The sequence below is a fragment of the Cryptomeria japonica genome, chromosome 5 (genome assembly GCF_030272615.1).
Source record: "Cryptomeria japonica chromosome 5, Sugi_1.0, whole genome shotgun sequence".
NCBI lineage: Eukaryota > Viridiplantae > Streptophyta > Pinopsida > Cupressales > Cupressaceae > Cryptomeria > Cryptomeria japonica.
In genome coordinates, this window is record NC_081409.1 from 2,157,184 (window position 1) to 2,229,272 (window position 72,089).

Here is a 72,089-nt window from a genome sequence, read left to right on the forward strand (position 1 = left end):
GAACTTAAGAAGGTCAAGCTTTCTGTAGTAGAAGAACAAGGTCTCTTGAAGCAATCCTTGGATGAGTCCAATCAAACTTTATCTCTGACTTGAAACTCCAATTGGAAGAAGCCAAGAGGATATGTGAAGTTACATCCTCTGGTTTGATGAATAAGGAAAACTGGAATCAAGATTTGGAAGTAGAAATTGTGAAGCTCAAAATGGAACTTGAAAAGAGCAAGGATGAACTAAAAGTGAGAAGCAAACATGAGTGTAGCATAAAAGACTTGGACAAGATATTGAGCAAACAAAAGCAATCTAAAGATACTAGTGGCTTAGGATTTGAAGAAGGACAAAGTTTAAACAGCAAAGACAAATCCAATAAGGAGATACAGTTCACTTCTTCAAGTGAAGGTGAAGAGAAGAAGACATTCACGGTAAGCAAGGATACTGGTAAGAAGACTTATGCAGAAGCTGTTAGAAATCACCAAACAAACTGATGTACACAATCAATGAACCGGAGGCCACACTCAATGTACCAGAATGCAGATCTTAGGAGAAATGTGAGAGTTGATCATGAAGGATTCACTGCAGTTAGCAGCATGAAAGGAAGACCCCCGACAAGACAGACGTTTGCAGGACCAAGGCAACCTAACCGATATGTTCCAAACTTTCATGGTTAGTGTTACCGGTGTAACAAATTTGGACATAGATTAGCTGATTGTAGATTAACCAATAAGCCCACTATGAGTTATGAAAGTAAAAATCTATTTAATGCACTCAGGGATATGAATGTTGTTTGTTATTAGTTCAATGGATTTGGTCATAGGAGTTTTGAATGTAGGAAGAGTAAACCGGTGTCCTACAATAGTTTCAATATGTCATCTTTCAATGTAAATGTGAAATGCTATAACTATCAAGAGTTTGGACATATAGAAAAAAATTATAAGAATAGGAAAATCAAGCAAAAAAGGACAGATCCTGATCACGAACTGGTAGTCAAACCTAAACACAAAATTGTAGCTGATAAGAAGAAGAAAACTCAACCGGTTTGGGTTGAGAAAGAAAAGGACAAGCCATAATTAAGTCTGATAGTGCAGACTACCCTACATGCCAAAAGAAGAAATCTAAGGGTTGTAGGTAGTGACTGTTCCAACCACACGACCGGTGATAAAAATAAATTTATCAAGCTTGAAGATTGGAATGGTGGTTTAATGAGTTTTGGAGACATCTCATCCATCAAAATAAAAGGAAAAACTACTCTAAAAATTGATGGAAAACTGAAAGCACATGATGTGCATTATATGGAACAAATGAAGCACAATTTGCTGAGTATAAGTCAGATATGTGACAAAGGTTATAAATTCACCTTTGATTCTACCGGCTACCAGATAAAGAATGAGAGTACCGGTCAGATTGTAGTCCAAGGAAGGAGAACAGATGGTAATGTATACAATCCGAAAGAATGTTTTGAATCTCAATACATGTTGGGACAAGCGGATGAGAGCTGGTTGTGGCACAAAAGATTAGGCTACATAAATTTTGATATTTCTAGTTGTTGTAAGCAAAAAGGGGATGTAAGAAATATACCACCAATTATCAAATTGGTGAGAATATTTTGTGATGAATGTGTGAAAGGGAAGTAGACTAAAGTGAGATTCAAGACAAAAGAACACAACACCTCAAGACCACTTGAAATTGTACATACAGATCTATGTGGTCCGACTAGGACAAGAGATCTTGCTAGTGAAAGATATTTTATGCTTTTTATTGATGACTATTCAAGAATGGCATGGATCACTTTCCTACAAGATAAATCACAAGCATTTGACAGATTCAATATCTTTAGGAATATGGTAGAGAATGAAAGTGGGTGCAAACTAAAATACGTAAGATCAGACTAAGGTGGAGAGTTCACATCAAATGAGTTTGAAGATTAGTGTGAAAGACATGGAATCAAAAGGAAATACTCACCCCCTAGGACACCACAACAAAATGGTGTGGTAGAAAGGAAAAACATGGCAGTCAAGGAGATGGTCAGAACCATGTTAAATGAGGCAAGTTTGTCGCACATATATTGGAAGGAAGTTATTCAGATTGTTGCATATACCTTGAACTGGGCTCAACTAAGAACAAATAGTAGAATGACACCTTATGAGTTGTGGTATTACCAGAAACCATCCGTCAAGTACTTCAAGGTATTTGGAGGAAAGTGTTTTATCAAGAGAGATATGGATGGTTTAGGTAGTTTTGATTCTAGAAGTGATGAATGAATCTTCACTGGTTACTCAACTAACAACAAGGCCTATAAATGCTACAACAAAAGACTAAGAAGAGTCATTGAGAGTGTGCATGTAAGAGTTGATGAGGATATGCACAAAGGAAGACAGGTACATGTGAACCAATATGATGATTTCGGTGATGAAGATGAAGAATCTCAATCACACAATGAACCAAAGGAAGCATCCAAAAAGGTCCCTAACCGGTATGTGCAAATAAACCACCCAAAAGAGAAAATTTTAGGCAATAAGAATGATGGTGTGCAGACTAGGAGAAGACTTGCCCGAAATGATGAACACGTCAATTTTTGCCTTATCACTGAAGTAGAACATAAAACGTTCAATGAGGCTAGAAAAAGTTAGAAATGGATGGATGCCATGGAAGAATAATTGCAGTGGATTGAGAAGAATAAGACTTGGGAATTAGTCCCTAGACCGAAAGACAAGAACATCATTGGCACCAAATGGGTGTACCGGAATAAGATGAATGAAGAAGGTAAAATTGTTAGGCATAAAGATAGACTTGTGTGCAATGGTTACTCTCAAGTAGAGGGCATTGATTTTGAAGAAACATTTGCACCGGTGGCTAGATTAGAAGCAATTAGAATTTTTCTAGCTTTTTCTGCCTACAAGGGTTATAAGGTATATCAAATGGATGTGAAATATGCCTTCCTTAATAGAAATTTGGAAGAAGAAGTATACACGGAGCAACCAGAAGGGTTTCTATTACATGATGATGAAACCTTTGTGTTCCGGTTGAAGAAAGCCTTGTATGGTTTAAAGAAGGCTCCTAGAGTATGGTATTCAAGGCTAGATCAATATCTGAAGGAGCAAGGATTCAAAAAGGGGAGTGTTGACAACAATTTATACATAAAGGCAAATGAAAATCACATGATCATTGTGGTTGTGTGTGTAGATGACATTATTTTTGGAGGCAACAAGGACACTCTTTGCAAAGAATTTGTTGATCAGATGTAGTCAGAATTTGAGATGTCAATGCTTGGAGAATTGACAGACTTCCTTGGTTTGCAGATATCACAGCTAGATAAGGGAATCTTTATCTCACAAACCAAGTATGTAAAGGATATGTTAAATAAATTTCAAATGGAGGAATGCAAACCGGTAAGTACCCCCATGGTGACCAGAACCAAATTAAGCAAGAATGATGAATCATCGATAGTGGATCAAACATTGTATAGATTCATGATAGGAATTTTATTGTATCATACTATGTCTAGACCGGATATAGTGCATGCAATGGGCATGGTGGCTAGATTTCAAACAACACCTAAGCAATCACATATGAATGTCGTAAGAAAAAATTTTAGGTACTTGCAAGGGACACTCAGTTATGGATTATGTTACTCTAAACTAGGAGAATTCATCTTGGAAGCATATACTAATGCTGATTGGGCAGGTTGCATTGATGATCGAAAGAGCACAAGTGGTGGTGTGTTCTTCTTAGGTGACCGGTTGGTCTCATGGCATAGCAAGATGCAGGATTCAGTCTCCCTATCAATTGTTGAAGAAGAATACATTTTTGCTGCTACATGCTACTCCCACATGCTTTGGATGAAGAAAACTCTCAAGGACATATAGGTGGACATCTCCAATCCTATTCCCATTCAGTGTGATAATTCAAGTTCCATCAACATAACAGAGAATCTAGTGATGCATTCAAGGACAAAGCATATCATCATCAAGTATCATTTTCTTAGAGAGAAGGTTGAAGGATAAAAAGTAAAGATGGAATATGTCCCTATAGGAGAACAAGTGGCAGACATCTTCACCAAACCATTACCGGTAAGCACTTTTGAGTACTTAAGACACAAGTTGGGTGTTGTGTCACCTGCCTCATACACTTAAGTTTGTAAGGAGATATATGGTTTAGGGGGAGTTTATAGCAGTATTAATATCTGTTGAACCACATGTCGATCATAGGGAAAGTTATCACTAAGAGAAGATTTGACTAAGCGAGAGACAAGTATGAATCAAAGGGGGAGAATAAAGTACCTTGACCCTTTGTCATTGTGTCAAAGGGGGAGAAATATACCGATGTGAAGACTTGCAGTGAGTTGACATCACTGCCAAAGGGGGAGATTGTTGGCATTAGGTTGTCATTGATGTCAACTGGTTTGGCATGGTCACCGGTGAGTAAGTAATAGTGATCAGTATGGGTGAAGTAAGACATGATGATGTTAATCCATATGTCTGTAAGCAGCCAGAAAGGTAGGTTACCGGTACAAATTAAATGCATCTTCTACTAGTAAAGCAGGACCACTTGCAAGGCAAAGCAAGCAAGCAAAAAAAGAACTAAAGGATGTGAACTGGTATACACAGAGATGTTTAATGCTGCTAGTAAATGGATTGAGTAGTAGGACCAGCATGTTTGATGGAAGGCCAAGTTGATCCACCGACAGAGAAGAGGTCAACAAGCATGAAGCACCACCGGTGAAGTTAGGTTATATTGATAATGTAATAACCCACCAAAATTGATTCAACAAAATTGAGTATTATTTTTTTTTTATTCATTATGTTTTATTCAATTGCATACTCTGGGCATCCATCCAATTAGGATTAGGCATTCATCCATTCGGGATGAGCTTCTAACCATACGGGTTAGGCAATTGTCCATACGGGACATAAAATTCCATCTATCCAATACGGGATAGGCATCTACCCATACGGGGTAGGCATCCATCCAAACGGGATAGGAGATGCTCTGGCCAGAGACTTAGACTCATCGGGACCATTCGGGTCCTGAGCCACTCACTAAGTACTACACTCTTCTAACAAGAATGCACCGAGGTCGCCATCCTTAGGAGTAATTAAAAATAATACAAGATTGAGTTCCGCCTCGGAATTTGGCTTAAAGCCTCGGGAAGTCAAGCGAATCCATACGGGATTCCTTCCAAGTATGCATTGAATTAAATTTTATTATCTTATCTTTCAATTAGGATTCTTACTCAACCAAGCCTAGACCCCACCCACGAACGCCTGAGTACGAGGGACAAATCCGTCCCAAGACTGCCTACATACCCGCTTCGACACGGGATCAAGGCGTAAAATATGTAGTTCTATTTTCAAATCTATGGTTTGATGTAAACTGATTTGTGGGTACGCAACCCTTTCTAGGGTCAGTGTCCCAGACAGTTTCTCTGCGGTTGCTACCCATGATGGTAGCACTTAAGCAAAGGCTCAAGATGGCCTATTGCTTGTGGCCTAAAAAAAAATAACTAGACCCTAATACTTATCATGAGCGTCACTCAATTGCAAATCACCAATATCCCTTCAAGATGAAAAAAAATAAATAAAGAAAATAAATTTCATGAGAGCATTTAACTTGACCATCCTTAAAAAGGGGTTTACTATGGTGTATCTCAACGGATGTGAAAATCATTTAAAAGTTATCTTATTAAATTATCGATCCAAGGGGGATTACCCAGCCCTTGGATTTTAACTTCCAAATGTCCCTTATTACTCCCCGATGATTTATAGGGACGATGCCACAAACATCGTTAATGCAGCTTTATTAGGCATTAAGTGCAGTAGTTCAACATGACGGCATTACCCGTAAGCGTGACCCAGAGGCACCGTATTTACCGAACGCTGCTAGTTTTGGTTTTCCAACTTCCTTTGTTTAGTTTTCTAAATTAACATCATGCTTGAAAATATAATTATGAAATGGATGTACATAATTTAAACTTTAAATACTATTTGAAAAAGAGAAATATCATTATTCTACAATTAAATGAATTAATACATGTATTGGCGTGGTAATGATAATTGTGAACTTATTAGTAATTGCATGAAAATAAGGAATACGAAATAATAATAATGCAATGCAAAAGTAACGTCATTTACATACAAAATGCAGAAATGTTTTCTCTTATCGCGAGACTAATTAATTATAAGGTTACAAATTTCTCATGAGTGATTAGCTTAAAAAAAAATTTATTTTTTTTTGGGCCAAATTGAAATAATAATGAGACTTACTTATTTCCAAATTCATGGATCAAATAATCCAATAATTCTCTAAGGAATTGAAACAATACATTGAATTCAAACTCTTGTTAATTTTAAGGAAAATGAATTTAACTAAACAAATATATGTAAAAAAATTAACTTAAATTTAATTTAAACGATACACAAAAAAAAATAACTTAAATTTTTAATCAAGACGATTTAAAATTTCCATCGAAATTCTTATAAGCGAACTTTGTTTTATTTATAGAAATTAGGGGGTGGGGACCACGAGTCCCATCACTCCCTGCGGTCCTGCATGTGCAGGCCCGTAGGGGTTGAGGGGGGCACGTGGTCCCCTCCACTCCCCAGCGGCCACTTACAGTGACCGCAGGGTAGTGGGGGGTACCACTAACCCCGGCAGTTTCGATACCGCTGCCCCGCGTACTTTTGGGTATTTTCGGGGACTGTGCCGAATGCGAAAATAAATGCAGTATATTATAATGATAATATGGCAGTATATTATAATGATAATGTGGCATTAATATTAGTATATTAACATTGGAATTATATATATATATATATATATATATATATATATATATATATATATATATATATATATATGGTTTCATATTTCCTTACAAAAGAGATTTTATTTAAGAAGGTAAGAACAAAATAGATGAGCAAATAATTGTGTTTTTTCTTTTTTTATTGATTTTTTTTTTCTTTACAGAAAACAGGAGTTTATCATTAACATAGAGAGAGGGAGAGAGATTTATCTAGCCATCACAGGGAGGGAGTTATTTCCTAGACTTCTCAGGAAAATTGTTTATTTCCAGGATTCATTCCCAGAGTTCAGGAGGATTTGTTCAACTGATATTTACAGTGAGCTCTTTGTTTGATTCACAGAGAGATTCAAAAGAAAAATCACGAGGGAGTTTAGAATGGTCATAGCGAAAATATTCACAGAGATAAAAAGAATAATCATTAAATAATTACAGAGAGAAATTTAGAATAATCGTAGTGAAATCTATCCTTACATTCAAATAATTTCTTTTTTTTGTCAGAAAATTTATATAGCCAAATACAGAGGAAATAATCACAATGAAATCTCTTTAGAGGATGAGATTCAGATAACAATAACCAGAGAGATGATTCTAGAGAAAATAAAGATGGTTCTACTTCAGCAAGAATCAATCTAAAACTTAATAAGAAAAAAAACAATTTAACCTGGATCTAACTTCTTAAACAATGAATCTAATTCTTATCAAAATTTGAAACTAATGGATCTAATTGTTATCAAGAATCTGAAAAGAAATGAATCTAATTCTCATCAAATTTTGAAACAAATGATTCTAATTTCTTAAACAATTCAATCAAAGTTTGAAACTAATGGATCTAATTTCTTAAACAAATTTAATCTAATCTAATTTACAGCAAGAATAAGATGTATGAAAAACTAAATTGAAAAGAACCTGGGTGCTTGAAAATGGTGTGGAATCCTCTATGAATCTTCCTTGATCCTCCAAACTTGAAGAGAAGTCCTCCCAAACAAAAATCTTAGCTGAAAAAATGAAAATTGACTACAAAGGAAAATTTTACTTGAAGAATTTCTTATGGAATAGCCAACACCTCTTTTTGAAAACTTGTACATCTTTTATAAGAAAAAATTCCAAATTCCACTACCTAATTTTTAATTAAAAAAAATAGAGATTCTCTCCAAATTTGGCCTTCATGCAAATTGATTAGACTTAGTGGGAGGAGTTACATGCAAGGTGGTGGAGAAGCCTCTAGAAGCTTCTTATTCCTCCTATAACATGTGCCATAATTTGGGTGAGGAAGTTTAAATAAACATTTTTTTTAAAAAAGTATATTTTCCATGTGTGTGTGTGATTTATTATTTTTATTCCTTTATAATATTCATTCAATAGTTTATCCAAAAGAAATATAATAGATTTTGTATTTTAATCCAAAGGTGGTAAAGGAGGGTTGTGACATCCTCCCCCCCTTAATTTGTGCATCGTCCCGATGCACTTATTAAATGCATTCAAAAGAGTTTATAGTTCATGTTTAAAACAAAAAAGGAAACAACTGTTGCATCTCCTTAGTGTCCTCCCATGTGGCATTCTTTTCATCATACTGGTCCCATTGCACTTTGCATTGATCAACCTCTCTGTTGCGCAACTGGCACTGGCGCCTCTCCAAGATTCTGAATGGCTCTATCATTATTCCTCCCATTTCTTGGACCTGTAAAGCATCCCAATTCAAAATGTATTTCTCATCAGGTACATACTTTTTAAGAAGAGATACATGGAAGACATCATGGATTCGGCTCAATTGGGGAGGTAAGGCCAACCAGTATGCAACTGGATTAATTCTTCCCAATATTTCAAAAGGTCCGACATAACGAGGTGCAAGCTTAGTCTTTTTCCCAAATCTTATGGAACTCTTGTGTGGCCTAACCCTTAGGAAGACTTTCTCTCCTACCTCAAACTCCCTTGGTGTTCTGTTTTTGTCTACATAACTTTTCTGCCTATCTGAGGCTTCCTTCAATCTTTGCCTAATTTCCTTAGTTTTCCTTTCCATTTCTTTCAACATATCTGGCCCAACAATTACTCTATCTTCAAGACTATCCCAACTCAAAGGTGTTCGACATGGTCTACCATACAAAGCTTCAAAAGGTGCCATTCCCAAAGATGTTTGATATGTATTATTGTAAGCAAACTCTACCAAAGGTAGGTACTCTTCCCATTTCCTCTGTTGGTCCATGCAATACATGCGAAGCAAGTCTTCCATAATCTAATTTGTCCTTTCTGTCTGATCATCGGTTTCAGGATGGTATGCGGTGCTAAAATTTAGTTGAGTTCCTAGAGCTGATTGAAGAGTGGTCCAAAACCTTGAAGTGAATCTAGCATCTCTGTCTGATATGATTTTCTCTGGTATTCCATGCAACCTAAATATTTCCTTAACAAAGCGTCTAGCCAAGGTAGGTGCATCATCTGTCAGATTTCCTGGTATAAAGTGTGCCACCTTAGTGAGTTTGTAAATTACCACCATTATTGCATCATGCCTAGAAGGTGACATGGGTAACCCTTGCACAAAATCCATGCTAATAACTTGCCACTTGTGTTGAGGTACATCGTGCAATTGTAACAATCCAGCTGGGTGTCTATGTTCTGTCTTTACTCTTTGACACTCCAAACATTTAGCTACATACTTGACAATATCGTTCTTCAACCCTTGCCAAAAGTATAACTTCTTTAGATCTACATAAAGTTTGTTAACTCCTGGGTGGCCTGAATAAGGGGCATTGTGAGCCTCCGACAAGACTACTTCCCTTAAGTTCCCTGAATTAGGAATATAGATTCTATTATTGTATCTGAGCAACCCATCTTCATCTAATGTATACCCTTCGACCTTAGGATCGGTTGGGTTGTGTCTTAAAGTTAATTTGACTTGCTCATACCATGGGTCATGTCCTTGTTCATCCATTACTTGCCTTTTGAAAGAGGTTTTGAATGTTGCTATAGTCATCAAGTGTCTCCTCCTACTTAAGGCATCTGCCACCCTATTTTCTTTTCCCTTAATATATTCAATTTCAAAATCATATTCACTTAGAAACTCTAACCACCTTCTTTTTCTGGCATTTAAGTGAGGCTGGGTAACGATGTATTTTAGTCCTTGGTTATCTGATTTTAGCTCAAAGGGCTTCCCTAGCAAGAAGTGTCTCCATTTTTGTAGGGCATGCACAATTGTTGCCAACTCTAAGTCGTGGGGTGCATAATTGACTTCATGAGTCTTTAGCTTCCTAGATTCGTAAGCTACTACCCCTTCATCTTAGACAAGTACTCCTCCTAACCCTTCAATAGAAGCATTTGTTATGACTATGAAGTGTCCATTTGGATCTGGTACCCTTAGAATGGGTGTTGAAGTTAGTTTTCCCTTCAAGATTTGAAATGCCTTATCACTTTGCTCAGTCCACACAAACCTTTTGCCCTTCCTTTGCAACGAGGTGATGGGATTTGCTATCTTAGAGAATCCTTCCACAAACCTCCTATAGTAACCTGCTAGCCCCATAAAGCTTCTTACCTCTGAAACATTCTTAGGGATTGGCCATTCTACTATCGCCTTTATTTTATCTGGGTCAACTGCTATTCCTTCCTTTGATATTATATGCCCAAGATAGTGAATCTTTTCCTCAAAGAAGGCACATTTGGACAATTTCCCATATAACTTATGTTCTCTCAACCTTTGCAAAACAATTTGTAGGTGCACTAAATGTTCCTCTTCATTTCTACAGTAAATCAATATGTCATCCAGAAATACCAAAACAAATTTATCCAAGTAGTCATGGAGTACACTATTCACTAGGTTCATGAATGCAGCTGGGGCATTAGTTACACCAAAAGGAACTACTATGAATTCATAATGTCCATACCTCATCCTGAAGGCTATCTTCGAAATGTCTTCCTCCTTAATTCTGAGTTGATGATACCCTGACCGGAGATCTATCTTTGAGAAAACTGCCGCTCCTTTCATTTGGTCAAAGAGATCCTCTATGCAAGGTAAGGGATACCTATTCTTTATTGTGACTTTGTTCAACATCCTATAATCGATGCATAGCCTTAAGGTTACATCCTTCTTCTTAACAAATAAAACTGGCGCTCCCCATGGTGATACACTCGGCCTTATTAATCCCTTAGCTAAGAGTTCCTCTAACTGCATTTTGAGCTCTTGTAATTCAGTTGTGTTCATCCGGTAAGGTGCCCTTGATACTGGTTCAGCTCCTGGGAGTACTTCGATAGAAAAGTCAAACTTCCTCTTAGGGGGTAACCCGGGTAATTCTTTTGGAAAAACATCCTTAAAATCCTTTAAGAAAGAGGTATTTTCAAATGTTGGTGTATTTTCCTCCTTTCCTTCATCAATTTCAACCATAAAGATTTGTCCTCCTCTTCTCCTTTCCTTCTTTAATTGCATTGCTGAGAAAGTTTCTATATTAATGGGTTTAAACTTTCCTTGGATTTTGACCCTTTCCCCCCCATCATCCAAACATTCAACAACTTTGTTATAGTAATCTACATTAGCTTGATGGTCTGCTAACCAACTCATTCCCATAATTACATCATATAATCCTAGGGGTGCCACATAGAGATCTACCCTTCTTTCGAACTCAGGGAATTGTACCCTTGCTCTCGATAAACACTTAGTTACTTCCCTAGTTGCCTTATCCCCATATTGAACCGTCCATGATGACTCCATTTGATTAACTTTTAATGCATATTTGTTTACTAATTCAGGTGAGATGAAACATTCAGATGATCCAGTGTCAATTAGAATTGATATTGGTTGTTCAAATAGTGTACCTGTAGTTTCCACGGGAACATTCTGGTATCTTCCTCTTTGGTTCCTAACCGCTGCATGAATCCTCTGTTGGGGCCCTTGTTGGGGTTGATTGGCCCTAATTTGTCCTTGCATCCTGGGGCACTCTCTAGCAAAATGGTTTTCCCCGCACATAAAGCATCCGCCTGGAGGACCCCTCCTACCTTGATTTCTAGGGGGATCATTCCTTGTTTCATTGCCCCTGGGTGGATAAGTTATCCTGTTCTGCTGGTCATTCCTGTTATAGTTGCCCCTATTATTATTGCCCCTGTTATTATCATTTCCATTCCTCTGATATTGATTAGGCGGTGGTCTCCTTTCAGAAGAATTATTCCTTTGACCCTTGTTGAAATTAGTGTTTCCATTGAATTCTTGCTTCCTTTTAAATGAGTGGTTCCCATTATAGTTCAGCCCTGCTAGTGTTTGAATCTTCCTCTCTTGCCTTAGGGACTTTTCAAGTACTTCATTCATATTTCTGGGTCCATGCATGTCAACCTCTACCCCTATGTTGGTATTCAGCCCCAAAATGAATTTCCTTGCTTGGCCTTCTTCATCCTTTTGGTACATAGGCACATATTTAAGCAACTTGGCGAACTTATCCCAATATTGTTGAACGGACAGGGGCCGTTGACGTAGATTATGGAATTCTGTCGCTTTCTCATCAAAGAACAATTGAGGGAGCCACCTATCTCGGAAGTGGTGAACAAATTGATCCCATGTGACCGTATCCCTGTTATACCCATTTTGTTCCTTGGTGTTGGTCCACCAACTAGCTGCCTCCCCCGTGAGTTGATAGGAACCCCATAAAGCCTTGGTTGTTTCGCTAAAATCTCTTAGCTCAAAATATTTTTCCATTTCATTTAACCAATTCTCAGCCCCTTCACCAATCTGCCTCCCATCGAACTTAGGAGGGGTGATTTTCTTTAAATCCTTGGAGAGTTCCAATATGTTATTTTCCTTTCCATTATCCATCACATTTCCTTGATTGCTACCAGGGTTTCCATTTTCGGTACCACTTCTATTCTCATAGTCATTCTGCCTTTCCCTAAGGTCCTGCAGTGATTGTTCCAAGAAGTTGATTTTATCTCTTTGTTCGGTTAGAAGGTCGATTATAGCTTGGACCCCATCTCCGTTATTCCCTGGGTTGTTTCGATCCTCTTCATGGTCTTCCTCATGGTTTTCTTCATGGTTTTCCTCACGGTTTTCCTCATGGTTTTCCTCCCTTTGACTCCTAGTATGTCTTCCATTACCCCTTCCTCTTCCTCTTCCTCTTCCTCTTCCTCTTCCTCTTCCTCTTGCCATTCTAGGTTTTACCTGAAAGTTAAATTATATAGTTAGTTTTTTCTTCTTTTTTTTTTAGGATTTTTAAAAATAAATAAATAAAATTAATTTCTATTATTGTAAAACATTCCCTTAGTTGAATAAATTGAAGTGAGCACAAGGCCTAGATTTGAACCTTTGCTCTGATACCACATGTAATAACCCACCAAAATTGATTCAACAAAATTGAGTATTTTTTTTTTTTCTTCATTATGTTTTATTCAATTGCATACTTTGGGCATCCATCCAATTAGGATTAGGCATTCATCCATCTGGGATGAGCTTCTAACCATACGGGACATAAAATTCCATCTATCCAATACGGGATAGGCATCTACCCATACGGGGTAGGCATCCATCCAAACGGGATAGGAGATGCTCTGGCCAGAGACTTAGACTCATCGGGACCATTCGGATCCTGAGCCACTCACTAAGTACTACACTCTTCTAACAAGAATGCACTGAGGTCACCGTCCTTAGGAGTAATTAAAAATAATACAAGCTTGAATTCCGCCTCGGAATTTGGCTTAAAGCCTCGGGAAGTCAAGCGAATCCATACGGGATTCCTTCCGAGTATGCATTGAATTAAATTTGATTATCTTATCTTTCAATTAGGATTCTTACTCAACCAAGCCTAGACCCCACCCACGAATGCCTGAGTACGAGGGACAACTCCGTCCCAAGACTGCCTCCATACCCGCTTCGGCACGGGATCAAGGCGTAAAATATGTAGTTCTATTTTCTAATCTATGGTTTGATGTAAACTGATTTGTGGATACGCAACCCTTTCTAGGGTCAGTGTCCCAGACAGTTTCTCTACGGTTGCTACCCATGACGGTAGCGCTTAAGCGAAGGCTCAAGATGGCCTATTGCTTGTGGCCTAAAAAAAAACAACTAGACCCTAATACTTATCATGAGCATCACTCAATTGCAAATCACCAATATCCCTTCAAGATGAAAATAAATAAATAAAGAAAATAAATTTCATGAGAGCATTTAACTTGACCATCCTTAAAAAGGGGTTTACTATGGTGTATCTCAACAGATGTGAAAATCATCTAAAAGTTATCTTATTAAATTATCGATCCAAGGGGGATTACCCGCCCCTTGGATTTTAACTTCCAAATGTCCCTTATTACTCCCCGATGATTTATAGGGACGATGCCACAGACATCGTTAATGCAGCTTTATTAGGCGTTAAGTGCAGTAGTTCAACACGACGGCATTACCCGTAAGCGTGACCCAGAGGCACCGTATATACCGAACGCTACTAGTTTTGGTTTTCCAACTTCCTTTGTTTAGTTTTCTAAATTAACATCATGCTTGAAAATATAATTATGAAATGGATGTACATAACGTAAACTTTAAATACTATTTGAAAAAGAGAAATATCATTATTCTACAATTAAATGAATTAATACATGTATTGGCATGGTAATGATAATTGTGAACTTATGAGTAATTGCATGAAAATAAGGAATACGAAATAATAATAATGCAATGCAAAAGTAACGTCATTTACATACAAAATGCAGAAATGTTTTCTCTTATCGCGAGACTAATTAATTATAAGGTTACAAATTTCTCATGAGTGATTAGCTTAAAAATTTATTTTATTTTTTTTTCGGGCCAAATTGAAATAATAATGAGACTTACTTATTTCCAAATTCATGGATCAAATAATCCAATAATTCTCTAAGGAATTGAAACAATACATTGAATTCAAACTCTTGCTAATTTTAAGGAAAATGAATTTAACTAAACAAATATATGTAAAAAAATTAACTTAAATTTAATTTAAATGATACACAAAAAAAAATAACTTAAATTTTTAATCAAGACGATTTAAAATTTCCATCGAAATTCTTATAAGCGAACTTTGTTTTATTTATAGAAATTAGGGGGTGGGGACCACGGGTCCCATCACTCCCTGCGGTCCTGCATGTGCAGGCTCGTAGGGGTTGAGGGGGCCACGTGGTCCCCTCCCCTCCCCTGCGGCCACTTACAGTGACCGCAGGGTAGTGGGGGATACCGCTAACCCCGATAGTTTCGATACCGTTGCCCCGCGTACTTTCGGGTATTTTCGGGGACTGTGTCAAATGCGAAAATAAATGCAGTATATTATAATGATAATGTGGCATTAATATTAGTATATTAACATTGGAATTTTATATATATATATATGTGTGTGTGTGTGTGTGTGTGTGTGTGTATATATATATATATGGTTTCATATTTCCTTACAAAAGAGATTTTATTTAAGAAGGTAAGAACAAAATAGATGAGCAAATAATTGTGTTTTTTCTTTTTTTATTGAGTTTTTTTTTCTTTACAGAAAACAGGAGTTTATCATTTACAGAGAGAGAGGGAGAGAGATTTATCCAGTCATCACAGGGAGGGAGTTATTTCCCAGACTTCTCAGGAAAATTGTTTATTTCCAGGATTCATTCCCAGAGTTCAGGAGGATTTGTTCAACTGATATTTACAGTGAGCTCTTTGTTCGATTCACAGAGAGATTCAAAAAAATAATCACAAGGAGGGAGTTTAGAATGGTCATAGAGAAAATATTCACAGAGATAAAAAGAATAATCATTAAATAATTACAGAGAGAAATTTAGAATAATCGCAGTGAAATCTATCCTTACTTTCAAATAATTTCTTTTTTTTTCCGAGAATTTATATAACCAGATATAGAGGAAATAATCACAATGAAATCTCTTTAGCGGATGAGATTCAGATAACAATAACCAGAGAGATGATTCTAGAGAAAATAAAGATGGTTCTACTTCAGCAAGAATCAATCTAAAACTTAAAAAGAAAAAAAACAATTTAATCTGGATCTAACTTCTTAAACAATGAATCTAATTCTTATCAAAATTTGAAACTAATGGATCTAATTGTTATCAAGAATCTGAAAAGAAATGAATCTAATTCTCATCAAATTTTGAAACAAATGATTCTAATTTCTTAAACAATTCAATCAAAGTTTGAAACTAATGGATCTAATTTCTTAAACAAATTTAATCTAATCTAATTTACAGCAAAAATAAGATGTATGAAAAACTAAATTGAAAAGAACCTGGGTGCTTGAAAATGGTGTGGAATCCTCTATGAATCTTCCTTGATCCTCCAAACTTGAAGAGAAGTCCTCCCAAACAAAAATCTTAGCTGAAAAAATGAAAATTGACTACAAAGGAAAATTTTACTTGAAGAATTTCTTATGGAATAGCCAACACCTCTTTTTGAAAACTTGTACATCTTTTATAAGAAAAAATTCCAAATTCCACTACCTAATTTTTAATTAAAAAAAATAGAGATTCTCTCCAAATTTGGCCTTCATGCAAATTGATTAGACTTAGTGGGAGGAGTTACATGCAAGGTGGTGGAGAAGCCTCTAGAAGCTTCTTATTCCTCCTACAACATGTGCCATAATTAGGGTGAGGAAGTTTAAATAAACATTTATTTTTTAAAAGTATATTTTCCATGTGTGTGTGTGATTTATTATTTTTATTCCTTTATAATATTCATTCAATAGTTTATCCAAAAGAAATATAATAGAGTTTGTATTTTAATCCAAAGGTGGTAAAGGAGGGTTGTGACAAATAAGGTGATTTGAACTGATAGTCAATCTTGGTTGGTGAAGGATGTCAAACCGACATAGAAAACTAAGCATAGGTGGATGTCGACAAGGATGACAGGTGGAAACTACATGGAGATCACGCAGAGGTCGGTGAAGTATTCATTGACGTAACAATCAACAAGCAGGTCGACATTAATGAAGAACTTGAAAAACATGGAAGGATGGCAAAATTTTGTAGCTCAAGGAAGACAAGGTGGCAAGATGATTGAATTGGCCTTGTAAGAAGATCTAATCTTTTTACTTGCTGGTCGATGGAAACAACCAAGCCATTAATGGTGTTCGACAGAGAAATGCAGAAAAGCATGTCATAGACATCCCAAAATGGAAAATGCACATCGACAAGCAAGGTGATGGTGGTGTTGTTTGGTGTGATGCAAACCACCATTTTGGAAAAGAAGATCGGATCAAATCCAATATAGATTTAGTTGGTGAAGGTAAAACCTAACACGACACCGTTTGAATATTGTTTTAGCGGGAACCCTAAAAGATAAATATATCATCTCAAGACTGAAACGAGTTGATGCTTGATGTGAGGGGAGAGAGGAAAGAGATCCTGAGAAAGAAAGATAATATTTCTTAGAGTTATTTCTCATAAAGTTATAGTGTGTGTTTACAGGCTGAACTGGTGAGAGGGTTTAACCGGTAGAGATAGAGTAACTGGCAAACTGTTGCAGTTCTAAAAGTCAAGCGAACCAGTGAGAAGTGCTTGTTTAGGAAGGCATTCAAGTGTGACACTGTGAAGGGTGAGGCTAGGAGAGAGAGAAGAGAGGCTGGGAGTAACCAGTGAGTGATCAGATACTGTAATCTGATAACCGACAATGTGAGATCTAGTGAAGAAGAGGAGTTTGTTAACTGACAAAAATCCATTGATCAAGAATTATAGAACTCATTTTCAACCAGGTGCTATCACTGTATCAAAATTGTAAATTTCATTATATTGCATCGAGTTGGAGGTTGGTGTTCCTTGGGTTGGTGCCCTAAATCATTGTGAGGCTGGATTGGAGCAATAGACTCCAGTAGAATTTATCATCGATGTTTTTCCCAAATTGGGTTTTCCTCATACATTTGGTATTGTGGGTTATGCATTTGTGTGTTTTCCTCTTTTGATATCCACTTTTATCTTACCGGTTTGATTGTTTGGTGTTTAGGTTCATAATCGGTATTCCAAACATGGTTTAAAAAAGAAAATATTTCAAGAGCCACTGATTCACCCCCCGCCCCTCAGTGGTAAATTGTGTTCAACAAACCCTAGTAGTGACATTGGGTGGTCGAACCTATAGCCTAGTTGGTTATTTGTCAAATAGGATATTGCCAAGCTCAGCCTGCAGGCCTCCTTGATCGTTTTTTCATAATTAGGTTGTTCGGAGGTTTGGTGTGCAATTTACTTAGTCATCTATTTTTGGCTTTATTAGTATTATTATATATATTAATAAATATAATTAAATACTATAACAAAAGATATGATGAAAAAAACACTGTCAAGGATTTAAATTTAATATTTCTTACCAAACAGACACTAAGCATATTATGTTATAATTGCTACTAACTGTATAGAAAAAGACTCACTAAACTCGTCTGCAAGCCACAACCACAAACATAAATTTTTAGTGAATATTAACAAAGTCTATAACTCTATTATTTATGTTGAATATGACCCATAATAGATTGCAGAATGCCTGTTTCGATTTTAGTTCCTATTTCATTGTAAAGATTATAATTATTTTAGGTGCTTAAGTCTAGATTCCTTTGGAGATAAATAATAGTATTGGCCTCTGTGTGGTAAATTTTGAGGAAGTATGTTTCGGTGTTCATTTGATTAACTGGTTTGCAGATTAAAATACATTTGTTTAAGCACATAGATGATAACTCAACAAACAAACAAATTAAACTCAGGAGTTTGATTTGTTAGAACACCATATAACCCCTTTGGACACCATATGACCTCTTAGGACATCATGTGGTCCTAAGGGGTCATATGGTGTCCTAAGGGGTCATGTCATGTACTAGAATGTTAAAATGTATCATATGGTGTCCTAAGGGGTCATAGGGTGTCATACGGTGTCATATGGTGTCCTAAGGGGTTATATGGGGTCCTAAGGGGTCTTATGGTGTCTTAAGGGTCATATAGTGTCCTAAGGGATCATATGGTGTCCTAAGGGGTTATATGGTGTTGGCAGGGGTCATTTGGGGTCCTAAGGGGCCACACATGTTAGAACACCAGATGACCCCTTAGGACATCATATGGTCCTAAGGGTTCATGTGATGAACTAAGGGGTCATTTGGTATCCTAAGGGGTCATGTCATGTATTAGGATGTTAAAATGGATTATATAGTGTCCTAAGGGGTCATATGGTGTCCTAAGGAGTCATATGGTGTCCTAAGGGGTCATATGGTGTCCTGAGGGTGACATAGTGTCCTGAGGGGTCATATGGTGTCGTTGGGGGATATATGGGGTCCTAAGGGTTCATATGGTGTCGTTATGGGTCATATGGGGTCCTAATGGGCCATGCATGTGTTAGGATACCATATGACCCCTTTGAACACCATATTACCCCTTACGACATCATGTGGTCATAAGGGGTCATGCCATGTACTAGAATGTTAAAACGTATCATATGGTGTCCTAAGGAGTCATAGGGTATCCTAAGGTGTCATATGGTGTCCTAAGGTGTCATATGGTGTCCTAAGGGTCATACAGTGTCCTAAGGGGTCATATGGTGTCGTTAAGGCTCACTTCGAGTCCTAAGGGACCACACATGTGTTAGAACACCATATGACCCCTTAAGACACCATATGACCCATTAGGATCATATAGTCCTAAGGGATCATATGGTGTCCTAAGGGGTCATGTTGTGTACTAGGATGTTAAAAGGAGTCATATGATGTTGTTAGCTGACATATGGATTCCTAAGTGTTCATATGGTGTTGTTAGGGGTCATATGGGGTCCTAAGGGCCCACGCATGTGTTAGAACACCATATGACCCCTTAGGACATCATGTGGTCCTAAGGGGTCATATGGTATCCTAAGGGGTCATGTCATGTACTAAGATGTTAAAATGTATCATATAGTGTCCTAAGGGGTCATAGGGTGTCCTAAGGGATCATATGGTGTTCTAAGGGGTCATATGGGGTTCTAAGGGGTCATATGGTGTCCTTGGGGTCACATGGTATTCTAAGGGGTGATATGGTGTCGTTAGAGGTCATATGGTGTCGTTATGTGTCATTTGGGGTCGTAAGGGGCCACATATGTGTTAGAACACCATATGACCCCTTAGGACACCATATGACCCATTAGGACGTCATATGGTCCTAAGGGGTGAAATTGTGTCCTAAGGAGTCATATAATGTCATTAGGGGTCATACGGGGTCCTAAGGGGCCACACATGTGAAGAATAAAGAGAGAGAGATAAGTAGAGAGGGAGAGGTAGACAGGGAGTAGATGGGTGGAGAGGAACGAAGTGAGAAACCTAGAGAGGGGAGAGAGAGTTGATGACATAGAATGTAGAGAGAGAGAATACAAGAGGAAGATAGAATAACAAAGTGGGGGAGGGAGATATATATGTGAGTATGTACAGATAGAGATATAGATAGGGAGAGGGGAAGAAATGGAGGGATATACCTAGAGTGTGGAGGGAGATAGAAGAGGAGAGATAAAATAAAAAAGATACAAGTAAGAGGGGATGGATGAAGAGGTAGACATGGAGGGAGTGGGTTACCTATGGAAGGAGAAGATAAAGAGGTTAGGGGAGGAAGACAAGAGGAGGGAGTTCATAAAGGGATAGGGTTAATGGGGAGGGAGATGTTGGAATCAATAAAAACTGAGAGGGGGGGTGAATCAATGTTCCAATATTTATAAATTTGTTAATCTGATTCTTAATCAACCAGATGCACAAATAAGAAACTAAAATGCAAAAACACAAAGCAATCAAGCACATAACCATAACACCAATATTTTTATGTGGAAACCTAGAAAGGGAAAAACTACAGTGGGAATTGAACCCACAATATTATTCCACTATGGCTAGTAGCAAAACAATATTACAAAAGGGGAATGCACATGCATCTAGGAACACTGCCTAGAGCTCACTAATTAGTTATAAAACAAGGCTACAACCCTCGAGGAAGGCTCACTTCCTTACAAGATAATAGAGAATTATTACCATGAGTAATGAATTGAATAAAAGCATATGACCATACCAAATAATAGTTCCAGTTAGGCCCAAAGTGATCCGCTGCACTGTTCTGACAAATTGCTCTGTTCTACTCTGCTCTTCTTACTGAATCGACACAATTCAGGATGAGCACGTGAAAGTATTCTCAATCTCTCTAAAATCATCACACACATCACATACACACCCAAATGCATTAACCAATTTTATCTTATATATCCGCACAAGAAAAAATGATCTCCCACAAATTGGCTTCACAAAATATCAAAATATGAAACGTGTAGCTTAAAGTCGGCTTAAATCTTCACAAAAAATATTCCGAACCCAAAATACATGTTCACATGCTTCCTATAGGTATCACCAATTATCTCGAACACATCACCAATCACCAAAATCTATCCAACAAATCTGGACCATGTGTTACACCAATAATAATGAAGATAACATTGTTTTACTGCATTACCAGTTACTGTATCTTCAAAAAGTCTTAGGAAGCAATACCAGAGGGTGTATTTGCATGATAATCTGCATCTGATACTTGACCAACTAACCCTAATCATCAAAACCAAGATCTGCTTAACCAAAAATGAGAAATACCTACAAAACTGTACATTGAACTTCACCGGGCAAACTTGATACTAGAAAACTTACTCAAGACATCTGGTTAACCGAAACTCCATATTAGATAAGATCATAAAGTTGAGTTGCCATCAATGACAACTCCTAAGAATCTAAATGTATCAGATATCACCAATCTTCACACAAGCATCACCGAAATAGCATCAAATGCCAACAGGAGAGAACTATCAAGGGGACATATAGATAGGTGAGATACCTAGATGGTGAAAGAGGAGTGAGATAGATAGAGGAGAATAAATAGAGGTGAGTAACAAGACCTATATGTAGAGGTAGATAGGTGGAGAGGAAGGGAGGGAGAAACCTAGAGAGGGGAGAGAAGGTGGGATGGAGAGGTGATGACATAGACAATTGGGATAGAGAATAAGAGAGGAAGAGAGAAGACAAGAGAGTGGGGGAGGAAGATAGAGAGGGAGAGGGGAAGATAAGAGATAAAAGAACAAAGAGATGATTAAGAGGGGATGGATGGAGAGGTAGACATGGAGGGACTGAGAGACCTAGAGAATGAGGAGATAGATAGGTTTAGAGAGAGATATTGATAGGGTTTAGGGGAAGGGAGAGAAAGGTAGAGAGGGAGGGAGAGAAATAGAGGGTAGACAAATAGAGGGTAGACAAAGAGAGGGTAGATAATTAGATGGGTGAGAAAACTAGAGGGGGAGAGAGAGGTGGGTAATAATATAGGGAGAGCCCTAGATATGGGGAGAGAGAGGATAGAAATGATAGGTAGTGACCAAGAGAATGGAGAGGTGGGGGAGAGAAATAATAAGAGAGTGAGAGAGAAGAGAGAGGGAGGGAGTCAAGAATAGAAACAAGCAGACTGAATGGAGGGTTTGGTTCTTAATGAAGCCTAGAAAGGCCCTCTGGTCCTCTGCAAAAATGCTTCTCAAGCAGATGGGAGTGTCCATCTTGAGAAAACAGATTAACAAATTAAACAGCCTAAACCTATAAACCTAAACCAAAGGAAGAATTTAAATACTGTGAGCTCCGATGATCTATCTACCAAATGGAAAAGGCTAATTGAAGATGAAAGAAGTAGATATCGTATATAAATAAAATTTTTTATTGTAATAATTACTTTTCTAACCATATTATTCAAGAAGAATTGGAAGGATTGCAAAATCACCATAGGTGGAAGAATGGTGGAAATTGATGAAGGAATGATTGCTAAAGTTATTGGGATGACAATGGAGGGCAAGAAATTCTACAGTGACAGAAAGCTCACAGAGGTTGCTATTAAGCGATTCATTGAAGGAAGACTCTAAGAAAGCCAAACTAGTGAAATCTAGCAAGACCTATTACTCACTGAAGGTGATTAAAAATGTATGGAGATTGGTTTTGTTTGCTGTGATGCAATATGTCACTCTTGATGGTAGCTACTCTCATGTTTATGGATATCATTTTGTTCTCTTGAATCACTTCCGCCATAAAGATATGGTGTCAATTCCTTTCTACCTATATAGTTTCTTAAACGCTAGCATAAAGGATTTTAGGGCTAACCCAGATAAAAATCCGCCCATGCATGAAGGGTTAATGTTTCTTGTATACAACCATATTAAGGCCTCCTTTATTCAGCACTCTATCACTCAACTTTCGGACGTGGAAGAGGAGTCTGAAAACTTAGATGATAGTAAAGATGAGGTGTTGGATACAGAGTTGGAAGATGATTTTGATAGGATACCTCCGCTAAAGGAACTGAAAAGGGGAAGGATAAAGATATGGCTTTTGGGTCAAGCAAAAAGATTGCTAGTAAAGGGGTTAAAAGAAATAGGAGGAAGGTGTAGGAGGAGGAAAATTGGTCTGAAGATGATGATGAGGATGATGATGGTAAGGAGTGTTGGCATTTTGAGTTTGTTGGCATTTTGCATAGAGATTGCATTAATGATATGTTCTCATTGATGTCAATTGAACCGGTAATGGTATTCATGTTATTTATGATATTGTTGTTTTTGATATTGGTTAGTAACCGGTAAGAAGATCTTTGTGGAAGATGTTGTAAACCGGTATGTAAAGTTTGTGAGTTGAACCGGTCAACCAGTGTAAAGGGTAAAACCTTTCTATGTAATGTAACCGGTAAATCCTATCAATTGTTAAACCTTAACCGATCAAGTTTGTTGGTTTATTATCTGATAAGCGGTAATGATGGAGACATGTGTGATCATTGTATGAGGATATGTTCAAATTGTTTTTTTTTGTCTAGGGAAGGAGAAAAGTGGATTGCATCTAATACACAGCACGTGATGAGTTACAAAGTCCGATGAAGCAATGATCATGGAGCGGTTGGAATTTTGTTGAAGAATGTGAAGAGATTGTCATGATTTCTAATGGTCAAGATTGTACCAACTTGTTTGTAATCTCGATGATGAGAATTAGGTTTTTGTTGTGTTATTGACCTAATTGATTTGTATTTAAGGTCGATGAAGTTGTTTATAAAGGTCGTTGGCAAGATTGATAGAAACCTATTGAGTGTGTAGTTGCCTAACCAGTGAATGGATCTACACTTTGAGTGAAGGTAAATTGAAGCTTAGAAGGATCTAATCAAGCAAATGTAGTGCTACTCAAACAGATGAAGAAAACCTGTTATTTTCTAACAATTAAGCAGAAGTGAAATCCCTTAACCGGGTAAGCTCTAACAAGCTTGGTTGCTCATTAAATCCTCTAACAAGGTGGTCCATTAGCTTGGATTCTTAAATCCTCTAGCGAGGTTACTCCTAACAAGGCAAACTTTAGAAGAGTTCAAATAGCTATCCTTGTGAGTCTCATCGCATAGTGGATTTTACCTATTTGGGTTTTCCACATATAAATATTTGTATCAAGTGGTGAATGGTTTTGTGGTTGTGATCTTATTTGTTGATTTGGTTAACTTCTGATAAGGGATGTTACGTAGAAGAATTAAGAGATGAATATGTTGAGTTATGACTAAGCATTGTTGACGTTTACAAGATTGAAGTTGTTTACTTTTAAGTTGCAATAACAGTTAAACCGGTTGATGTCAAGTATTCTAATGAATATTGATACCCACTGGAGTTGAGAAATGGAATGTGCAAAATCTTTGACAACAAAGGTGAATTGATTGCAACCGAGAAACAAACTAGAGGCAATCTATTTCATCTCAATCCTAAAGCTAGCTACTGTTTGATTGCAAAAATAGATGATAGTTGGCTTTGGCATAGGAGATTTTGTCATATAAATTTTGACAATATTGTTAAAGTAAGCAAGTCTAAGACAGCAAGAGGTCCGCCTTAGCTACACAAACTGGTTAATGCTCTTTGTAAAGAATGTCAGCTAGGAAAAATGAACTTCTTCAACTTTCAAGACCAAGTCCTTCTTAGGAGAGCTCTTGTTAGATTTGGTTAATATAGATCTATGTGGACCAATAAGAATAAGAAGAATTCAAGGTGATAGATACTTCATGATCTTCACTGATGATTGTTCAAGGATGATGTGGGTCACATTCTTGAAGGATAAGAATGAAGATTTTGGTAAATTCAAGGCATTTAGAGCCTTAGCAAAGAAAGAGAGTGGCGAAAAGATAAAATGTCTAAGAATAGATGAAGGCGGTGAATTCACTTATGTGGAGTTCACTAAGTATTGTGATGATAATGGTATCAAGCGGCAGCTTTCTATACCAAGGATACCACAACAAAATGGTATAGTGGAGAGAAACAATCGCCCAGTGGTTGAAGCTGCTAGGACTATATTGATACAAGGAGGTGTAGCAAAAACATTTTGGAAAGAAGTTGTTGTAGCGTTGTAAATTGTACGCACTTGCTAGGGTGGTACAATTTCACACCTAGTTTAGCACCCGCCTTGGTGCATTTTGCATTGTATTTCCCCTTTAGCACTTAATTAATTAAATTAATTAGGTCTAAGGTTCTATTTTATCATTCCATATCATAAAGTTGGGCCCTTTTCATTAAAGTGTGCCCCTTTCATTTTATTCCTCTAATACATCGTTTAATCAAAACCCTAATTAGGTCCTATTTTGAACTTGGGGGCTTCATTTCGGGGGTCAAAACATCTCAAAATCACTTGTAACTTCGGGATTCTCTCTAAAATGATCATATCCGACGACCCTGAAAATTTGGTGAAAAGTTGTCGGAACCATGGCGCCCGGAGTGCACATGGTCCCAGACATTTTTCCCAAAATTTTAGGAGCGCAATCCAATCATAAAATAAAGCTTAACCCCAAGAAATTGGCCGGATATTCAATCTCTAACTTGGCCTAAAGTTGAAATTAAGACCTAGGGTTTCATATATAAGAGCTCTCTTTCTTCATTTGAAAGGATCCAGATTTTTGGTTTGAAGGGCCTTCAGCAGCGAAAGAGTAGATCTTTGAAGACTTCAACAACATTCAACATCCATCCATCAAGCATTCATCAATTTCATTCATCCATTTAGGGCTTTGAAGACATTGAAGAGCAATAGGCGATCACTGACTGAAGATTGGCTTGTACCCCTCCCTTGGGGTTGGGTATGATTTCATGTTGTTTTCATGTCTTTGCATAAGCCTCATTATATAATTTGTATTCATGCTTTAGATCACTTTGCATCTTGATATGGAGCATTTACATTATCATTTGCAAGCAATTAGGGTTTACTTTCTAGGTTGCTCTAGTTTGCTTACTTGCATTTTAGGATTTTGCACACACACAAGGTCTGCACACACATTACTTTTACAATACAACTTGGCTATTCGTGGAGGTGGAAATCACCAAAGCGGGGGTTTGACTAAGGCAAAACCCTATATAGCCGCCCAAAACACCTTTTCAGATATAAGTGCAGATTTCGGGATTCGGACGACGCCGCAAGTTGCAAATCCGGAAGAAGCAGACCAAGACAGAACTTCACACCAAGTTTCAGAGCAAAAGACCAGGACAGGGGCGTGGGGCACCCTGGTCCTACCAGGACAGGGGCGCTAGGCGCTGTGGTCCCTAGGACAAGGGCGCTGGGCGCCCTGGTCCTTCTGTCAGACAGCAATTTTCAGCATTTTTGACAGCTTTTCAGGTTGCAAAACAGCAGTTTCCAGAGCAGTTTCAGGTGCAGAATCAGGATAGTGGCGCCCGCGCCCCCGTCCCGAACATTTTCACTCAAATTTTAACTCCGGGTATGCATTTTCATTCTTGTCTTGTCCTTGTGTTTACAGCTTTCCATTGTTTAAGTTCAATTCTGCAATCTTGTTATTAGTTCATACTTGCACTTTGGGGTTAGGGATTGAACTTGCATCATTCTATCTTTCAATTACAACAAAGGAATAGAAATCCTAATAGGTAGCCCATGGCTCTCTCTTCCACAAAAAGAAGTAGCCAATTGTGTGATACCTCTAGGCTCTTTCGTATTCCACAAATGTGTGATTGAAAGTGAGATTAGGGCATGTTTGCTTAGTTTCACTTTTTCCCTGACACATTTTGGTGAACCCGACGTGAACTCCAATCTTCTCTAATTCTGATTTATGTTTTCAAATTTGAGTGTTTGTGCTATTTCAAATTCAAATTTGCATTTACAAGTTTTAATGTCTTGCAAGATTCAAAAATCTAGAGGAAATTTTTGCTAAAACCCTAATTTTTTTCAATTCAAAGTTGAACTTGTGGATAGCTTAATTGGGATCAATAATTTCAAATTTGATTTAGGAACTCATTTCAATCATAAATTTCATTTTCTAAATCTACATTCTAAGTGCTTGCATTGGTTAAAATTAAACATTTCTTTCTATTTTGCATGTGTTATCACTTGAAAGAGGAAAATCTTTGTCATGATGCATTCATTTCATAGATGTGATAATGGGTTAGCTTCCCTTGTTTCAATTTTTCCTTCTCCTAAAGAACCTCCCCCCATCTATAACAAAATTTTAGGGCCTAAAAGAGTTGCTATCAATCCCTTTGAGACTCTCCCATGCTCTAAGGATGAAGACTTTAAGAGTGATCTTGACAATTCTCCTAAAATGTGCCCTTCCTATTTAGCTATCCTAGAGGAAGAGAATGATATCATAAACACCTTTCTTAATGTTACTTCACCTTCCCTACATGATGCCTCTCTAAGTGAAAAGGTATTGATGGACATTGACTTATTTTCTCCTAAAGTTGGTCCTTCCAATGGGGGCATGTTAGTGCAACAAGAGGTTATGAACACTTCTTTCAAAGATCTCCTTCCTAAGCGTGAATCTTTGGAGAAATATGTTCATGTTCCTCCTAAAAAACACTCCCTTCATGAGGATCCTTTTGTGCAAGAAGATGACATTATCCCTACATTTCCTAGTGATGGCATTTCCTTTTCCAACAAAATTCCCACTAAAGATGATGAATTAATGATAAATTCTTACCCTTCTCCTAAAGTTTGTCTTACCCATAAGCATCCCTTAGAGAAAGAAGATTAAATAATAAGAAATTTCCTTAATTCTCTCTCCCCTAAAGATCATATCGAACATATTTTGAGGAAAGAGGATGAGTTTAACACATCTATTGATGCTCTCCCTCCTAAGGATGAGGAATTAATAAACAATGTTATCTCCTCTCCCGAAATTGACAATACTTCAAACATTCCTTTCAACAACTTCACTATTTGGGATGAACCATTAGAAGAAGGTATAGATTATTCTCTACCCCTAGCCAAAGGGGATGAAATCAAGATTGAAAACTCCCTTGATAGTTTCTCACCTTCCTTGAATCTCAATTATTCTCCCTCTCCTCAACTTGGTTCTACTCATAGGAAAACCCTAGTTCAAAGGAAGATGGTTAACATCTCTTTCAAAGATCTCCCTCTCAAAAGTGAGACTTTAGAGAGTAATGTTGATCCTTCTTCTAGAGAGTTTATTCCCCATGTAGATCCTTTGATGATAGAGGATGATATGACTTTTCCTAGTATTACTCTTCCTACTAGAACATCAATGCCTACCCCTGGTCTCTCTCCTAAAATTGATTTAATCCGTGATAAGATTTTAGTGCAAGAGAAGACTATCAATAATTCTTCCAACACTTTTGTTCATTCCTCTAAACCATCCTCAATCAATTTGATACATGTGAATGAAACACCTAACAAACCTCTCTTCACTGTCCAAGGTGCTTGTCCTTCTCAAAGTTCTCAACCTTTAAATAAGCCTATCTTAGTGGTTCAAGGTGGTTATGCTAATGATTCTTTTTTCACTCCTAAGAAACCTATTATTACTATGCAAGGAGGTTATTCTACTAAGAGCCCTTATGAGTATGCTAAGCAACTGACTAGAGAGAGTTATAATGCGGTTGCTCATACCTATAACACAAGAAACAATAGGCAACCTAATCCTCCTCCAGTTATCCCAACTTCACTTCCTCCTTCCCAACCTCTTCTTCCTCAAGCTCCATGTATTTCACAAGTTCTTGGTAAGGAATATGATCTCATAGAGCAACTTAAAGCTACCCCTGCTAAGATATCCCTTTGGGATTTGATCCAAACTTCTTCCGCTCATCATGGAATGTTACAAGATGCCTTGAAAGATTTGAATGTTCCTCCACCTAATACATCTAGTAATATAGTGTCTTTGGTTAACTCTGTGATAAATCCTAAAGCTCAAATTGTGTTTACTCAAGATGAGTTGCCTACTAGTGAAATTCAACATCAATATGATCCCTTGATGATTGTGGTTATCATAAATGACACTGCTATAAGACGAACACTGGTAGATAATGGTTCTGGCCTTAATGTATGTAGCATTAATCTATTGCATAAGATGAATGTGGATACATCCCTTATTGAGCCTGACTCTCATCCCATTCGAGGCTTTGATAATGTGGCTAAGTCTTCATTAGGTATTATCACCTTACCCATCACAGTGGGACCTGTTACTTTGCCTACTCCTATCCATGTTATGTCGGGAAATCTAACATACAACTTGTTATTAGGGAGGCCTTGGATTCACAGTATGCAAGCTGTCCCCTCTACATTGCATAGACAAGTTAAATTTATTTATAACAATAAGACATATACCTTGATAGGTGATACTAATCTTCAGGCTTGTTTGCAAACATCTACTTCCAAAGGGAGTTCTTCTAAGCCTTCCTCTTCTAGTGATGACTCGTTAAACAAGATACCTATGGATGAATCATCACCCTTTGATAATCAAAATTCTTTGGATGAGTCTGAAGTTCCTGAAGAAGATTCTTCTCAACTTGAATCTACACATGAAAAGGCTTTTGATCCTAAGAAGGTTCTCGCAGAAGAAGATTGGGGATCTCTTGATTTTAATCCCACCTTTGTAGGTGAGTATAGGGTTCCTCCTAGAGAGATTAAAGTTAAAAAGAAGGAAGAAACTAGAGATCAATCAGTCTTACCTGAACCTATGAGCAATACTTTTGTGGCTACTTCTCAAACTTCTTCTCCTCACACCTCTAATTCTGAAGAATTTGATTCTTTGTCTTATGAAAAACCACCTTTTCTTTCTGAAATGGCTAATCGTTATGGTCGTGGTTTACATATTTTGGCTAAGAGTGGCTATAATGGAAATGGTTGTGGCGCAAATGAACAAGGAATCAAAGTTCCTTTAGAACATAACATGCATGAATATTCATTTGGACTTGGATATAATCTTTCTAAGCCCACCAAAGCATCTAAAAGACCATCTCTCAGTGTGAATGCTATATTTAGTAGTGATGATGATCTCACTTCAACTAAATCATCTTCTACTTCTATCAACTCTCATTCCCCTCATAAGGAAATCTTGGCGGTGAACAAATCTCTGTATGACTCCCCTCAAATTTCTAAATCCACTTATGAATCTTTATCTCCTATTCATCATAAAATCCTTTCCTCTAGGGATAAGGCTCTAATAAATTACACTCATCTCTCTTCTAAGATTTCTTGTGACTTTCCTTCTTCAAATTTTATCATTTTATACATGTTTTTGATCTCACTTATAGTGGAGCATTTAGCATGTCATGTTCAAATACCTCATCCAATCTATCATGTCTTTAAATAACATTAATGGCTATTATGTTTCTCATCATTATGTGACATTGGTAGCTCATTTACTGGGGGCTCATTGTCATTCATGATGGTACAATTTCAAGTGCAATCATATTTTTGAAGCAACATAATAGCCTAATTTTCTATGTTATCTCTTGTTCCTATGGGGACAAGAGTGATTTCATACATCTCTTCTTTTTATGGTTAAAATTTCCCTTTGGGGTGATAGTGTGGAAATATTGATCATCTTTTCTTTAGAATCCCCTTTTCCTAGATATGGGAGAAGATGTGTATTCTCTTTCTTATCCTACCCACTTCTTGTGAGGAGCATTTTACATACACTAATGTCTTGCTTGCATGAACTCATGTGAGTATGTAGTACATTTTTCTTATGTCTAAATCTCTCCCTAGAAGATTGTGTAAGTCCTTGGGAGGCAATGATCTTTCCTTATTTTTATCTAAGGATCCACTTTTTCCTATTTCGTGGATGGTGTGAACTTTATTATTTGATGTTATTCCTTGTATGCATTTGTTGTTGTTTGTTCAAGGATTCTCTCTTACAAGAGGTGTAAGTCCTTGACTACAACCTCTTTTGCACTTGGTAAAATACATCCATAATGAATTCACTCTCCCAATTGGGTTAAAAAGAGCGTCATCCTTCATTAAGAATCACTTTCACCCTGCAAAAGAAAGAAGTATTGCATTCTCATTCTCTTCTTTGTCTTATTCTAGAAGATGTTATATTTGTCTAAGACAATTCCTCTCGGGGATAGATGTCTTTTGTACAAAGATCTCTTCTCCTCTAAGGATCTCCTTTACACATACTACAAGATATCCCTTTTCAACTATCTTATCCTTGCTTAAAGAGTGCAAAACTCTCTTGCTTGGATCTATGACATTGTTGCATTTTTGGGGTATCTTCTTTTGTGATGAAGGTAGGTATCCTTGTTCTACTTTGCTTATGACATAAACATTACACTTTTTGAGCAATGGGTCATTCTCGGAACTAGAGCACAGACTCTTAGAGTGAGATGTCTCCATTTTTCTTTTATGCAAGGTGATTATTCTCGGAACCAGAGCACAAACTCTTAGAGCGAGATGTCACGCTTTTGTACTATACATATACAGGTTGTAGCATACTCGGGCATAGACTCCTATGAGGTGCTTCTAACCTCCCTTACACACACATGCACGAGGTTGAGTGGAACTAGTGGCATAAGGCTAGACTTTCTCACTCTCCTCCCTTACATGGATCACCTAGACAGACTCTAGGGGCTAGTTTTCCATGTCCTTTTTTTCCATGGATCACCTAGACAAGATCTGGGGGCGAGAAGTCCATGTTTTCTCTCTCACTATTCTTCTCATGGATCACCACTGTGTGCATTCATGCTTTTTTCCTTTCTTTTCTTCTCTTTGCATTTTGTTTCCATTTACATCCTTCATCTTGTGTTAGAGAACTCTCAAATCTTCATGCTCTTTGTTGTGTTGGAATTGAGATTTAGTCCTCTTTCTTACCAAATGATTCTCCATTAGTTTTTTATCAAATCTTCTTGTGAGCATTTGTCATCAATATTCTTTAACAATTCGAAGTGGTAAACATGATACCCTGTTTCAACTCACTAAAATTAGCAAGCCGAAACAGGGGGGCGCATATAGCTACCCTCGAATTTTCATCACCTTCCTTAGTAAGCATTAGGTGATTTTGTGATCTAACATGTGGTTTTGTAGGTTGTGGTTCATAACTGAGTACTGCAGAGGCCGCTAGGGGCTTCGTCCGACAACTTATGAATATATCCTTTTTCAAATAATGTTTACTTTTCTATACTTTAGCTTGCATATGCATGTAGTGTTCATATGACCGCTAAAGTGGGGGCTAAATGTAGCGTTGTAAATTGTACGCACTTGCTAGGGTGGTACAATTTCACACCTAGTTTAGCACCCGCCTTGGCGCATTTTGCATTTTGCATTGCATTTCCCCTTTAGCACTTAATTAATTAAATTAATTAGGTCTAAGGTTCTATTTTATCATTCCACATCATAAAGTTGGTCCCTTTTCATTAAAGTGTGCCCCTTTCATTTTATTCCTCTAATACATCGTTTAATCAAAACCCTAATTAGGTCCTATTTTGAACTTGGGGGCTTCATTTCGGGGGTCAAAACATCTCGAAATCACCTGTAACTTCGGGATTCTCTCTAAAATCATCATATCTGACGACCCTGAAAATTTGGTGAAAAGTTGTCGGGACCATGGCGCCCGGAGTGCACATGGTCCCGGACATTTTTCTCGAAATTTTAGAAGCGCAATCCAATCATAAAATAAAGCTTAACCCCAAGAAATTGGCGGGATATTCAATCTCTAAGTCGGCCTAAAGTTGAAATTAAGACCTAGGGTTTCATATATAAGAGCTCTCTTTCTTCATTTGAAAGGATCCAGATTTTTGGTTTGAAGGGCCTTCTATGCAGCGAAAGAGTAGATCTTTGAAGACTTCAACAACATTCAACATCCATCCATCAAGCATTCATCAATTTCATTCATCCATTTAGGGCTTTGAAGACATTGAAGAGCAATAGGGGATCACCGACTGAAGATTGGCTTGTACCCCTCCCTTGGGGTTGGGTATGATTTCATGTTGTTTTCATGTCTTTGCATAAGCCTCATTATATCATTTGTATTCATGCTTTAGATCACTTTGCATCTTTATTTGGAGCATTTACATTATCATTTGCAAGCAATTAGGGTTTACTTTCTAGGTTGCTCTAGTTTGCTTACTTGCATTTTAGGATCTTGCACACACACAAGGTCTGCACACACATTACTTTTAAAATACAACTTGGCTATTCGTGGAGGTGGAAATCACCAAAGTGGGGGTTTGACTAAGGCAAAACCCTATATAGCCGCCCAAAACACCTTTTCAGATATAAGTGCAGATTTTGGGATTCGAACGATGCCGCAAGTTGCAAATCCGGAAGAAGAAGACCAAGACAGAACTTCACACCAAGTTTCAGAGCAAAAGACCAAGACAGGGGCATGGGGCGCCTTGGTCCTGCCAGGACAGGGGCACTGGGCACCCTGGTCCTTCTGTCAGACAACAATTTTCAGCATTTTTGATAGCTTTTCGGGTTGCAAAACAGCAGTTTCTAGAGCAGTTTCAGGTGCAGAATCAGGACAGTGGCGCCCGCGCGCCTGTCTCGAACATTTTCACTCAAATTTTAACTCCAGGTATGCATTTGCATTCTTGTCTTGTCCTTGTGTTTACATCTTTCCATTGTTTAAGTTCAATTCTGCATTCTTGTTATTAGTTCATACTTGCACTTTGGGGTTAGGGATTGAACTTGCATCATTCTATCTTTCAATTACAACAAAGGAATAGAAATCCTAATAGGTAGCCCGTGGCTCTCTCTTCCACAAAAATAAGTAGCCAATTGTGTGATACCTCTAGGCTCTTTCGTATTCCACAAATGTGTGATTGAAAGTGAGATTAGGGCATGTTTGTTTAGTTTCACTTTTTCCCCCACACAGTTGTAAGTACAACTATCTAGACAATGAACCGAGTTCTGGTGAAAAGAGGTAAGGACAAGACCCCATATGAGTACTGGTATGGGATATCACCTGATGTTAGCTATTTTAAGATATTTGGAAGCAAATGTTTTATTAAAAGAGGTGGTTACATAAGCAAGTTTGAAGCTAAGAGCAATGAAGGCATATTTCTTGGCTATTCCACCAAGAGTAACGCTTATAAATGCTTCAACAACCGGATAGAGAGAATTGTTGAGAGTGATGATGTTCATGTAGATGAATGTCCTGAAGCTTTAGAAGGAACCAATTATGAGAAGAAGGGTGAAGATCCTTGCATTTTTCTTTTGGAACTGGAAACTATTAAATCAGCAACCGGTAAAGCAAATCCTAATGTACTTGTTCAACCGAAATAAATAAATTCAGAGGAAGATGATAATGGAGAAGTTGAACCTAAAGAGAATGATCACGTTATTCCTAGGTATGTCATGCATGATCATGTTATAACTATCTAGAAGGAGAATAAGAGAGAACTCTTGGATGATCTCCACCTTTGAACCTAGAAGTGCTAAGGAGGCATTTGGTGATGATCATTAGGTGAAAGCTATGGAGGAAGAGTTGGATAAAATTGAGAAGAACAACACTTGGACCCTAGTACCCTGACCGGAAAAAAAGAATGTTATAGGTACTAAATGGGTGTTCAGAAAAAAATTAAACGAAGATGGTGTTGTAGTTCGCAATAAGGCAAGATTAGTAGGCAAAGGTTATGCGCAAGAAGAAGGAGAAGATTATGGAGAAAATTTTGCTCCAGTAGGAATACTGGAAGGTGTCAGAACATTACTTGCATTTGTAGATCATAAAAAGTTCAAGGTATACTAGATGGATGTTAAGTCTACATTCTTGAATGGGATACTAGAAGAAGAGGTTTATATAGAGCAGCCTGATGGTTATGCATTAACAGATAAGGAAGACATGGTATGCAAATTGTATTAAGCTTTGTATGGACTCACGCAGGCACCCAGAGCATGGTATGAAGGACTTCATAGTCATCTGATGAAGATAGGCTTTGCTAGAACTAGTGATGACAACAACATTTATCTCAAGTCTGAAGGAGATGAAATAGTGGTCAGTGAAGTATTTGTCGATAACATTATATTTGGAGGTAATGATGACAAGAGTAATTTTTTTGTAGATGAAATGAAGAATGAATTTGAGATGTCATTAGTAGGGGAAATAAAAATTTTTATAGGCCTACAGATACAATAGATGAAGAATAGTATTTTCATTACTCAATCCAAGTATGTGAAAGAAGTTTTGAAGACTTTCGGTATGAGTGATTGTAAACTAGTTGGAACCCCAATGGTTATAGGTTGTAAATTGTCCAAGGAAGATGCACCTAAGTCTGTAGATGAAAAGGAATATAGGTCAATGATTGGGAAATTACACTATGTTGTTCACAGTCAATCGGATATTGCCCATGCAGTTGGTATTATTGCTAGATTTCAGAAGAATCCAAAGGAGGCACATCTGATGGAAACCAAGAGAATTTTTAGATATCTGAAAGGTACTATTGACTATGGGTTATGGTATCCATATGGTGGAAATTTGGATTTGAAAGCATACACAAATGTTGATTGGGCAAGAAATATTGATGACTGAAAGAGTACTACTAGTGGAGCATTGTTTCTAGGAGGAAGGCTAGTTTCATGGAGTAGTAAAAAGCAGAGGTGTACTTCACAATCTACTACTGAAGCTGAGTATGGAGCAGCATATATGAATTGCACACAAGCTATGTGGATGAGACACATTATGGAAGGTTTGAAGACGGAAATCTCAGAACCAATAAATATTTTGTGTGATAATACAAAGTGCAATAAACATTTCTATAAATCTTATTTTGCACACAAGGATTAAGCACATTGAATTGAAATATCACTTCTTGAGGGAAAAAGTTCAAAGTAAAGATGTTATCTTGGAGCATGTTTCTACCAAGGAGCAGCTTACAGATATCTTTACAAAGCCTCTTCCTAAGACCACTTTCAAGTATCTTAGAAGAAAATTGGGGGTTGTCCCTTTCATGAAGTTAGTTGAGCATGATGGTGATTGCATCAGTCCCTGAACCACTTGCAGAATTTTACATCGATTGATGAAGAAGTGGATGTATTCCACAGGGGGAGCATCAAGTTGCAGAATGATGTTGATGCACAATGAGAGGAGAATTACATGTTTTACTTTCATTTTGGCATTGTTGTCAAAGGGGGAAAAGAATTATGTGATTGAGGAGAAGAATTATGTGTTTGATTAGGTGAACCAGCGACAGGATGAAGACAGACAGAGCAAGGTGAATACTTGGTAATGTAAACCGAGATTCCTATTCACCAATATCAGTAGCAATTAGAGGCGTTGATATTTGTATTTCCATCAATGCCAAAGGGGGAGATTGTTGGCATTTTGCATAAAGATTGCATTAATGATATATTGTCATTGATGTCAATTGAACCGATAATAGTATTCATGTAATTGCTGATATTGTTGTTTTTGATATTAGCTAGTAACCAGTAAGAAGAGCTTTGTGGAAGATGTTGTAAACCGGTATGTAAAGTTTGTGAGTTGAACCGGTGAACCGGTGTAAAGGGTTAAACCTTTCTATGTAATGTAACTGGTAAACCCTATCAGCTGTTAAACTCTAACCAATCAAGTTTGTTGGTTTATTATCTGATAAGCGGTAATGATGGAGACACGTGTGATTATTGTATGAGGATATGTTCAAATTGTTTTGGCGCGTTTGTTTTTTGTCTAGGGAAGGAGCAAAGTGGATTGCATCTAATGCACAACGCGTGATGAGTTACAAAGTTTGATGAAGCAGTGATCATGGAGTGGTTGGAATTTTCCTGAAGAATGTGAAGAGATTGTCATGATTTCTAATGGTCAAGATTGTACTGACTTGTTTGTAATCTCGATGATGAGAATTAGGTTTTTGTTGTGTTACTCACCTAATTGATTTGTATTTAAGGTTGATGTTTGTAAAGGTTGTTGGAAATATTGATACAAACCTATTGAGTGTGTAGTTGCCTAACTAGTGAGTGGATTTTCACTTTGAGTGAAGGCAAATTGAAGCTTAGAAGGATCTGATCAAGCAAATGTAGTGCTACTTAGACAGATCAAGAAAAATTGTTGTTTTCTAACAATTACAACAGAAGTGAAATCCCTTAACCAGGTAAGCTATAACAAGCTTGGTTGCTCATTAAATCCTCTAACAAGGTCGTTCATTAGCTTGGATTCTTAAATCCTCTAGTGAGGTTACTCCTAATAGGGAAAAATTCAGAAGAGTTCAGATAGCTATCCTTGTGAGTCTCATCTCACCATGGCTTTTACCTATTTGGGTTTTCCACGTATAAACATTTGTGTCAAGTGGTGAATGCTTTTGTGGTTGTGATCTTTTTTATTGATTTGGTTACCTTCTGATAAGGGATATTAAGTAGAAGCATTGAGAGATGAATATGTTGAGTTATGATTAAGAATTTTTTATGTTTACAAGATTGAAGTTGTTTACTGTTAAGTTGCCATAATAGTTAAACTAGTTGATGTCAAGTATTCTTATGAATATTCATCTTAACTGAGTTATGTTTACTTTGTGTGATTGAATTTGAGTCTGGGAACTTTGTATCAGTTTTTCAATATACTGATTCACCCCCCCTCTCAGTATTCTATCGGATACTTATTGTTTCATCGTACCATCATGGAGACTGAAAGTGAAAATGCTACTCCACCGCCCAAGAAGAAAACCAAGCATAGTCGTATTATTACTAAAATCGGATTGGAGAACGAGGATGGTACCTCAAAGACCCATTCTATTCATTTGGACCCTAATAGACAGACTTGTGATGTTGAGAAAGAAAGGAAGAAGGTGGTGAAAGGTGAGACTCTTCCTCCTAAAGACAAAGTCACAATTGTCGATGTGGAGACCCTAGAGAATAATGTTGTCTTTCCAGAATTCAACAATGACAATAGAAATTCTCCTATTGTCATGCTTCATACCATGCAGAATGGGGTGATGGAGTTCTACAAGATTATTGAATGGGTCTACTCGGAGATTCAAAGTTTGAAGACTAATTAGGGGGACTCTTCCAAGAAAGTGGACACTTTAGAAGTTGTCGGGACAGGTAATCTCAATTCCTTGCCTAATTATCTGATTGAATTAACAAAATCCCTCTGTAATGTGTAGGCTATCACTGGAGCTTATGGCTCTCAATTTAAGGTTGTGGAGGCTAGGCTCAATGAGCTGAAAAGAGGGTTCTCAACCATGAGAATACCCTGAAGAAAATAGGAGAACAAAGCCAAAAAATTCAAAAATCCTTTGTTGATAGCTTCAGTGTGGTGATTAGTAAACTTGAATAGATCTACCAGGGAAAGAAAATGATAGATGTTTATGAGGATAAGGTTCTAACCCTTGAGGGTGTGACTACTGGACATGGTAAAAGAACCTTGGTGAGTATGACGAAGATGGCTCAACAAGTGAAACAATTGAATGATCTTATGAGTGTTGCTGCCTCAATGGTCCAACTAGAGAAAGAAGCAGTGGAGCTTCTCAATAATTTTTTTTAGTTTTGTTGTTTTGTGTTCTTGGTTGTCCCTTAAGTGATTCTATGTTTTCCTTTTGTTACTTTTCGTACTCTTGCTGGCTTTTTTTCACAGCCAGCTATCTCTTTTTCTTGTTATGTTCTATCTAGCTGAACCTTCAATGTTTTATCTATTTTATAACTTGTTGTAAAGGGTTTCGAGGTCCCTTCAAAACCTACTTTTCACTTAATCAAAAACAATGAAATTATTAAACTAATTTTTGACTGAAACTAACTTGGAAAGATAGGGTGAGAAAGGAAAGGGCTAAGAAAATTCTGTGAATAACTACAATGGTGACTCAATTCTATATATAGATAGATCCATCAAAATAAACCAATTCATCTTAATAACACCATTCTCGACTTTGGGAAAATGGTGCAATATCATTTTCACTTATCTTAGAGTGAGAAGACACATGTGAAGAAAAAAATCATGATAAAATAATCCATCAATGTCATGTTATGTAGTAGGAGGACAATTAGTTAACTATGGAAGAGTTATGTAGTGAGAATCAAAAGAGAAGTTTGAGGGATTGAGCATTGGTTAGATTAAACTTGTTTGTGGTCTAGTGTAATATTTAAGTTTTCGACACTCTTACAAACAATATGATCAAAATAAAGAGATTGGGTTGTGAGGCTGATAAAATGTTATATGAAGGTTTCATAAAGAAACCAAAATTGTCGATGAATGTTTTTTTTTTTAAAGAGTTTAATAATGAAAATTTGTTTCTAAAATCTGTTAGATTTATAAATGAAATTATTTTTCTACACCATTGTAGCATAAATCTAGTATTTTATTTAAATTTCTCCTTTAGAATTTTTTCTTATTATTTTAATAAAAAACAATAAAAAGTAACTAAACTATCCTAGAAGAATGTAGGGAAAATTTATTTCACTAAGTTATACATAGTAGAATAGAAAATACAAAATGAAATGGAATGTAAAGATAAAACTTAGAGCTCTCTATTGAGTATGTCTACATGATGTGTGGATATTTGCAAAATGTGTTCTCATTTGCAATAATGACATAATGTTGGATGCTTACATCATGAAACTTGCAGTTTACATAAAATAATACCTTTTTTTGAAAAATAGAATTAAATTGAAGAACCAAATCCTAAATCAAGTGGAATGCCACCAATATGCCTCATGACCCTCATAAAGGTGTTTCTACAAATTAAATTCTCAAGTTCTTCTTCACAGTCTTGTATCATAGACACCAAATTATTGGACAACCATCCACTAGGTTGTATTTTCCCTTGTAAGGGTATAATTCTTGATCAAAGTCTTGTGAACTCTCTAAACAGCCATCCCTATTGAGATCTAGACCAAACCCCTTACTAGTCTCTAAAAATTAAACTTTGCAATACACATATTCTTCGAATCCATGAACATCTACAAGAAATTAAAGAAATAAATGCTTCTTTGCAAAACATAAGTCATCAAAATTGAATAGGCATGAGAAGGTTTATTGCATGTTCAAGGTTTGTGTGTTGGTAGTGTGTTGCCACCAGTCTAGCTATGAAGAAATCTCTAGTTTGCTAAGGGAAGTCATCAAAGTTGAAAGGATGAATTCAAGCCAGCTATCAATGCAAAAGCTATAAACAAGGTGGAGAAAAGTTTGAAGCTACTTGTAGAAAAGGTGAGGCCTATCTTCCAAGGATATCAAACTCACATTAGAAGATCTCACAAGATATGTCAAGCTTGAAATCACCTATGAAAAGGTGAAGCCCTCAAATTTGTGTTAGAAGAGAGAATTGTTTTTTTTGACAAAAAAAAAAAAAAAGAAAAGAAAAACAAGAGAGAAACCCTCTACAAGAGGAGAGAATTTTACAACTTTTGTGAAAGCCACATAAATTAGTCTTATCCACCATCCTAATGTGTGAGGAATTTAGATCCAAATTCTAGAAAAGATTTGAAGTAATTTAAGCTAAACAATGTGCAGTCCAAGTGGAGATCATAGAAATCTTATAGTGGTTGAAATTAAGGGGGAGAATGTTTGTATGTTAATTTACCCATGATGCATGAATTCAACTATAGTTTTTCTAGATGATATAAAAATAGGATTTCTAAAAATAGAATGAAGTAAAACTCTAGTTTGAGGAGCTAAAATTAAGAGATTTAAAAATAGAATGAAGTTGTTAACTATAGTTAAGCATGTGTGTTCTTCCTTTTTTAGTTGTTCAATGATTTGTCTATGACCTCTATCTAAAGAAGCATATTGTAATGAAATCTTGGCCTTTGATCATTATAGATCACTTGACCCTTGATCACACAATCAAGAAGCTTGCAATCTCAATTTGAATGAATATAAAGTTTTATTTTCTTTCTAAAGCAATTATGTATGTTTTTTTTTTATCAAGAAGCTTGTAATCCCAATTTGAACAATATAAAGTTTTATCTACTTTCTAAAGCAATTCTATGTATTTATTTTTTTATTTTCTTCAAATCCATAGCTCATGGCCTTTGTAGTAAAGATTAATCTACAATAAAATGTTTAGCACAAAACGCAAAGGCCGCTTATTAATTTCTTATTGTTGGTATGTGCCTATATAGGATCCCACAACCTTTTTAGATTTGAAGCCCATCATTAGATGTAGGTTCATGAGCATTCCTCCAAAATAGGAATCTAAGTGCCATGCCCCATAAAACTATGGACAGTGATGCATAAAGAGGTATTTATTTGTAGAATGGTGTCCCCAAGGAAAAGAACAAAAAGGAGATTATAGAGATATTAAAGATTCTTTGAGCAATTAGTGTTGGCTTGAAATAAAGATGCACTCGACTTATAAAAAGAGTCAAAGAAAATGTTGAACCATGGCTAGGAAGGGTAAGTCATAGCCTTCCCACTTGCATAGAAACTAACTCTGCAAGCTTTCTTGAAACCTGATTAAATCCCTTCTCAAATATAGGTGCCAAGTTTCCTTGTTCAAATATTTGTTAGCATGCTTATGCTAGACAAACATAAAAAATGAAAGTAGACCTCTACCAAATACTCAGATAGATAGGAAAAAAATTCAACCTTTCATTTCATACTCTTGAACAACAATAAAAGTATGCAATTTTTAACAACAATAAAAGAATGCAATTGATTTCTTTCTCCATATGAGCTATTGTTTGATTGACATATATAATAGATATTTTACACATAAAAATCAGTAAAATATAGTAATAATTAACTTACATATAATGAGACAACATATGTAGAGGCCAATCTTATGTTTTATTGTTGCAAAAGGTGTGTTCATAAAAGTATATTACCAAAAAAAACTAATACTTTGAAAATAGAAATTTACATACAATTTTCAGTCCCAATAATCATTTTTTTAATTACAAAACAATATCTCTTGTTGGAAGAAATTTTTTAGTTACAACACTTGGCATAGAATTTCAAGAACTAAGAAGAACTAAGTCTTAGGAGTTATATATCTCATCCCAAATAGTAGAGATAATATAGGGATGCATCTATGAAAAAAACAAATGCTAGAAAAGACTATTTCTACTTATTTGAGCACCTAGGAGTAGTGGTTGTTGAGGTGTATGTTAGGATAATCGGTGGACAACTGAGAGGGGGGCTGAATCAGTTGTCAACAGATTATATCAATTAAACCACTTTATAACCTTTTACTGGAACACATAAACATTGATTACTAGAATAGCAGAAACAGATACCGGTAAGCAATAAAATTTAAGAATGAAACATAGAATTAACATAATGCAACCATACCATGTAACACCATCATTTGTACATGTAAAACCTGGTAAAGGGAAAAACCATGGTGGGAAGCCTACCAACAGTCAGATGATACTTCCATAGAAAGTATGTGATATAATGAGGGGCCTGCACATGGAGGAAGGCACACTACCTAGAGCGTACTAGTCATTACAAAGGAGTCTCATTGACTACAAAGATGTTATAACCACCTCAAGATAATTGGACAACAATCCAGAAGAATGAACTGCTAGAGATAGCATCTACCATGTCTGATTACAGTCCCAGTTAAGCTCAATACTTGATGCCTTTGACCTCTTACTTAAACCCAATTCGATCACCTATGATCGACCAAATCTCCTTCGCATGTGATATTACATTCTATGACCACAACACTACAACCATGATCTACAATGAGATCTTACATCAATTTATACAAACCCTAGAGCCTAAACCAATTAGGTCAGCCACCTAGAAGATATTACAATAAGATCATTACACACATCCATATTACAATGATATGCCATGTCAGCTTAAGACCAAAACAACAATAACCAATCCATAAAACATCCCGGTAACGTGTAGAGAACATGTTAACATGACACCGGTCCATAACCTAGATAGGTACTAGACCTAATCTAGGTCCACCATGCCAAAGCAATGTCTCCAATCAGTCGAGGCATGATCAAGGATCACCTTCTGCATCTTGAGTTCTGTCTAGAAGCCACACGAACACCACTTATGCATTCTGTCAAAGATTCTCAGTGAAAGCTCTGCCAGTTAAACCTTAAACCCTTACCAATAACACAAGATCTTCTACCGGTAACCATAACCTATCTGCCAGTAACCAACCATAATAGATAGTGTTGACATCAATGACAAAACATCAATGCAACACATAATCAATTCCTCCATATCACCAATAATCTTCACCTTTGGCATTGATGGCAACACTAGATGTAAAAAACATCTAAGTACCAAGAAATGCCAAACAAGTCTCCCCCTATGGAAGACAACCAACAATCTCCTACACATAGCCTTTAATATCAATAATTCTCCCCATGTGAATAATATCTCTATCAAGCTCTAAATTTATTTTTTCACATCACTATCTCTCCCCCTTTGAAATCAATGCCAGAAATCTGACAAAAATATCAAAGCAAGAATATAAGCCTCTGAATCTCAAAGCTGACTACTCCCCTTGAGCAGTAGCATCACTACATCAACCTAGAGCAAAGGATAAAGTTGATGACGCATACCAGACTGATGATCTACTCCATCAATTAAGTTTCTATAGGAGGGGTAGATATCCCTAACCTGTCTCTCAAATACTCAAATGATTCCTTAGACAATGGTTTAGTGAATATATCTATAATTTGTTGTTTAGTGTTCACATAAACAAATTTGACTCCCTTTTATTCCACCTTGTCCTTCAGAAAGTTATATTTTATGGATATGTGTTTAATCTTAGAGTGAAATACTAGATTTTTAGACATGTCAATAGCTGTAGAGTTATCACAATAGATAACTACCAGTTCACTACAATTTACCTTGATATCCTTCAACATTTGCTTCATCCACAAGACTTGAGTGCAATTAGTTGTTGCTGCAACATATTCAGCTTCTATAGTAGATAAAGAAATGCGTGACTGTTTTTTGCTGATCCATGAAACCAATTTATTTCCAAGAAAGAAAGCTCCACCAAAAGTGCTCTTCCTATCATTAGTATCTCTTTCCCAATCTAAATATGTATATGCACCTAAAGTGAAGTTATCATCTCTAGAATACCATAAGCCATATTTTGTTGTTCCTTGCAAATACCAGAATATCCTCTTTACTACACATTCATGATTTTCTTTACGATTACTTTGATATCTTGAAACAATACTTACTGCATTCATAATATTTGGTCTAGTCTGAGTTAGATATAACAAGCAACCAATCATAGACTTATACCTTATTGAATTTACCGGTGCAGATGTATCTTTGATAGATAATTTCTCACTTGTCACCATAGGAGTACTTACTAGTTTGGAATTATCCATACCAAACTTCTTCAACAATTCCCTTAGATAATTAGTTTGACAGATAAAGATGCCTTTGTCATTTTGAGTAATTTGCAAAACTAAGAAAAATCTCATCTCACCAATCATGGACATTTCAAATTCATTCTTCGTATTATTAGAGAATTCCATGCACAGTTTATGTTCACCTCCAAAAATGATATCATCAACAAATACTTCAATAATCAGAATATTATCATTAGTGATCTTATAATATAAATTACTATCAACACTACCTTTAGTAAAACTGGAAGCTTCAAAAGATATTTATCCAACCTTGCATACCAATCTCTAAGAGCTTTTTTCAATCCATATAAAGCTTTCTTAAACCTACAAACCATGTCTTTATCATCTGTCAGTGAAAATCCATCAGGCAGCTCAATGTATACCTCTTCCTCTTCCTCAAGTTCACCATTCAAAAATGCACATTTAACATCCATTTGATAGACCTTATGGTTCTTATAAGCTGCATAGGCAAGAAATAGTCTAACTACTTCAATTCTAGCTACAGGTGGAAATGTCTCACCATAATCAATTCCTTCCATTTGAGAATATCCTTTACAAACCAATCTAGCCTTTTTTCTTATAACTTGACCATCCTCATTTAGTTTATTTCTAAAAACCCATTTAGTTTCAATAACATTCTTATTTTTAAGTCGGGGAACTAAAGTCCAAGTCTCATTCTTCTCTATCTGATCTAATTCATATTCCATAGCCTTTAACCAATGTTTATCTTTATAAGCTTCAATAACAGGTGTCAGATCAATTTGAGAAATAAGACATACCTTTTGATTTGCCAATCTTCTTCTTGTCATAACTCCCTTGTTCCTATCTCCAATGATTTGATCTTCAAAATGATTTAACCTTACATACCTTGGTGTCTTCTGAACTTCAGGTTCACTGTTCTGATCATCAGTCACAGTTGAATTTTTTGATTGTACCGGTGTAGCTATCTCAGTGTCTTGTACTGGGTGAGGCATTGTTGGTTTAGTTATGCTCATCTCCACTGTCGATTCCCTGTCATATGATGTAGATTGAATTTTGTATTTCTCATCCACTTTCACATTTGCGCTCTCGACAATTTTCTGCAATCTTTTGTTATAACATATATATGCTTTTCTTTGAATTGAATATCCAAGAAATATCCCTTCATCACATCTAGGATCAAACTTCCCAATTGAATCATTCCTTTTGATATAACATTTACGTCCAAAAAATCTGAAATATTTAACAATAGGTGTATGTCCAAACCATAATTCATAAGGGGTCTTACCGGTTTCACCTTTGATGTGAACTCTATTGAATGTGTAGATAGATGTACTCAATGCTTCTCTCCAGTAGATGTGAGGAAATTTCACTTCCATCATCATGGTTCTTGCTACATCCAAAATTGTTCTATTCATCCTTTCCACTACTCCATTCTGTTGAGGAGTCTGGGGTGCAGATAATTGTCTCCTAATTCAATTTGCATCACAATAACTATTAAATTCATGAGAAGTGAACTCACCCCCTTGATCTAATCTTAGACATTTTATTTTCAACCCAGTTTTTTTTTCCACCTTTGCTTTAAAGATCTTGAATTTCTCAAAGGCTTCAGACTTCTCCCTAAGAAAAGTCACTTACATCATTCTAGAATAGTCATCAATTATTAGCATGAAATACCTATCACCTTGAAAGCTTCTAGTCCTTGTTGGACCACATAAGTCAGTGTGAATCAAATCAAGAACATCATTAGATTTATCATGTATGCTCTTAAAATAAGTTCTAACTTTCTTTCCATATTGACATTCCTTACATACCAGATTATAAGGCTTTATAATCTTAAGTATATCCCTAACTGCCTTTTTTGAACTGGTCTTAACAATACAATCAAAATTAACATGACACAACCTCTTATTTCATAGCCAACTCTCATCAATATGAGAAATCAAACATGTCTTATTACCAGTGCTCAAGTGAAAGATATTACCTCCAGCCTGAGTATCGGTTGCAATCTCCAAACTAGTTTTGTTAATGATTTTGCATTTTCTATCTTTAAACTAATGCTAAAATCCCTTGTCCACCAATTGACCAACACTTATAAGATTATGCTTTAAACCTTCTACGTAATAGACATTATCAGTATTATGCTTTCCATCCAAAGAAATAATACCTCTACCTTTGATCATACATGCTTTGTCATCTCCAAATCTAACTTGACTGCCATTGTATTCTTGCAAGGACAAAAATTTTCTTTTATCTCCAGTCATATGATGTGAGCATCCACTATCAATTATCCATTCATCCTTGTCTTCAACTTTTGTTGCCAGTGCCTTTTCTTCATTCTTGATAGCCGGTTCTAGTTCATCTTCCTTTAAAGCATAGAACACCCATTCTTTTCTATTGCCAGATCCACTATCAGAGTCTGTTGTCGGTTCATCCTCAGAGTCATCACTTACTCCTTCCTCATCTGCTATGTAGCATTGTTTTCTTTTCTTGAATCTATATCTGTTCTGATTAGGCTTAAATCATTTATTAACTGTTTCTCAAAATCTTGCATTCCTTTCAGGACATCTAGATGCAAAATGACCAATATTATTACATGCAAAACATTTAAAAGGTGTTTTTCCTTCATACTTACTTCCTGTCGGTCCTTTAGGTACTCTTCTAGGAAATAAGGCTTCAAGTTGCTCAAATTCTTCATCCTCTTTCCTCATATCTTCCAATTCCTTTTCATATAAGGCTTTCCAATCACATTTGTTAGTAGATGATGATGCATGAAAAGCAGGTTCAGACTTTGCAGCTCCAGAAGGTCCAAATTCTTCAAGCTCAAAAGCAGATAATTTCCCAATCAGAATGTCTTTGTTAACTGAAGTGTTTGGCATTGTTCTCAGTTCATTAATTGCAGTTGCCTTCATGTTGTAAGCCGGTGGAAGGGCTCTCAAGACTTTGGAAACTATTTCATCTTCACTCGGAGATCCTCCACAACATTGAATTCCCATGACAATCTCATTTACTCTTTTCATAAATAAAGAAATTCTTTCATTATCTTCCATCTTTAAGTTCTCATACCTTACCCAATAACCATCAAGTTTAGCAATATTGATAGTAGGATCACCTTTATTTAGAGTTCACAATTTATCCCGCATAACTTTTGCAGATGATTTATCAGTCAATCCCATGATTTGTTGATCAATGAGTGAACACAAGAGGGCTTCTCTAGCTCTACAATAAATTTCAATATTCTTGTCTAGGATTGCAGGAGCAGGATTGCCAGATGTCGGATCATAAGGTGTATATCCTTTCTCAGTGATCTCCCAAATATCCTTGCCAATACATCTAAGATGAGTCTCCATTCGGATTTTCCATGTCCCATAATTTGTTCCATCAAGCTTAGGGATTTCTCTTCTGAAAATAGTTGCCAGTGAATTTGAAGTATTAGTTGCCAGAGGATCTACCTCAAGTAGTTAAGCTTCTATAAAAGAGGACCAAAGCTCTGATACCAATTATTAGGATAACCAGTGGATAACGGAGAGGGGGGGGGGTGGTGAATCAGTTGTCAACATATTATATTAATTAAACCACTTTATAACCTTTAACCGGAGCACATAAACATTGAATACCGGAATAGCAAAAACAGATACTGATAAGCAATAAAACTTAAGAATGAAACATAGAATTAACACAATGCAACCATACCACATAACACCATGATTTGTACATGGAAAAAATGGTAAAGGGAAAAGCCGTGATGGGAAGCCTACCCATAGTCAAATGATACTTCTCCAGAAAGTATGTGATACAATGAGGGGCCTGCAAATGTAGGAAGGCACACTGCCTAGAATGTACTACTCATTACAAAGGAGTCTCACTGACTACAAAGATGTTATAACCACCTCAACATATTTGGACAACAATCCAGAAGAATGAAGTGCTAGAGATAGCATCTACCATGCCTAATTACAGTCTTGGTTAAGCTCAATATCGGAGGCCTTTGACCTCTTACTTAAACCCAATTCGATCACCCATGATCAACCAAATCTCCTTCGCATACGATATTACATTCTACAACCATGAAACTACCACCACGATCTAGAATGAGATCATACATCAATTTATACAAACCCTAAGGCCTAAACCAATTAGGTCGGCCACCTAAAAGATATTACAATAAGATCATTACCTACATCCATATTACAATGATATGCCATGTCGGCTTAAGACCAAAACAACAATAACCAATCCATAAAACATCCTAGTAACATGTAGAGAACACGTTAACATGATACTGGTCCATAACCTAGATAGGTACTGAACCTAATCTAGGTCCACCATGCCAAAGCGATGTCTCCAATTATTCGAGGCACAATCAAGGATCACCTTCTACATCCTGAATTCCATCTAGAAGCCGCACCAACAGCACTTATGCATTCTGTCAAAGATTCTCAGTGAAAGCTCTACCGGTTAAACCTTAAACCCTTACCAATAACACAAGATCTTCTACCGGTAACCAAAACCTGTCTGCCAGTAACCAACCATAATAGCTAGTGTTGACATCAATGACAAAACATCAATTCAACACATAATCAATTCCTCCATACTTTGAGTTGTAAGTGTCTTGGGTCAGATGTAACTAAAATAAGCCATTAAAGTCCCCTTTAACTACTTCAAAACTTGTGAAAAAGGTTTCATACTGCTATCTACATGTGCTTCTATTCTTAAGAAGTCTAAGTTATGCAAGTGAAAAAACACAAGTAAGAATCATAACTACTCCATTTTACTTTGTAATATTCACGATTTTTCTATTTAACTTCATTCCTTGCACCATACCCACTATCTTGTAGCATACTTTGTTTTATTTTTAAAATTATTTGATATCATGAGATGATTTTCCTTCTTGACTATATCATTTAGTATGCATGGATGGTACTAGTCTTTAGCACTTTTGTTTAATTTTCTTTTGGTCTAATGAGGCCTTAGCAATTAAAAACTCTAGACTATCTTCTATCCAACTGTACATGCATGCTCTTATAGTCTAGTAACAATTCCACCTTAATCAATACATTCACAATCATATATTTTATCATAATAATTTTTAACAGAACTTTCCCTCTATCACTTATTACCTTGATTCGTTGGGTGTTTTGTTGAACATGTTCTTACTCTCTTGGTTAATTATCCCTTTATGACTATTCACGCTCTGAAGTATTGTCTTTCTCTTTATAGGACTATCCATGACTATCATACCTTGATCATGATTTTCTTGTAGCCCCTTTAGAACAATGTACCTTGGTATTTAGCTACCATGGTTACCCTTTCATCCCAATGACTTACTAAAGTAATCCCTTATTGACATATTGAAATGTATTGCACTCATCATCTAGAATGCTACTATCCTCAATCTTTTACCTAACTATCATTTCTCTTGAACACCTTTCACTGCCATAAATATCTTATGTGTAGATGTGTTTGAATAGGACTATCTCTTTCATTTGAAATCTATGACATAATGTAGACATGATTTTTCACCAACCCTTCATTCAATATACATATAAATATACACATATACATATACATATACATATACATATACATGTACATGTACATGTACATGTACATATACATATACATATACATACATACATATAGTATCTATGTGTGTGTATGTATATGTATATGTACATACACATATATAAATATGTGTACATGCCTATGTAGATATATATACATACATATGTAGATATACACATACATATGTACATGTACATATATGTGTACATGTATATTGTCCTAGATGCATCTACATAAAAAAATCATAATATTATTTTATTTACTCAAGAGTTATTGTATTTTATGTAAGATTTATTTTACATTTGTGTGTATGTATGCAACGCCCCTAAATTATAAATACCCAAAATTTTCTCTAGATCATATTTTTAAGTGAAACAAAGTAGAATCAAAGATACCTTTCACTCTGATTAAGGCCCTACAAACAAGTTAGGAAATTAACAATCATAATTCATAAAATATATCTCTTTAATTAAGAATCATCAAGCATATATTAGAAATATACATCTAATCGCAAGATTGCTTAAATCAGTTTGAGAAGGTTCAATCATAGTAGAGATAAGATAGTATGACTCAACAAGGTGCCCTAGATATCCTCTACCCTAGGCCCAAGAGCAGACATACCATCCCTATTGACCTCATGTTGCCCATGTCATCCATATGAGGTGGAGTACCTAGTGAGGTGTCCTATAACTAATCCCTAATCCCCTCGATCTTGCCACTTCTCTCCTACTTCCATGATTGAACATTCATAATGCATTTATTTACCATGATAAAGAGCATGAGCAGTATTCAAAATCTAAGGTGCCTTGGAAGTCCATCATTTCACCAATGGTCCTCAACCATCTCTTTATGAGGTGCCATACCTAGTGACAAATATTTCACTGTTTCCCCTCCTTGCACTCCCTTCCTTGCACATGATCGATAAGTGTATGGATATTTAGATTCAAACATATTTCTGATTGCATCATAAACAATATTACTTCTTCAAACCACATTAATCTTCTCTCACCATAATATAACTGCACCGAAATATTTCTGTTCTTGATTTGTCCTCAGTTTTGAAGGCAACGTTGAGCCATCTTCCATACATGAGAAGCATTGTTAAGGTGGGTTGCAGTCATAAGGTGAGCTTGCTCATGGTTATGAATTCTATGAGATATTTGCGTTGCTCATGTTTTTTCTCTAGTGCCTATGTTACAAATGAGTCCTTTCAGATTTAGCTTTATAGTAAGCAGTCTGAAATCATATTTTGCATGGTGAAAGATGTGCAACAATGTGTTTTTTTCAATACTTAATGCTTGAAATGTCATTTAGAAGTGCTCTATTTTAGTTATTCGCATGGTACTAAAGATGCCGCCAACTAAACTTATATTGTAAAGAGATTAGTAATAGTCATATTTGTAGTGTTTATTCCAATGTACATGTCTATAATTTCAATTGTAGATGTGCTTTGTTTTCAATGTATGTTCAGCTTTTGGTGAACAATTTGATGGTTTGGTTTAGTTTTGGCCATGGATTTCAACGCTTTGATCAAGATCGTCCAGCTGTTCATGATATTCATGATTTTTAAATGAACGATATACTTCTAACATAGCGATAGAGGAAAGTTTGATTTCCTTTTAGGAGAGCTTATGGAAAAACTGGGTTAAATTTTTAATATTGTGTATTTTCTTGAAAATTTTGACCAAATTATACAGATTCTGGAAAATGTTTTTGTTTTTTAATTATCTTCTTTCATTTATAAAAATACTGCCATACAAGTAATCAATTTGCCAAATCAGCGTGTGCAAAGTTTTATGGATTAGACTTCAATTAATTTCTACTTACAGGTAATGGAAACTTTGAAGGAGGGTTCAAATGGCATTCTATGAGAAGAAAATTTAATTAAACTTTAAAAAGGATGTTTGCAGTTTTTAACTAATAAATTAAATAAATTTCCATTAGTAAATAAACAAAATACTTCATTAAAATTGCTTGAACTTTGTCCTCTTTTTCACTATTTGTTGAATGATATTAAAGGTAGTTTTACAAAGCATATGGAAATGAATTAGTCTCGATATGCCTGTACTACAATCAATATAATTATGTCACATATGCAATTTATGTTTATTTGAAATTAACATCATCATGGTCACATTTGTTAACCGAGTGCTTGGGTATATCTTTTTGTTTCAGTGCCTATTTATAAATATATATTAAATTAAAAGGTGTAGATATTTACGGATATATCATTTTGTTTTAGTTGCAAATAAATTAAATGAAAATCTCTTAAATGAATTTCCATCAACAAATAAATGAAATATCTAATTACCATTGATTGAACTTTGCCCTCCTTTTTAACAATTTATTGAATAATATTGAATTAGTTTTACAAAAATATCTAAAATGACTTAGTCTCAAAATACATTTGTACTACAATTAAGATAATATTGTTAGATGCAAGTAGATCCATTGGTAAGATAATTTGTTTTCGAATGATATCTCTTGGCATATTGTACAGAAACATTTTAAAATATAGGTATGATAATATATACATACATTTGTATAAACAACAATTATGTAGTTTTTGAGTCAATCTCATTATTCTATACTTCATGGTTAGTGGTTCATACAAACCTTTCTCTCATAAGTATGAATGGTCCCATTGGCATTCATCACATCTAGTTGATGCTCACAACGTGAAACATTAGGGCTTCTTAGGAGGTTATCCATCACATTACTATTCTAAATCCATTATTAAATCTTTGATAAAATATCACATAATTTGACACACTATGAAAGACCACAACCAATTTAGAACGAACTAGTGAAAGATTCAAGTATGTAATTTTTTATTCAATTTTCTTAACCCATATTTCATGAATAGTGGTTCACAAGAACACATATCTCATGAACATAGAATGGTCCACTAAGCACTTGTTGCATCAAATTGATACTCACAAAAATTCAAGAGGTCACCTATCTCAATATTAATCAAAATCAAATATGCTTAATCATGTAATTTTCCCCCAAGATCAAGCCCACATACTTTATATCCTATTTCAAAAACCTCAAAAAAATATTGTACCTTATGAACCATTCATTGTACAACAACACAACCTACCATAATATTGTTTTTGATTAAGGGTTAAATAGGTTTTGAGGAGATTTGAAACCCCATACAATAGGTTTTAAAGGGACCCAAAACCCTTTGGATTTAGCGGGAATCCAAAACCCATAAATAGAGCATTGCTAAAAGATACACTAAAGACTACCAGCAACGAACCAACAACCAAACATTAGCAACTATGCATCAAAGATTTGACTGAGACACCCAAGTGGCGTAAGACATCAAACAAGAGATGTTAGATACACATTAACAAAGAGTTTTGCAAGGGTCCCATAACCTAAAACATGGGTTTTGGCAAGGCTCCCATAACCTTCATCTGTAGAAAACAAAAAAATATTACATATGAAATACATTGGAATAATGGGGTTTGAAAAGACTCTCATAACCTTCTAAGAAATAAAAACATTTGCACCTCCCAAAAGCAAGAGCCAAGAAGAAGGGTAGCAACAAGGGTTTTTTGCAAGCTCCCCAAACCAATACCATGGATTTTGGAATGGATCCCATAACCATTAAGAAGAGAATAAAAAATCCCCCCTTATAAGAAAACTCCACCTCTCCAGCATAGACTATCTCCACCTCCATAGAAGAAAACTCCCACCTTGATAGGGAAAGTAGAGGAAGAACCCAACAATGAGAAGGAGCCAAAATATAGCCCCCCTAGATCTCAAACAACCAACTACCAAACAACAAAGCTCCATCTCTCTAGAAAATATTCTCTCCACCTTAATAGAAGAGGATCAGGAGCAGAAGAGAAATAACCCACCAAAGAGAGAGGCCACACCTGAACCTTTCCCGCATCCAAGCATCCAAGGAGAAGATCAACCACTAAAGCACAACTCCCAGCCTCTTCCCCACATCATATCACCACCTCCATAGGGAACACCACCACCTCAATAGGACCTGTAGAAGGGGAAGAAAATAGCAGAAGGGTCCAAACCCAATCCAAGGGCACAAAAATAATCCCCACCTCAAAAATAGAAGAATTCCCCTCCATTGGAGTCACATGGAGAAGGGGCAAGGGAAAAGAAACATAAACCCACAAGGGAAAAATTAAAACAAGAAATCGTAGGGCACTAACAAAGCTGAGCATGGCCCCAAAACTAGAAAAATATCTTAACCAAAAACATGAAGAATAGATAGCTAGACTATGCCCTTAAAAATAAGCCTCAACAACACGATCGGAATAGAACAAGGGAGAATAAATAGCCTCCACAAAAAACCCCAAAATCCCAACACAAGAAGAGACAAAAGAAACCAGAAGCCCCAAAATAGAGGAGAAAACAAAAACCCAAGACACAAGCCAAATGAAAGAGGAAAAGGGGGATAAAGAGACCCAACAAAAGACCCCACCTAAAAAGTGACCACCAACCCACAAGACACAAAAACTCCACAAAAGGGAGCTACCCATGAGGAAACCATCATGGTTAACCACAAGCCAAAACGCAGAACCACGAATGAACCAAATGAGGGCAACAAAACAACAAAAGACCAAACACACCAAAGAGAAACTGAAGGGCACTAAAGAAAAGACAACTAGTCATCAATCATAACATATCTGCCTAGGAAAAGCCAAACCACAACACCACTGACAGAAAATGAAGATGAACAAACCAAAACACAGAAAATAGAAACCACAAAATGGAAAACACTAAGCACAACCAAAATAGACAAAGCCCACCCAGAACCATCAACATCGTCATCATCGGCATCATCACCCTCCTCATTTTCAACTACAACCCCTGCTCCACAATTGCTTGAAACTCTAGCTCCTGCATGAACACTGTCGCTTCCCCTCCCCATCATAGCCATTATATTGTTACAAAAACTTCTATAAATATTTTTCTTGACTTCATTTCTCAATAATAATAATAATCTTACACCATTAAAATTACTTAAAATAGAAGTACTATGTGATGTTTGTACACAAGTTTTATGAAACTAAAACCCATCAAACCATTGAAAACATCACAACAAATCTTTTTCTCCAGCTTGAAAGGTCTAATTATAAGCTTTGTATTTAATTTTAGACAATACATTCGACTAAACCTTGTTTTAGAATAGCATTTATATGTTTCATTTAATGTATAAAACTAAGAATATTTGCAGTTAAAAAATGTATAATATTTGGAGTATTGGTAGATTGTAATAAGATCTCAACGTATTCACCTTGTTTATAAAGACTTTTCAAAAGAAAATTAAAAAATCTATGAATAAGTTCAAAAGTGTTGATGTTAAACTTCATACTCGTGTCCAACATAATCATACAATCTTCAAACTCACTACAAAACAAGTAAATTATGACTGAAAATAATACTTGTAATCATATGTATATATTTTTTTCTTTAGTTTTTATTTTATTTCTCTACTAATTATTTCTATTATTTGAGTATCTAAAGTAGCAACTATCTGTCCCATGGGTATGCCCTGCTTCACTCTAACTGTCAATGCTAACTGATATAATTCTATATGACCGATACATTTGAAGTAAACTATTTTATGCAGAAGTCCACTATTTTATTTGTATAAATTATTTTGATATAATTCTTTAAACATGTTGTATTTTCCTTAACTATATGTTACATTAGAACAGTTTACACAGATAAAGCAATGAATCGTATTGGTACCAAATATACCAAGAAATATTAAAGTTACAACTAGTATTAACAGGTAGAGAGAAGCACACCACACCCATGGGACAGTATTGTTGTTACTCTAAACACCCAAATAACAGAAGTAATTAACAGAAAATAAAAATAAGAGAAAAATACCTTTACAACTACAAATACGATGATTGTCCAGGATTGTTTACTTGTTGTGTAGCGAGCTTGAAGATTATGTGATTGTGTTGGACATCTTGCAGTACCGTAAAATGCAACACCAATACATTCAGCTTGTTCACAGACATCATTTCTCTATGAATAAAGTAAATATGCCGAGTTTATTACAATCTATCACTACTCCAAACAATATGCATTCTTCAACTGCGAAAATCCTTGGCTTTTCACAGTCCCATGAAACTTAATAATGCTATTTCGGGACAGAGTTTAGCCAAATGTAGTACGAAAAATAAAATCAAAAGCTTTTTGAATCTTGAGAAAAAGCTTCGTATTGTTCCATTGATTTATAGTCGGATGGTGAGTGAGAATACCAGGTGCTGCTTTCAAAAACAGTTGAAGACCAATACCCAGGTAGTAATAAACCTTGTGCATTTCCATCTTGTGTGCCACTAGTATTTAATTGGAACTCGCACAAGGGATAAATCTATCTATATCATTTTAAAAATAGGCACTAGTATTTAATTACGAGTAGCACACATTTGATTCTATACGTCTATTGTATACTCAGCATCATTGGGCCTTTAACGCATGAGATGGGGACACTCCCAGATAAGATATGTTCTCTCCATTTAAAACTAAGTAGTGATGAGGCAATTCGATACCATAATTGGTAAACCAAGGGGTGTAGCCCCTGGTATCGCTTCCCATTGGAAAAATAAATAATAAAAAATGGGGTGATATTTTCCCATTATAGAAAGTCAAGATAGCCATCCATTGGTCAAAACAAGTTTTTTTTTTTGGTTATACTTGCTTATGAAGAGATAAAATTAAATATATCAATTGGAAAAGGGTGAAATAGAAACATCTGGTTACTAATATTCGTGAAGGAATTTTGTTCTCTAAAGGGTTCATTTAAGTATATTTTTATTATGTATTTGTGTTTATCATGTATTTTTATTAAGATGTTTATATTAAATTTCATTATATTATCTTGTGTTTATAGTTTTATATTGATACATATAATTATATATGAAATTTTTCATGTATTATAAAATTTAATAATTTATTATATTTTTTAATAAAATATTTGATATCAATTCATGATGCTAAATTATTAAATTTATATGTTAAAAGTATGGCAGATGGTGCATTTAAGGGCATTTTATGAACTCATTTGTATAAACATCTTTTTCGGTCTCTCGATTTATAATATAAAAAAAAAAATTAATATGTTTATGAATTGCATTTCATTTAGAAATGAAAAATATGGATTAATTGTAGAATTAAAAAATATAAAATAATAGATAAAATTTGATAATTATTAATAAAATTTAATGGAAGTGTTAGTCATAAACGTGTTGAATATGAAGTGCAAATAACACAATTAATAGATTCCGAAATAAAGAATGAAAGACAAACAAATTGAGACTTCAAACACTAGATTTATTTGGTTCACCAATTTGTAGTGATATCATTTTTTTTGGTTTACATACGTACAACAACAACATTCTTCAGTTATGCAATGATTGATTAAATTACATTATCCATATAATATAAAATAAGACTTCCAGTGGAATATGAATATGCTGACCAAAAGGAGGGAAATAGAAGTGATTGTTGGGCTTTATATCTAACAAAATCTTGGTGAAGTAGAACTGAGTATATTATTCTTGATCTTTATAAAGACATTACATGAGATATTCTCACAAATGTCAATAATGTTCTTTTTATTGGGCTTATACCAATAGAAGTTTTTGGTAGCGTCAAACCTTGTGATTTGTGTATCATAAAATGCCCAACATAGTCTCAATGGTATTTGGATTGTTGAAACCCTACATATAGCTATAATTGCAGTTGTTTGAGAATTATGGTCTTCAAATTCTATTCTTGAGTAACTATCACATTGAATCCTAACATGTGTTGGTGGTCTTGTGGTGGAAATGGCTATCCAATCCCTACAATGCACCAATGCATAAGTTATGGTGTATGAGGACAACTTATGCATTGGCGCATGGTAAGGTCATTTAATGTCCACTTTCATGTTTATATAATCTTTTCAAACAAATCTTAGAGCTCCTTTTACAAGATTTTCTTATATTTAAACCTACAAAGTTAACATCACTCTTGCATTCTTAGATATCAATAATTCTATATCAAATTCATAATTTGTGCATACTTGAGTAGTATTACCTTTTCCCAGTTTTATTGCTAGGCTATGTGCAATTGAAATTTGCAAAGAATATAATTTTTTCTTTTATAATTATGAATATTAAAATTTGTGGATAAGAGATTAATATTGTTGTTAAACTCTTCATTGGTTATTGTATTGATGTTAGCTTTTCCTGCATAATAACTTTGTTTTTGTTACTATCATATGGTAGTTTATTATTAACAAGAGGTGTTGAAGTTTACATTAATTAGTGTAGATTTTATCATAGTTAGTAATAAAAAACTAATAATTAGTTTTGGGAGTTCTTGTAATAAAATTGGGTGGTTACTTTAAAAACCTTAATGTATTAAATGTAATCACCTCGAAAGAATCCTTTTGAATCTATTGAATATAATTTCTCTATTTTACTAGCGCTTGCACCTAGGTGAGGTGCAATGGATAACGCCGATAGAAATTTATATGATTATAAATGTAAAATACAATTATAAAAATTCAAACCATGTCAACATTATTTTTTAGAGATGAAATAAATAGGTTCAGGGCATCTTTGTGTTTTCTCTAGTGTGTGATGTTGGTCCCTTGAAAACAATTTAAGGAGCTAATCTTGATGAGCCTTGCCTGCAAAATAGAAATTCATTCAAAGTTAAGACTAAGGAGATTTATGCATCGGTGTAAGTGATTAGAGTTGAAGATACATACCTTTTTTTAATAAAGAGAGATATTGATGAATTGGTGTGAGTAAAAAGAAGAAAAATTCAAATACAAATTATATTAGAAAAGGCATAGTTAGAAATACTTGAACAACCAGAAGATGAGAGTTTTGAATATTAGTAGTATTAAGTCAGAATGGAAACCGCAATTGTCGGAAGTTTCTGCAAATTATGAAGGCTATTTTGCGTCATATGGACTTATGCTCTTCTTTGTGTTAATTTAAAAGTAGAAAATCTACCCTAGAAGGTTAGAAGAAGAAACTAAATAATCAAATATTCCTCACGATCTATATGAACCATTAAAATCCCCATACCTTTTTTAACCAATGATGAGGAAAAATATAAATAAATATTAACATTATGTAATAAAAATATAGAGTTCTCATAAATTATAATTATACAAAAAATATAATAATTATAATGATAACAAATTTAAACATCTAAAAGATTAAAATAATAATGGGTACAAAAGGCTTTGCTAAATTTCAAAAGGTAATTGGAATAAATAAATAAAAATTAAAAATATATATTCATTATGCAATAAGATTAGAAATAAAAAGATTGATTATAATATAAAGAGTATGGTGGTTAAGAATGAACAACAAGATAAATAACCCTAATGAAATGAATGAAATCTCATAGGATGCGAATTAAAAAATATTAGTACATAGACAAGAAAGAATGAAGATAGCTAATTCCAAAGAAATTAGTAAGTTTATAATTATAAATATGGTCGAATGTGTTATAATTGAATGTATAATTATTTATCAAAATTATGTTATACTTGACATTCAAAGTATAAACACTTTAACATTTTTTTCTACATGGAAGGAATATGATTAGAAGAAACATTATCATTGAAATTTTACATATCCCAAAACTTAAGATGACTTATGTATTAAAAATAAATATAAAAGATATAAAAGATAAAAAGAACGGATATGAAAGATTTGTTGATTTTGTTTCTCCTATTTGCTCATTGCAAAAGAACATTTTAACTATAAACTATAAAGAAAAGAATGAATATGCTAAACAAAATTTAATACCTCAATAACAAACTTAGCTTCTATTTCCTTAGTAGATAAACATATAATAGAGAAACCAAAATTATTGGTGACAAGAGAACATGGAAGTGAATTCGCATGTCATTGTCAAGGAATATTATATAGTAAGGGAAAACCAATTTCATCCAACATATTAGAATACCTCCTCACAAGCCGGAGGGAAAATCAACTTCATCCAGTGTATTAGAATACTTCCTCACAAAGAATTGTTAGCTCCACATTTTTATTGTTTCATTCCAAAACTGTAAATACAAACATTTTAAATATATTATTAAAAATATACTACTATTCTGAATAGTATATTTATAGCAATATTAAACAAATTTAATATATATAGAAATATAGAAAATAAAAAATTACTTTCACATATATTGCTATAATACATATCTATATTAAAAAAAATTATCATCACGAACAATTTACTTATTCCATAAATAATCAGACTGGTTTCCATAAGAATTTTGTGGTATTTTGACAATCATTTTAATAAGATGTATAGTTAATTAGATCAAGAATTTTTTTAAGTACAAACATATATCATCATTTTATGATCATGTACAAGGATAGTAAATTGCAACTAAGACATGATAAAAAAAAAAAAAATTAAAAAATATTTTTTATTGAAATTCTACAATGATAGCAAGAAATGTCATTTTATGATTATGTAAAAAAACATTAAATTAAATTGGATAGTAATGTACATGTTAAATATGTAACTTCATTGATGATGTAATTCAACAATACATATAATATAAGTAATGGCTTACTAAATAAGAAATAAATAAATTAAAAAGAAGTAAATATTAATAATAATTTATAAATAAAGGAAAGGGTAAGTGCATAAAATTAGTATGAGGATTGGTCACGTATTTGAATTGTAGTCTATTATACATTATTAAACAGTCTCCTGTCTGCATCGATAAACAGTGAGATTTGGGGTGATGCTGTTGTAAATGATGGGTCAGGTTTAAAAATGGGTATCGCTTTCTATCGTCGTCATTTGGCCCACATCTCACATCAGGAGATGGATCTAGTGCCAGTGCGCAACAACGTAAAATTGGACCCATGGGCTCAAGATATTCGTCCATGGAATCTATCCATCAGAAGCCCGAATTTCCAAGAACTTGTCCTTAATTTTCATTTTAAAGATTTCTAAGCTAATGTCTTGATCTTGGTTCCTTGCAAAATATCTCTAGCACATCAAGGACCAATTCTGGGATATTTTATTGCTTAGGTGTGTAATGGTTCTTGAATACGAAATCTCAGAGTTTTATAGCCGTGGAAATGAGGTCTTGAAGTGTGAGAGAAAGCATAAAGGGTGATTAAGAACAATCATAGATAGGGAGGAGGGTGATAGGCATGCTTGGGAAGAGGCCTCGTGGTCTGTAGAGAAGCACAAGCACTTCTCAGGTGATTGAAATGGTTGCTTCAAAAAACAGGGCAAGACCCTCTACAGTCAAAGTCCCTCCTCCTCATTATCATGGAGTCCCCAAAGATGGGCGTTTGAATGCCAATGGAAGCTCTGATGAGCCCCTTCTCTCGTGAGTGCCTGTGAGTAATCTGCGCCTATGGATGGGATGCGAAGCAACGAATGCCTGGATTTAATTGAAGCATGAAAGAATGGGCCTGCTATGTGATGTTTTGACCTGATTTGAACCGGCATTCTATTGGCGAAGGTGGCATTAGGCGTGACAGTTCGATGGAAAAAGTGACTACCCACGAGTTTGAGAAATAATGGCGTATAGAGTATACAAAGGCGATCTATAGGTGCATACTTTCTTACTTAATATTTTGATTGTTTTATTAAAATGGCATGAATTTGGCCTGTGGAGACTCACATGGAGTACCCGTATGCATTGTAATGTGCAGCATGAAGTATTGCACAATTATGCAGTTTAGTGTTTGGGCATCTACAATGACATTTGCATTCACATTAATCAACAATATATTGTTTCATAAAAAATAATCAAGGTAGCTTATTTGTTGAAAATAAATGGAATGGAATTTTCTAGAGCATTTGAATCTTCAGCAATGATAATGGCGCCCCAAGTGATAGCATTGGACACTGCCACATAGTTGGACAGAACGCAGATAGAGACATTTTCATTCGTGCCCGCTTCAGATTTTTCTCATCTAAGTTGAGTTTATTATCCTCCTTGTCCTCCACACATTTCTCCATAGTATAATACTTCTGGTTAATATTTAAGCCAATACGAGAGTTCAAAATATTATTGCCATTCTTTAAGACTCAATTCCCTGCTGTTCATCTTTTCCGGAGTAATATAAACCTGATGGAAAATAGAGTAGCTTAGTGAGTTTATGAAGGAGGGCATACCGCCAAATCTTATAGAGAAAGAAAAATATCTGGTCAAAAGTGACGGTGTCGTTGTCTGCATCATCAGATTGAGTTTTGACATTTTTGGCATTGACACTTCCTCAGCAAATTCCTTTCGGCGTATTTTTTACAGAGGTGTCAACTATGGTTATAGAGATGTTTTTTATTGCAAATAACATGTTTGTTATCGAAGATGAAGTCTTGGCATACATGTTGGCTTTCACACTTAATATCAAAGGCAATTTGAATACAGGGCAAAAACTGATCCTTCCAATACGGAAAATACAAATATTTTAAAGCTATAGCCCGATCAAAGTAGTAAGCTTGAACCTCTAGCCAATTGGTTCCCTTCTGCAACCTCAAGATTGCTTATTGAGGTTGTTTATGGTGATCTTGTAAACGAACTTGTTAAAAAGTATTCTATGAATGTTTTGACATTGAAATTTTATGGGGTATAAGATGAATTCTTGTATTGATTGGACTTTTGGAGATTGTAGTGTTATTATTGGAGCCTAAGGACTAATAAGGTTATAGAGGTTGGAGGCAATGGAGGTAGGAGATTTTTTATCATCTCAAGCTAGCTTCTCACTTAGGGATGATTTATTGCATGAGAAGCACCCTACATGTGTCCCTAAAAAAAAGAGGGGGTTTGACATTATTTGTTCCTTCAATGAGCAAGGGGGGACAAGATTTATTATGGGTGCACTTGGGTAGGTGATTTGTATAGAACTTCAGGAGGCATTAGACACACTCGGAAGAGATATGGAATTTCAAAGGAAAGGTATCTCATGTGCAGACGTTTGGTTGGTGATTTTTACAACACTAGAGGAGGAATTCAACACACTTGGAGGAGATGTGAAATTTTGAACGAAATGTGATTCATTGTGCATGGAGGTTGGGAACACTTTTATATGTTCTCTCATATTGTACAGATGGTTGTAGGCTCTACAGTCGGGAGATCCCTTGGGTGAGCAAGGAGGATTGGTGAAGGTGCTTCATCAAAGTCTCTAGAAGGGTTGTGTTCAACCCTTGCATTGTTCCATTGTTATTTGAATTAATGTAGTAAGGGTAGGAATGTTAGAGCTTTGCGTTAATCAATGTAGATTTTAGTATAATTAGTAATAAATAAATTAATAGTTAGTTTTGGAGGTTATACCTATAAGGGAATATGGGTGGTTATTAACGGGAAATCGAAAGGCTTTAAAAATATTACATTTATAAAATGTAATAATCTTCAAAGAATTCTATTAAATCCATTAAATATAACTTCTCTATTTTGTTATGAATTTACAATGATGGTATAGGTTATTAGTTCTTTCCTCTTCAAAAGGCAATTGAAAATTAATCTAATTAGTAGTATGCAACAAAATATAGCAATATGAAGCATATGAATAACATCTATTATAATTTTAAAGGCATATTTAAATAAAATTTAATGATACATATAAGTCTAAAACATAGATTAACAGTTTGCAGGAATGCATACCGATGTCAAGTATCTATGTTCTCCAAGAACCTCTCTCCAATAATACATACTTGATCTCTATGTTATTTTTTCTTGCAAACTTCTTAGTCTTTTCCCTTCTAGTTTTTGATAAAGATAAATGGGTTTTACAAGGACCCTGGTGCAGGGCACCTAGTACTCCAAGAATGTAAGCTTTGATTTTCTTTTAGTTTGTGTGTTAATATGTGATGTAATAATGGACCAACCATTGAGGACTCAGTAGAGCCATGGTTGAGTTGTCCAAATTTTGGTTTGAGTTAATTCTGCTTAGGGTGTTGTTAACTTGAGAAGTGAGATGCTTAGGTAGTTCACAGGCAAAATACTTCAGATGAAGGTATTCATGAATTAGGAGTCAAATGAGTTGTTTTTAGGTCTTGTAAGGTGTTTGAGGACCTTCAAGAGTTTTAGAATGCAATAGAATGCAAAATTGCATCCTGGAGCAAAAGTTGTCAAAAGTTGTTGAGCAACATTTTGCAATTTCTTGCAAAAGTTGCATTTTTTGTTATAGGCGTTAGGAAGTTAGTTGAACCAACTGAAACAAGGGGATATAAGACAAATTTAACTTCATTGTATGGGTTGGAGGATTGGAAATGCAAGAGAAACTTTTTGGTTTGTGAAACAATCTTGTTTCCACCAGTTTTTTATAGTTTTTGTCTTATTTTTCATTGCTCGTACGGTCCATTATGGACTAGATGGTGTAAAATCATTGCCATATTTGTATGTTCATTGTATTTTCTTTCAATAAGGTTGATTTGCAGGTTTCATTGTTCCAAGCTATGAAGATTTCTGTCATTCTTTGCAACTAGGAGCAAAACCCTTGCAAGTAGGGTTTAAGAGCAAGAAATGGCTCTAGCCTAGGCATTCTTTGATGGCACTTGTTGAAATCATTAAGGATGCTAGGTTAGGGTATGTGATTTTGCAGGTCGAGAAGGAGGAGAAACAATGAAGACCTAGGCTCACCACTGGGAGTAGGTGAGTTAGGATAGTAAGCAAAGTGAGATCTGTGAGCACTTGGAGATTGATGAAGACCCAAGTGGCATATGTATGGAAATCCCTCATATTTTCCTTGAAGGTTCCCAAGGTGTTTAGAGTAGGAGTTTTGACTGGTGAAAGGTTCTAGACCAATTTTGTCAATCCATCGGTTAAGCCTTAAACCCCACAAAATAGTGCAGCATTGGAAACCACACCTGTCTGGATAAATGAGATGCACTTTTCCACTATTGTCAGAAACTTCCAAAAGGGTATCTGAATACATGGTTTATTCTTAGGTTTGTTTGGTACTTTTGCAAATTAAACCCCAGAAACTGCTTAAGGAGGGCTAATGCAATTAGGCCTATTTAGGTGTCGGTAGAGACCTAGAAGGCTTGAGAAACTATGGCGATGGAGTTGCTGAGTCTTAAACTTAAAAACACAATGAAGATACCTTATTAATGCATTGGAAAATCATAAGAAGAGTTGGTGTGTTAAGATCCTAGCAGGAGTGGTTGGAGCCCAGGAGAGGTGAGTGTGAGTAACTAAGGTGATAACCTCAAGTGGAGGAGTTGATTGTCAAGAAACCATTGGCTATACCTAGGAGGCAAGTCAAGAAGGTTTATACCTTTGAGGTCTCATTGTCATAACCCTTACCAAGTGCCATAGGAAGGAATTGAGTAGTAGTAGGGTTGAGTAGGACAGGTCACTCAAGAAGGTGAAACAAACAAGGCTCCAAGACTCTCTACATCAAAGTGGTATCAGAGTCATTCTTTGAAAGATTTGGTGTATGTTGGATTGTGAAGAATCAGAAGCAAGTTCAATGCCTCCAAAGGCAATGACTCCAGAAGCCATCTGACAAATGGTGGCAGAAATGATAGAAAGATTGAAGGATGCAGAAGGAAGTAACAAAAACATAGAGGTAAAGAAGGAGAAGGGAAAGGTTAAGACAGAATGGGGTGATGAGATGGATGAAGAAGTGGAAGATGGAGAGGAACCAACAGCAGTAGCTATGCCTCAAGACTAAAAGTTATTTCTAGATATAGTAAAATCCATTTCTAAGGACAATTTGGATGGATTACCCATATATGGAGGAAAGCTCAATTGAGAAGAGTTGCTAGATTGGATAGAAGCTCTCAATAATCATTTTGATTACAAAGAGGTAGCAGAAGAGAAAAGAGTCAATGTGGCCAAATCAAGAATGAGAGGATCAACACTGGTTTGGTTGAATATGATGCAAGATCAAAGGATACAAGAAGGCAAAAAGAAGATAACTTCATGGGAGCAAATGAAGATCAGACTTAAGGCACAATTCCTTCTAGGAGATTACGAAGTTCAAATTCATAAGAGATTGCAAAATCTGAAATAAAGGGAGTTAGATGTCAATGCATACACTGAAGAGTTCCATAAGCTCATCTTGAGGGCTAGGAAGCATGAGAATGATGTGGAGAAGTTGGCTAGGTATATGAATGGCCTTAGACAGAATATACAAGATGAAATAAGCATCCTCACACCAGACACTGTCCATAAGTATTTTCAGTTGGCCCTAAGGGTAGAAGAGAAGATCAAAAGGAGTGAGCAAAATCAGAAACATAGGGGAGGAAATACTTTTAGAGGTAGAGGAAACTTTGGTAGAGGGCAACAACCATCAAGAAGTGAAGAGCAGCAAGGCCAAGAAGGGAGTGGAGACTCTCAGAGAGAAGCATTTATAGGATCCTATAGAGGAAGGAGTAATTATAGGGAGAGGTTTGGAAAATCAGGTAGAGGAAATACAGTTTTCACCGATAGATGTTACCATTTCAATCAAGTTGGGCATACCATGAGTAAGTGCCTGAGGAAAGCCTTAAGCTCCACAAGTTCATACATGGGGGAAAGAAGAACTCAATGGTTGCAAGAGGAGGACACTCAGAGTGTAACTTCTTCAATCAGCAAAGCAGGCCCAGTTACAAAGGGAGAAAATTTGATGATGTGATGAACAATGCTCAAGATACCCCAAGCTCAAGAGCCACCACAAAAGAAAAGCTTGTTTAGGACCACTTGTAGGTCACATGGAAAGATTTTTAAAGTAATTGTAGATTCAGGTTCCATTGAGAATATTGTCTCAGTTGAAATGGTGGACAAACTCAAACTAAAAAGATTACCTCACCACACAACCTACAAGGTGTCCTGGCTCAACCAGGGTCAACATGTATTGGTTGATGAACAAGCATGGGTGGATTTTGAGATTGGTGAGTATAAGGATAGATTATTATATGACATATTTCCTATAGATTCTTGTCATTTGTTGCTGGGTTGTCCATGGCAGTATGATGTGAAAGCTGCCCATGATGGGGAGAAGAATAACTATCTTATCACCAAGAATGGGAAAAAGTATCAAATGGATCCACTACCTGATCCAAAGTAAGAAAAAAATTAGGCTCAAGTGTGATGTTGATGAGTGGAAAAGAGTTTCTCAAAGTGTTGAAACAAGAAGGACATCAAGGCCATGCTATAGTGTTGAAACTTAATGAAGAAGCTAAGGCATATCCAATGAGTGAAGTGCCTCAAGAGGTGCAAGAACTACTCAAACATTATGCAGAAGTGATAGGGGATGACTTGCCTGATTCCTTTCCTCCAATGAGATATGTAAATCATCAAATAGACTTAGTACCAGGGGCCAATCTACTGAACAAAGCTGCCTAAAAAATGACACCTAGTCAAAATGAAGAGATCGACAAACAAGTGCAAGAACTCTTAGACAAAGGGTTTATCAAGAAGAGTTTGAGTCCATGTGTTGTTCCTACTATGTTAGTTCCTAAGAAGGGAGGTAAATGGAGAATGTGCACAGACTCCAGAGCAATCAACAAGATTACCATAAGGTACCGGTTTCCTATGCCAAGGATTGAGGACCTATTAGACAATCTAGGAGGTGCAAGCTAGTTCACCAAGGTGGACTTAAAGTTTGGCTACCATCAGATCATAATTAGACCTGGGGATGAATGGAAGACAACCTTTAGAACCAATGCAGGCCTATATGAGTGGTTGGTAATGCCATTTGGCCTCACCAATGCACATAGTACCTTCCAAAGGCTCATGAATGAAGTCTTAGTTGAGTTTATTGGTAGATTTGTAATTTTATATCTTGATGACATTATGATCTATAGCAGGTTCAAGGAGGAACACCTCAAGCATTTGGAGATGATTTTGAAGAAGTTGAATGAGGCTCAACTCAAGATTAACCTTGAAAAATATGAGTTTTTGAAAACAAAACTGGTATACCTTGGTTTTGTTATTTCTCATGGATATTTAAAAATGGATCCAAGTAAGATAGAAGCAATACTTAATTGGCCTATCCCTAGGGGCATAAGTGAAGTTAGAAGCTTTCATGGAACGACATCTTTTTATAAGAAGTTTGTGAGAAACTTTAGCCATGTTTGTGCTCCTATTCTCAATACTATTAAAGGAGGGATTAAATGTCACTTGAAGTGCACAGAGGAAGCCAATAAGGGGTTTGAGATGTTGAAAACCAAGATAGCAGAGTTGCCAACCCTTAGATTGTCTGATTTCAATCAGTTGTTTACAGTAGAATGTGATGCAAGCCAAAGGGCAATAGGGGCCATTTTAAGTGAAGAGGGACATCCTATAGCTTTCTTCTCAGAAAAGTTAAATGAAGCTAAGAAAAGGTACTCCACATATGACTTGGAGTTGTATGCAATGGTCCAAGCATTGAAAAAATAGCATCACTACTTGCTTCCCAAAGAATTTTTAGTCTTCATTGACAACCATGCCCTTAGTTTTCTCAATGGGCAAGAGAAGTTGAACCAAAGACACCTAAAGCGGGTTGAGTACCTACAATCTTATATATTCACCATTAAAAACAAGAAAGGGACAACCAACAAAGTTGCTGATGCACTAAGTAGGAGAATCGTGACCATGCAGGAGATTCGATTGCAAAGTGTGTGTTTGAGTGAGTTAAAAGACCTCTACAAGGATGATAAGGATTTTGCAGAGATATATAATGTTTGTACTAATTTTTATAATGCCTCACATGTCTCTTATTCAAAATACATGGTACAAGAGGTTTTGTTGTTCAAAGGTCATCTTCTTTGCATAGCTCAATTTTTTATGAGATAAAATATTATTCAAGAGAAGCATAAAGGAGGTCTGGGAGGTCATTTTGGCATTGATAAGACTTTGGAGTGGGTTGGTAGGTTTTATTATTGGCCCAAATTGCAATCAGAAGTGAGAAGGTTTGTAGAGAAATGTATCTGCCAAAGAGAAAAAGGAACCTCAAGTAATGCATGTCTATATCAGCCCTTGGTCATACCTCAGAGGCCTTGGAAATGTTTGAGCATGGATTTTGTGTTAGGCTTGCCTAGGACACCAAGAGGATTTGATAGTGTGTATGTGGTAGTAGATAGGTTCAGAAAAATGGCACATTTCATACCTTGCAAGAGTATCAATGATGCCACCTATATTGTAGGCCTCTTCTTCAAGGAGATAGTCAGAAGTCATGGTCTTCCAATCAGCATTGTGAGTGATAGAGATGTAAAGTTTTTGAGCCACTTTTGGAGGACACTTTGGAGGAAGTTGGGAACCAAATTGTCTTTCTCATCTACCTATCATCCTCAATGAGATGGTTAGACAAAGGTAGTTAACTGATCATTGGGTAACTTGCTAAGATGTCTTACCAAACAACATGGGCACACTTGGGATCTAGTACTTAGACAGGCAAAATATGCATATAATGACTCAGTGAACCATAGCACCGGTAAAAGTCCTTTTGAGATAGCATATGGATACCATCCCAGGGGCATATTAGATCTCAGAGGTCTCAGTTCAATGGAACCTAAGAGTGCACAAGGGGAGAACTTTTCAGAAGGCATTAAAGAGGTGCATGATAAGGTAAGGCGGTCCTTACAACAAAATTTTGAGCAATACAAGGTTCAAGCTGATAAAAAAAGGAGGAAGCTACAATTTCAAGTAGGATACTTAGTGCTGGCACACCTCGTGAAGGAGAGACTTTCAAAAGGGCAGCCTATCAAGCTCATGATGAAGAAAATTGGACTTCTCAAGGTGGTGCACAAGTATGGGTAGAATTCCTATGAGGTTGAACTTCCACCTACCTTGGGAATATCTCATATCTTTAATGTATGTGATCTATATCCATACAAGGGAGATTCATCAATAAATCAGAAAGGCATGCCATCACCAGTACATGAAGATTGGGTAAAGGATTTTCCACCTAGTCAACCAATTGAGTTAGAGAGTATCTTGGATACCAAGATACTAAAAAAGGCAAGGAAGGGAGTTTACAAGAACTATCTTGTTAAGTGGAAAGGATTACCAAATTTAGATGCCATGTGGATGTTAGAGGCACATATACTTCAGCATGGAGTGGAGATGTGTGATTTTATTTTATTACCTTTGATTTTATTTTAGCACTCCAAGAATGTAAGCTTTGATTTTATTTTAGTTTGTGTGTTAATGTGTGATGTAATAATGGACCAACCATTGAGGACTCAGTAGAGCCATGGTTGAGTTGTCCAAATTTTGGTTTGAGTCAATTGTGCTCAGGATTCTGTTAACCTGAGAAGTGAGATGCTTAGGTAGTTCAAATGCAAATTACTCCAAATGAAGATATTCATGAATTAGGAGTCAATTGAGTTGTTTTTAGGTCTTTTAAGGTGTTTGAGGACCTTCAAGATTTTTAGAATGCAATAGAATGCAAAATTGCATCCTGGAGCAAAAGTTGTCAAAAGTTGTTGAGCAACATTTTGCAATTTCTTGCAAAAGTTGCATTTTTTTGTTATGGGCATTAGGAAGTTGGTTGAACCGACTGAAAAAGTGGATATAATCCAAATTTCACTTCATTGTATGGGTTGGAGGATTGGAAATGCAAGAGCAAGTTTTCAGTTTATGAAACAAACTTGTTTCCACTAGTTTTTGATAGTTTTTGTCTTGTTTTTCATTGCTCGTACGGTCCAGTATGGACTAGATGGTGTAAATTCATTTCCATATTTGTATGTTCATTTTATTTTCTTTCAATAAGTTTTATTTTCAGGTTTGATTGTTCCAGGTTGTAAAGTTTTCTGTCATTCTTTGCAACTAGAAGCAAAACCCTTGCAAGTAGGGTTTAAGAGCAAGAAATGGCTCTCGCCTAGGCATTCTTTGATGGCACTTGTTGAAATAATTAAGGATGCTAGGTTAGGGTCTATATATATTTTTGGAATAGGGTGTGTGATGTTGTAGGTCTAGGAGGAGGAGAAACAATGAAGACCTAGGCTCACCACTGGGAGTAGTTGAGTTAGGACAGTAAGCAAAGTGCGATTTGTGAGCACTTGGAGATTGATGCAGGCCCAAGTGGAATATGTATGGAAATCCCTCAGAGTTTCCTTGAAGGTTCCCAAGGTGTTTAGAGCAATATTTTTTACAGGTGAAAGGTTCTAGACCAATTGTGTTAATCCACTGGTTAAGCCTTAAACCCGACAAAATAGTGCAGCATTGGAAACCACACATGTACGGATAACCCAGATGCACTTTTCCATTATTATCAACAACTTCCAAAAAGGTATCTGAATCCATGATTTATTTTAGGCTTGTTTGGGACTTTTGTAAATTAAACCCCAAAAACCGCTTAAGGAGGGCTAATGCAATTAGTCCTATTTAGGTGTCGGTAGAGACCTAGAAGGCTTGAGAAACCATGGCGATGGAGTTTTTGAGTCTTAAAATTCAAAAACAAATGAAGAAATCTTATTAATGCATTGAGAAAGAATAAGAAGAGTTGGTGTGTTAAGATCCTAGCAGGAGTGGTTGGATCCCAGGAGAGGTGAGTGTGAGTAACTGAGGTGATCACCTCAAGTGGAGGAGTTGATTGTCCAGAAACCATTGGCTATACCTAGGATGCAAGTCAAGAAGGTTCAGACCTTGGAGGTCTCATTTTCATAACCCTTACCAAGTGCCATAGGAAGGACTTGAGTAGTAGTAGGGTTGAGTAGGACAAGTCACTCAAGAAGGTGAAACAAACAAGGCTCCAAGACTCTCTGCATCAAACCTGAAACCTAAAGTTTTACAAAATTTGTCCATTGGCCAAACTGACATGAAACAACATCAAAACAGGGGAGAAACCCCGAGTAGTCATGAAAACAAAGGAAGCACAGACAAACTAGACAAAACAAAAGAAAAAGCTCTCAGTTAAGAGAGAGCACCAGATCCTTGTTCTTTTGTCTTTTCCCTTCTAGTTGATCAAACCCTTGTTGAGATTTTCAATTTTGAATGAATTGTCAATGCTCCTATGTTAAATGTTACAAATCTAGTTGGTGTGTGTAATAGAATGGGAGAACGATTTGGAATTACTTTAGTTTGAAGAGTTAATTTTATGGAACCAATTAGACATGAATTTCCTATTCTTTTCATTCTTTGAATTATCATCTGTAATGATTGCATTTTGACTCATATGATAGTACCATCATGAATGAGACATTCATTATTTTTCATGGTTTTTGTAAAATTTATTGATTGATTTGTGTATTATTTACCTTGATAATAACTAGATGAAGTTGTTTTCTACCAATATATCCTCTTCCTTATATTTATATTTTAGAATGTAACATAATTTAACCATGGTGTAGTCTAGATATGATTTGTCATTCGTGCTCTGTAGTATTATTTTGGACACCACAAGCATCTTCAATTTCAAAATCACTCATATTTT